The sequence below is a fragment of the Canis lupus genome, chromosome 34 (genome assembly GCF_011100685.1).
Source record: "Canis lupus familiaris isolate Mischka breed German Shepherd chromosome 34, alternate assembly UU_Cfam_GSD_1.0, whole genome shotgun sequence".
NCBI lineage: Eukaryota > Metazoa > Chordata > Mammalia > Carnivora > Canidae > Canis > Canis lupus.
The window spans coordinates 2,636,315-2,708,403 of NC_049255.1; the positions used below are offsets into that span (position 1 = coordinate 2,636,315).

Below are 72,089 nucleotides of genomic sequence, written 5' to 3' on the forward strand. Positions count from 1 at the left end.
ACTTTCGTCTAAATATGTGGAATACAAGAAAGAATTCAAAGTTATTTGAAATAGATAACCTTGAGTTGTAACTTTATCTTCAGATAGAAAAATGTGGCAAAATAGCCACAATTTTAATTACTATTATTATTATTATTTTCTTCCAACATGTCTGAAATCAGGCTTTTCACTAGCTTCCTGGAAAGTAAATAAAATGCCCCATGATTTTGATATTTACAAAATGAAAATAATACATTCCTGGAAACCAATAAATGATTACAAATTAGAGCCATTTTTGTATACAAAATAATATAATTGGGTATAATTTTTGTAAAATTAAATTAATATCTATGAATTATGTAAATACTTATTATTTGAAGGCTAAATTTGTTTTTTTTTAAGATTTTATTTATTTATTCATGAGAGACACAGAGAGAGAGGCAGAGATACAGGCAGAGGGAGAAGCAGGCTCCATGCAAGGAGCCTGATGTGGGACTTGATCCCGGGTGCCCAGGATCACACCCTGGGCTGCAAGCGGCGCTAAACCGCTGCACCACCGGGGCTGCCCTGAAGGCTAAATTTGAAGTTTAAAGTAAGATGTGAGAGAAAAACCTGGAAGATATTAATTAAATGACATAATAATTTGGCTGAAAGTCCGTTTATGGTTTTCAGCCAAACATGGTGAGTAGAAAGCTGTTGCTTTAAAATCAATAAAACACCAATAAAATGATGAGATATATTCCTAATTAGCAATTCAGCAATACTTTTGATTAGATAGTATACAAATTAGTAAATCGACTTCACCTTTAAGAATATACATGACACTTTCTTAGATTAGTAAAGAGTAATGAGAATCCCTGTACAGTATAGGTTGTTATAAACTATATGGATTTACTGTTACGGTTTATTTTATTACTACAGTTTATTCTCATTTTCAAACCATTTTGAAAATGCTTGAAATATCTTTGTTATCTTTACTTTTGCAATAAAATATTTATTATTCCAAATGTATTCATGTAACTTTTAATATCCTATTGAAAAAATTTATTAATTCAAAAATTTTAAATTATTTTTAAACACGGAGCCAAGAAGACCTCTCCTTTTTCTGGACTGCAGTCAAATACTCCAAAGTGATTTGTTGATGGAATGTCTGAAGGTAATGAGGAGTAGCTGGGTATAACATTCGTAGTATAATACTTTCTTTTCCTAAGAAAGTGGGGTGGGTACATTAATATTAGCTGAGTTTACATGTAGGACAAAGGTCTTAAAACATGGAAATAAACTGTTTAATGAGAAATAAGATGCTGTGCAATGAAAACCAAACAGTAATGAGCATTATCCATTAAATTAGTTAATATTTTTCCACAAAGTAGGAACTTTAGGAGGTATAAGAAGATAATATAAAGAGGCAAGACACTTTATATATCATTTGTATAGGCCAGATTATGGGGAAAAGCAACCCATATAAAGTAATTAATTAGGCAAGCCTAATTAATGTGTACATATTACTCTATTTGTGTTCATCTGTACCACTTCCTATCAATTGCCCATGCAACATTTTAAAGGCTTATCATAGGGATCCCTGGGTGGCGCAGCGGTTTGGCGCCTGCCTTTGGCCCAGGGCGTGATCCCGGAGACCTGGGATCGAATCCCACGTCGGGCTCCCGGCATGGAGCCTGCTTCTCCCTCTGCCTGTGTCTCTGCCCCTCTCTCTCTCTCTCTGTGTGACTATCATAAATAAATAAAAATTTATAAAAAAAAATAAAATAAAGGCTTATCATATATTAAGCCAAAACCAAAATTTCATTATATTCTTCAATAAAGTAGGAAACTTAAAAAATGTGAAAAATTAATTACTGTGCCACTTACAGATTTTTGTTTCTAAATGATAATGAAGGAACTCTAAGGCCAGAGGGACAAACCACATTTAATGATGAAGACATTACCTCTTACAAATTATGGAATATCAACAAAGCAAGGCTTAGAGTATTCAGGACCCAAAATGCATTCATTTCTTGGTAAAAATGAATTAAAATATCTCAAGCATTTAAGTTTAAAAGTTAGAAGCAGAGGGGCACCTGGGTGGCTCAGTTGGTTAAACATCTGACTCTTGATTTCAGCTCAGGTCATGATCTTAGGGTTGTGAGATTGAGCCCGGAGTTGGGCTCTGTGCTGAGTGTGGTGTCTGCTTAAGATTCTCTCTCTCTCTGCCTCTCCACCCCACCCCTCACCCACTTGTGTGCTCTCTCTTTCTTAAAAAAAAAAAATTAGAAGCAGAACTAAAACTAAATTTGAGAAAAATGTGAAGAATGATTTAGTAAAAATTAAAGTAGAAAGTATTAGAGAAATAAAATGTTTTTAGTAAGAATACAAAAGTCCAATGATTATTTTCTTTGAAATCAAACAATTAAAGGGAATAGATGATACCCAATCAAAAATTTTTTCAGAAGAAAAACAAACAAGTTCACATACTCTAGTCAGATTCATATATAGACATGTATTTGAGAAACATAAAATCAGGAAGCTAAATTCAACAAGGCACTTTTTACTTTAAAAATTATGTTAACAAGTTAAAGTTTATTACAGGAAGGCAGAGATAGCTAAACATTTAGCAATCTATTAATGCAATTCATCATAATAACACATTAAATAGAAAAAAACTCATGAAAATAATCATAACAAAACCCCCATAAAACGTGGGGAAATCATTTGGAAGGACTAAACACACATTCATGAGAAGTTGCAAACTAAGAAACTTCTTTATGATGATAAATATATTCATTAAATCTATAGCCAATACTGTACTTAATGGGAAAATGTTGAAGACTGCTCAGGTCACAGTCTCAGAGTCCTGGGATCCAGGCCCTCTGCTCAGCAGGGGGTCTGCTTCTCCCTCTCCTGCTCCTTCTCCCACTGATGCTCTCTCATACGCTCTCTCTCTCTCTCTCAAATAAATAAAATAAAAAATAAAAAAGCAGCTCAAACATTTTGCAAAATGTTTTCTGCTGACAGGAAGCCGACAGGCACTAATTTCAGTTGTCTTTCAGACTCTATTCCAGCATATTCTTAGATCAGTCTGACATTTCTCATGATGTTGAAATTATCTCCAGCATATAAGTAGTGTGTCCACGATTCTGTACTCATTTTAATTTTTTTCTTCACTTTAAAAAAAAAAACTCCAAAACTATAGATTTTTCCAGGTAATACCTGTTGTGGGCCTGGCTATTGCTCCACAGGGCTTCACAAACTTCTCCCTGAAAACAAAACAAAACAAAACAAAACAAAACAAACAAAAAACATTATCTCCGAATTGAATTCCACATTTAGTGAGCAAAACTTCACCAGTCCTAAGTACTTACACTTTAGATATGATTTTCACAGAAAATATATAGAGCAGCTTTACACATTGGTTTAAAAGCACAAGGCTTGAAGGTAGCCAGTTTGGAGGGGACAATACTTCAGATGGATAATGTCACTCCAGGTCAACAAATATTTGTGGAGTGCTTCCTGAAAGAAACAACAAAGAAATTCTTTACCTCTGCTGAGTGTCATTTTCAAATATATTACCTTAGAGTCACCATTGATTTTTGTTTATTTATTTGTTTAAATATTCATTCATTCACATTTCATTGAAATTAATGTGTGCTTTTTTGTGAAATGACATTTTGCTGCAGAAAGAGCTTGTGCACCTGCATACAGATCTGACTTTTTTTTAAAAGTTAGCTTTATGCCCAAGGCAAGGCTTGAATTTATGACCCAGGGATCAAGAGTTGCATATTCTACCAACTGAGCCAGGCAGCTGCCCCAGAACTGTGATGTTCTTAAGTCAAAAGTCAACTTGGACTAAAATAATTTATTATGGAATTAAAATACCTAAAGTAAAGTCAATCCCTATATTGCCATTCATATTTTCCCCCCTCTGGATGATTAAGATCCTTAGATCCCTGAGTTCAACTAAGAGAAGCTTTGGAGAGGATGAAGGACACATAAAATTCCATGAGGCTCCTTCACAACAGGGCTTGCTGAGGTCTGCAAACCATTCCCCTAGGAGATCTTTCCTGAGAAAATTGTTCCTCAGTCACTGGAATAGTGCTATCCCTGCAAAATTTTTCATCCAAATAAAGAGAAATAAATTCTCTAGTTGACTGGCTAATCCTAAACAATAAAGGAACAACAGAAACTGAAATAAATGAACTATAAAGAAAAAACCAACAGTAATATGTATGTGGTTTCAGACCAGTGACATCTCCACTGGTCTCCATTCAGATGCTGAATATTATTTTTGAAGCTTGTTCAGTAGTCCATTAAATTGTTTTAATGAAAATCAGGAATCTTCATTGGAAATGGGGTTTCTACAGTTTTATATACTTAAAACTCTATCAAAACCAAAATTCATGATTTCAGACTAAAATCTAGTATAAATATAAATAAGAAAACAAAGTTGGTATGTTTATTTATTTATTTATTTATTTATTTATTTATTTATATATATGAATACTAATACAGCTCTTTTATACCAAGGGATCATGAACATTTAATGTGTGGTAAAGCCAGAGGATTTTCAAATTATATAAGACCAATTTTTGAACATCTTTGAAAAGTCTTTACAGTTAGAGTGTTTTTCTTATTGTTTGAAGAAGAACACAAATTCACTCTTCACCATTATGGCATCTAAATTTTTTAATAAAAAGGTCCTAACTCTTTTTAAAATGTTCAGAATGGTGAATACTCAAAATATTAAAAAAATAAGATAATTAACTCTTATGTTTATATAAATGACTTTATTTTTATTTTTTAGAAGATTTTATTTATTTATTTTTAAGAGAGAGAGAGAGAGCACAAGCAGGCAGAGCAGCAGGCAGAGGGAGAGGGAAAAGCAGACTCCCCGCTGAGCAGGGAGCCAGATAAGGGACTTGATCCCAGGACCCCAGGATCACAATCTGAGCCCAAGGCAGACATTGACTGACTGAGCCACCCAGGTGTCCCAATATAAATGACTTTTTAAGATTCCCTTGACATCTGCCCCCGTTCTAATGCTCTAATGTGCTTCCCCTCTGAATAATATTTTGATGTCAACTTGTTCAAGAGTTCACTAGCTTCAAATGCTCTTGCTCAAAATTTAAAAATTATATAATGGTTTTATTCATTCTTTTTATGTTCAGTTATCCTAATCATGTAAATATTATTTTTTAAATTAAAGTTTCATTGACATGTAACATTGTATTAGTTTCAAGTGTACGACATGATTCAATATTCGTATACATTGTAGAATGACCAGCACAGTAAGTCTAGTTAACATCAATCACTATATATAGTTAAAAAACGTTTTTTCTTGTGATGACAACTTTTAACACTCTCTTAACAACTTTAAAACATGCAATACAGTATTATTAACTGTAGTCACCTTTGCATACATTATTTTTCCATGACTTACTTTTTTAAAACTGGAAAAGTGTACCTTTTGACTCCCTTGACCCATTTCACCCATCACCCCTCCCAATTCCCACTCCCAATTCCAAATCACCACTAATTTGTTCTCTATCTATGAGCTTGGATTTTTGTTCCTTTATTTGGGGGGGTTCCTGTTGTATAGATTCCACACATAAGTGAGATCATATGGTATTTGTCTTTCTCTTATTTCACTTAGCATAATGCCCTTGGGTCCATCCATGTTGTCACAAATGGCAAGATTTCATTCTTTCCATTTGTACAACATTTTTATCCATTCATCCATCATTGGACAGTTAGGTTGCTCCCACATCTTAGCCACTATAAATAATGCTGCAATGAACATATGGGAGTATATATCTTTTTGTATTGGTGTTTTTGTTTTCTTTGGATAATACCCAGCAGTGGAATTGCTGGATCATAAGGTAATTACATTTTTAAATTGTTTTTAAAGATTTTATTTATTTATTTATTTATTTGTTTGTTTATTTATTTATTTATTTATTTATAGAGTGTGAACAGAGGGGAGCAGCAGGGGGAGAGAGAGAGAGAAAGAATCTCAATGCAACTCATGCTGAGTGCAAAACCCAATGCCAGGCTGGATCTCATGACCTTGAGATCATGATTTGAGTTGAAACCAAGAGTAGACACAAAAGACTGAGCCACCCAGGTGCCCCCAATTTTTAATTTTTTGAGAAACCATACAATTTTCAATAATGACTGCCCCAATTTCCCATCAACAGTGCACAAATGTTTCCTTTGCTCCATATCTCTGCCAACATTTACTTCTTATCTTTTTGATGATAGCCATTCTGACAGGTGTGAGGCGATATTTCTTGTAGTTTTGATTTGCATTCCCCTGATGATCACCGATACTGAGCATCTTTTCATGTGATCTGTTGGCTATCTATATTTTTGCTTCAGAAAAGTGTCTATTCAGATCCTGAATATTATTTTTGAAGCTGTGAAAAATAAAACTTCCTCTTAAATAATTTAATATTTTCTCAGAGATAACCTGTAATAATAATGAGAGCTAAGTGCCCATGAAACATGCATACTTAAGAAATAGATGTGGCTAACTTATCCTTTATAGTCCTCTGATTTGATTTTTAATTTAGAGATAATTTTAGTTTTCTCCAGAAAAGAAAGAAATGAACGATATTCTCTTGAGATAATCTGATACCTATGATCCATCGTATTCTATTTGGTATGTGGGACCTTTTTATTACAGCATCAGGAAAATATTGTATTTTTATGAATCATAAATCTTAGAAATCAGAATGCTCATATGCCAGAAATAGTGACACCCTCCTCCAATGTAGCACAATCCAGTGGAGCTGGCTATAGTGTAGAAGCATCACAAAGAAATGAAACTCCTTAAAAGGTAAGCTTACATGTACCTGAATATTAATTTAAACCTATTACAATCAAATTGAAGATATTTAAAAAGTGATAGAATACTATATCTCTAGGTGATTCTAAAGCCGCTGAATCTTGTGAAAATTCAGGGAAGAATCTTCACATGAAGAATGTGAAAAAAAGTTTCATTCACATTATCTTAAAAATGGTGCTATATCTCAGTAATCTTTTATATTATGGACCATTTATGAATCTTCTCATGTCTGTGCCAAATTACATTAATTTAAACCTGGATTTTAAAAAATAAAATACTAAAGCCATAACATTATTAACAAAGACATTAACAATTCTGATTTTAAAACATGGCATTCTGTAATTTGGTCAAATTAAAATGGTATAATAAAATATAAGGACTGGTATTCTTATTTTAATGAGAGTGTTTTTTGCATAACAACAGTATAGAGACCAGTATAGAAATAAATATATACATGATTTTGATGGATAAGCTGAGATGGAAATTGAGAAATATAAAATAAATAGAAATATAAGCTCTGTGAAGGAAGGGTTAGTCACATCTCTTAAAATGCAGAGTAATGGTGTGTCTTGATGATATTACAGAAAAAGATACTTTTAATAAGTAGACATCTTCAATAAAAAATAGCAAAAAAGTGTTAAACAAACACTATACAACTTTCTAAAATGGTAAGAAAAATTTTACTTTGGTTAGCTGTCTGTAACAAAGTGACATGCTGCACCATGTCCTAACGCGATACTGGTATTTAGATTCCTAGGACCGCACTTCAGATTCACACCTGCACAGCCCAGTTGTTTGGGGTACAAAGTCTTTATGTGACTGGCCAGAAACTATGAAAATCAATTCAAAAACAGAAATCAGTTTTTTTGAAATATAGAAACGTATGCCGCTTCAGTGATTGTGACGTAATCTTTTTTCCCACTGTGAAAAACCAACTCTAAATCCATGCTTCTCTCTTAGGATGCTGTAATGAGAAATGTTCTTCCTCTTTCTAAATACATATTTTAAGCCAATCTTTTGGAAAAAAAAATTTTAAGTCTAAAAGCCTCCACCAATTTCAGTATATAGTTAATTTTCTCAATAATTTCATTCAAATCTAAACCTTAGAAATATTCTTCTCACGAGGTATTTTTAAAGTGAAGTTTCAGAGAATAATTTGAGAGTGCCTAGACCTAGATTTTTAGTGTTTTCCCTCATGCTTCTTTTGTGGAAAGAATGAAATAGAGGTGGTGGAGTGTTGTTTCCTATTGAGAACCTGGGTGTGAGATTTATGTATTTGTTTCCTTCCTTTGAGCACTAGCAATAGAAGGAAAGCTATAAAAAGAAAGAAAAGAAAAGAAAAGAAAAGAAAAGAAAAGAAAAGAAAAGAAAAGAAAAAAGAAAAGAAAAGAAAAAAGAAAAGGAAAAGGAAAAGGAAAAGGAAAAGAATAGAATAGAATAGAATAGAATAGAATAGAATAGAATAGAATAGAATAGAAGAATAACTCTTTGTGCAGGGTTTCGTGGGAGAGAATTCCATCTGAGTACCAAAAAGCATCAGGCTTGCAAGTGTCTGACATCCTGGCCCAGGCTCTTCTTAAATAATCTTCCCTTTCCCGTTTCAATGAAAGTGGCATACAGCTCTGCACACCCCTTACTATGAAAGGGGCAGGGGGTAAGCGAAAGGCATTTTCCCACCTAATTAGATGCCAAAGGTGGAACCACCAAAATAAAGCAAATCCTGACTTCCATGCAGAAAAAAAAATGACAGATTTTACACGTGAATTTTATGATATTTATACTCTTATTCATCAGAAAATTAACACTGTACATGCAAATCATGGATTGGGGTTATTCACTTTTCTGTGAATTACCTAAGTTCTGATATCTCCCCTTGTAAAAATGTATGAACATTAGCAGTATTGGAATTTTATCTTTAATAATATTTGCAGGGGGAAAAAAGATATTTAAATTCCCTGATCTCTTAAAAGGGAGGAAATAACACAATGGAAATGGATCCAGAGCCATATGTAAAATACATGAATGACTGTCAGAAATGACTCTAACTAAAATGCTTCTGATATTTTAAATGGGACCCTTAAACAGAAAATGTTCTTTACCTACAAAAACAAGCATTTCTCTGATATTTGTTTAAAAACATTTATTTCAACAGCACGTCGAAGTTTCTCAAGAAAGTTCCTTTCAATAAAATCTTTAAATATATATATTTTAAAAAGGACAGCCCGGGTGGCTCAGCAGCTTAGCGCCGCCTTCAGCCCAGGGCTTGATCCTGGAGGCTCAGGATCGAGTCCCACGTCGGGCTTCCTGCATGGAGCCTGCTTCTCCCTCTGCCTGTGTCTCTGCTTCTCTCTCTCTATGTCTCTCATGCATAAATAAATAAAATCTTTAAAACGCAAAGAAGAAAAAGAGAAAGAAGAAAGAAAGAAGAAAGAAGAAGAAGAAGAAGAAAGAAAGAAAGAAAGGAAGAAAGAAAAAGAAAGAAGAGAAGAACGAGAAGAAAGAAAGAAAAAAGAAGAACTAAGAAAGAAGAAAATAAAGAAGAAAGAGCCGACAGCAGCAACGCAGAACCAAATCACGCCAACGTCCACCATACGCCCTCCGTCACTAGCCCAGCACTCCCGCACCCTCCTCCTCCTCCCTGCTTCCTCCATCACCCCTCCCCGCCCTCCTGCCGCGCCGGAGGACGCTTTCCTTCCTTCCGTCCTGAAGAGTCGCGGATGTTCCTTTCAGCTAATGATGTAACCTAAATGATCTGCTGTCAGCTTTGATTCTTTTATTAAGACACACACTATAATGGGTTTCTGGACCCAATTTCAGCACGCGTGTGGGGACACTTCCCCACACCAAAGAGCAGTTCTTGGTCACTAGCTCAGTGTCCTAGTTAAGTCAATTCAGTGTAAGTCCCTTCTGATAGTCCCCACCCGAAGGCATCACAGCCCATAGGCTAAGGACTCATTCCTACCACCCCGTCCCCTCCTGCCACTGCCGATTCCCAATCCCAAAGGCAGGTTGCCAGCTTTGTTTCTGGCAGAACCACTGCAGATTGGAAGTTCCCAAGACACCTTCCTTGAGTTCGATTAATTTGCTAGAGCTGCTCACAGAACTCAGAGAAACATTTTACTTTCTAGATTTCTGGTTTATTGTAAGAGGATATAATTCAGGAACAGCCAGCTGGAAGAGATGCACAGGGCAAGGTGTGGGGAAAAAGCATGCAACTTCCATGACCTTTCTGAGCACCCCACTCCCTCCAGAACACCACATGTTCACCAATCTGGAAGCTCTCCAAACTCATCCTTTTTTATGGAGGTTTCATCACACAGATATGATTGATTAAATGGAGGTGACTGATCCAATTTCAGCTCCTCTCCCCTCCCCAGGGAGTCAGGGGGTAGGGACTGAAGGCACCAACCCTGGAACCACTTGGTTGATTGTCCAGGCAACCAGCCCTCATCCTCAAGTGCAGAAGTCACCTCATCAACTCTATCAAAAGACACACTTCGCTGCTCTCAACTCTTAGGCAATTCCAAGGGTTTTGAGAACTGTGAGCCAGGGCTGTGGACAAAACCCAAATGCATATTTCTGATAAATCGCCATATTGCACATACACATACCCACACATAAATACCACAGATGTTGCCCTCAAAATAATCTAAAACCATCATTTTATTGATATGAAAACTGAAGCACAAAAGACATCAAGTGACTTGAACTTGCATCCAAATAGCTACTAACAAAAAAAAAAAAAAAAAAGCTACTAACAGAGACTGGAATATAATTAGGTTTGGTTTATTGTTAATGTGATAAAATGTGACCTAACGACACAATACTTGCTATTTTGTGGTGTCGATTGATAAATATCAGTGAGAATGATCATAATGATTTGCTTTATGCTATTTACCTTTTGTGTTTGTTTTGCTTAAAACTATATCACAAACATCCTTGAAATAAAAATGTAGATTGTCTAATGTCAGAGATGGAAAAAATAAGACAGGGGAAAATTGCATGAAAAGGAAAGCAAATAGCTAAGTGTTTAAGTAAGAATGAGCACTTAAATCTCTTGAAAAGAATTTTAATTCTGAGCTTCCTATAAAATAGTGTCACTGCCTATAAAATTATTTTTTTAATATCTCCACTTCAAGAAACTCATTTGCCAGATTTGCTTTCCATGGATCATACCATTGTTTTACTAAGGCTTCATACAGTAATAGATGCAAGGACCATTAAAATAAACATTGTTTCTGTCTCATTAATTTGTTTGATAACACCTTTTATGCATAGTGGACTGTGTGACCTTTCTTTAAAATGAAATTTTAAGTACACGAACCATACTGACGCCTTTCACAAATACTGGCATAACATTAATGGAATTAATTAATTCTATGGTATTATTATCATTGTGCCAGAGTATTCATACAGCAGCCACAGGAAGACAAGAGGTAACAGAGATCTAAAAATAATAGTCAGCAATCAGTACAAAACCATATTTAGATTCCCAGGTGTTGTAACGCAGCAATATCTTCTGAATCCAATTCCTGCAGGGATAGGACGCATTTACAGCAATTAAACAACACTCCCTTTTATTTCATGAAAGGGTGAAAATCTATTTTTGCAATCAGCTGCAATTATTACTCCATTATCCTATTTTCCCTCTGAGGATTGTTCCTGATCTTGGACCTTTAAACACATGAGCTCCCAATACTTCAGCCTTAGGGGAATAGCCATCTCATTGTAAAGACAGCTCAGTAATGGCCAGTCATGAAATAACAATAGAGCTCTCAAGATAGGTTGCCTCAGAATATTCAAGTAAATATGTAAAATTAATAAAACCATTCTGAATGAAAATGCACACCATATGATGTATATGCAAACATGTACTGATTATATCCATACAAGTGGTATTCTGGAAAGTTGTGAGAGGAAGAGTATGAATTAAAATTTGATAATCCATGCATAGAAAATACAGGGAGTGCCTATTATGTGCAAGGCACTATTGTGTGCTTGGTGCTGCAGTAGCCTCAAAGTTAAAAGCAGAACTCTACCTGCCAAGAGATTTAGTGAGGAGGTCCGACAGGTAATGACTTCAAGGTGAGATGTGATTAACGCTCTATAAGTGGGGCAAACCATGCTGGACAGTTATAGCCACTTAAATCACTCCTGGCTGGAGTAGCCAGGGAACATTTAATAAAAAAAGAAACATTTCATCTGACTTTTATCCTTTCTGGGGGAATCTCAAAGATAGCTGGACAAGTAAAATTTATGCCAATGCATTTTCTGATCCAGGGCAGGGTGGAAAGGCATCCCTAAGACTTGTACACCTCTCTGTTCCAGGCTATTATGAAAAAGTATTGAGACATTAATCTTAAGAAGGTTGTATAGCTACAATTCTCAAGCCAATAGGTGTATGGTGGTAAATAATGTGGTATCCTTTGATGGACAGAGGCCCAAAGATTGTTCTGTCTTCCTGATATGCTGTATTACTTGACCCACCTTGGGACAAAGGTGAGAATGATTGCTCAGAACCATTTCCTACCTCTAGGAAAAGTGACTATATTTTCATAAAATAAATTGAGCCATCTGGGTAAATGCTGTCTGGGTTCATGTGAGTCATAGCTATTTCCGCATTTCCTGAAATGTAATTCCACTAGTTAAAAATTCCCAAGATGGAAAAACAATCTCTGATACCACAGCTATACATTTTGTTTTTACCCAAGAGCTTCCTTCTCCAGATATTGATCAAACTGGCTTCTCATCTCTCCCTTGAGCCAGCAGCATTCAAAATCATTACAGGGCACAGTAACGACAGTTTACAACATACACAAGAAAGCAAGCATTGTCAGGAAGACTAAAAATTCTCTTATTCTCTTGATAGTATCAAGCTTGCCCATTTGTTTCACCAAGGAACATTCTGGTTAATCAAGCTTTAATTAAAGAACCCTTTGCAACATTAACTTCTTGCTAAAGTAAAGAAGAAAGTAGACAGGTCCAATCTTGCTTGTGTATTTTGTTTATACCAAAGTAAAACACAGATCTTATCAGAAAGACTCTAAAGTGGTAACTTAAAATATCTTCCTTACAATACTTACAAACTCTTCTTACAATATCCCCCACAGAAGACAAGTTTTTACTTCATTCTTAAACTTAGGTCAGGAGGAAACATCTTTTAGATCCCATATTAGTCTCTTTTCATCACTCCAGAATTCAAGTTATTTTCTACGACTTTAATGACTAACATTTATCACACTTAGTGCAAAATATTTCAGTTCAAATCATACATTCAAATTACTACACCACTTAATTTATACTTTATTCTCCACAGTTTATTGTGAATATTTTTCTATACCCATCTTAATACAAGGAAACAATGCAAGAAAGGAGAAATAAGTGATTTCTCAATGATAATCAAGATTTTCTATTATCTTGCTAGAGTAAAATGCTCATTCGTGAACATCAAAAATTTTCCTGAAGTTTCTTTCTCTCATTAGCATCAGGTTTTCTCTGTTTCCTGTATGGAAATTCCTATCATTCATTCAGAATTCACCTCAAATTCAAACCCTGTTCAGTATCTTTATAGAAATGAACTACCATGATAGTAGAGCGCATAACTTTGCCACAATCATAACATTTATCAAATCTTAATTTGCCACTATCACTACACTTTTAATTATTTCTACCTATACACTAATGTTTATTGACTCAATTATTCATTTTGTATTGTTTAACAGATAACATTCATTATTCTAAATTCTGTAGAGAAGAAAAGATAAATCAGAAATGGATATGGTACTCATAAATCCTTCTGTTTAACAAAAAAGATTGGACATGTACATGGGTATCTTTCATGTGAAGCTGAACATTTACATTAACAAGGGAGGCCCTGGTTAAGAGTTATAGGAGCTAATAAAGAGGAAAAAAGGAAGTATTGTGTGATGATGAAGAATACCACATACCAGAGAGCTAGGAAATTTGGGCTTTAGTATGAATAATAAAAGAATAAGTGAAAGCTTTTCATGGAGGGGTTAAATGGTCAGGTCTAGCTTTAAGGCATATTTACCTGATGACAATGGTTACTTCTAATCAGATTGAGAATGGCTGGGATGTGGGAGAGCACTCTCTTTCTTGAAATTTAATGAGAACTTAAATTAGGGAAGTGTCAGTGAAAGTAAAGAAGAAGAAACAGATTTAAGATTATCTTAAAAGTAGGCTTAGTCACACCCAAGCATTGACTAATGGGGAGTATAGGAGGTAGGGGTAGGAATTCATGGTGCCCCCAAGTTTTGCGAACTGAGTGACTGAAAGATTTGGAAAAAGGAATCAGGCACACAAGAAAAGAAACCTGGAAAAGATGACAATTTCAGATGGAACACTCCAGAATGAAGGTCAATAAGACATGCATCCAAATTTTAGGAGACATGAACACATTTCCATCACAATACTTGAGCAAGAATTTGAAATTTACGTAGAGAGATATGAAACCATGATATACAGAGACTTTGAATGAGATCTACAGAAAGACAAAGTAGATCAGAGATACCCTTCCTGTTGACAAGAATTATTACAAAAGAATTTATAGCAAGTTATGGTTACCCCTCGGCGGAACTCCTAGATATCAGAGATGCATAATATTGACTTTTGACAGGTTTTTATAAGCCAGAATTTCCAAACATATTTATGATATTTGATTAATCCTCAATCTGTGCTAAGAATTTTATGTATGTTGTTACAGGGCAAATTAAGAGGAGTCGATATATGTTTCAGAAGTTTCTGTTCCTGGGGTGCCTGGGTGGCTCAGTGGTTGAACATCTACTTCTGCTCAGGTCGTGATCCCAGGGTCCTGGGATTGAGTCCCATATTCGGCTCCCCGTGGGGAGCTTCCTTCTCCTCCCTCCCTCTGCTTACATCTCCGTCTCTCTCTCTCTGTGTTTCTCATGAATAAATAAATAATATCTTTTTTTTAAGTTTCTGTTCATATTTTCTTATTTCTTTGCAACAAAATTTCTTTCTTTGCAACATAATATCTTTATAATATTACTCATAATGACCATTGAGAGGCTAATTATACAAGTGGAGAGTGGACAGTTCGTGTATGACAATAGAACTCTGAGTCACAAACTCTACAGAAATCAACTCAGAAAATCAAACATCAACTCCTGCAACATCAAACCCAGAAAGAGTAGACATTAGGCATTGACTGCTAGTTTTCTTATTCTTGTGCCTGCTTCCAACTTGGGACCAAAGAGAAAGCCAAATGTGTTCCCCAAACAATCATATGAGATGCCCCACTTGTGGTTAACCTGCCTTCACCTTCCCCATGCCAACAATCTCCAATTAGACCATACCTGAAGTCTTTCTTTTTAATTATGAATATTCCCCCTCCTTTGCCTGCCTTTGAGTTTCCGCCAAATGCAAGCGATGGTGGCTGACTTTCTTTGCTTCAGCAAGCTCTGAATAAATAGCTTCTAATTTGTTTGTTTGTTTGTTTCATTTGGGTGGAGTTCCTTTATTTCTGGGGCTTTCCTGGAAAAATGATTTGCCCTGCTTATCGTTGGCCCCCAGCCTTCAAACAGATGCAGGACCCATAGAATCCCTTTGTGCCTTGCTGTTCATGGCTTGTCAAGTCTTCACCAATATGGTAAGTCAGCACCAGATCTGCAATCTGCTCTCTTTGTGTTGATCTCTTCAACTATTCTCAGGATACTTGCATTTATTATAAAAGAAGGGATACTGGGATAAAAATTGTCCTACCAATAGAAAAATAAAGAAAGAAAAGAATGAAGATATTGATTTTTTCAGTCAGGGGCATCAACAATATTGTTATTCCTCACTTCCTAGGGGTATCTAACCCAGATCTCATCCTATCATCAATTCCTTTTGAGCCACTTATTTCATTATAGTGGATTGTGCTTTTTTCAATGTGCCTACATATCAGTACAGTGAAGACCTTTTTGGCTTCACAGGGCAAAGATAACAATATACCTGGATAATTACGTTCCATGGGTTCACTAAAGGCCCCTCCTACCTTTTCCGAGGTCCGCAATCAAGACTTAAGAGATCTAAATTTCCTTTGTGATTCAGTTCTGATACAATATGTAAATGGTCCCCCTACTATGTTGAAAGAAAAAAGAAGCCTATGAAAAGGATGCCATTTACTTCGTCTGAGCCTTAGATGAAAAAAGAAATACAGTTACAAAAGATAAATCACAATTTTACCAATTTTACAGTCCATTATTTAGGTGATGAGCCTATCTATGGAGAAAAAAAAAAACCCATTCAGTTTTGATAAAGACTATTCACCTTCTTTGACTCTTAGAGAAGGACAAGTGGGAAGATTTCTAGTCTTATCTGGATACTGAAGATGATGCTGGCCAATGTTTTTCTGAGGCTGCATTTATGAATGGACTAAGTCCTCACTAAGAGACCCTCCGCTTTGGGAGCCCAAACATGTACAAGGTCTTCTGGAACCTAAAGAAGTTTCTTCCAAGGTTTCCTAACTACAAAACACTTTTTGGGGGTCTATTTGTGCATGACCTGATTTGGACAAACTTTTTTTTGCTCTTTTGGTGGTATATGGGAACCATCAAACACCTATCACTATAGCCTTACCTTTAACGCAGTCGTGAAGGCTTATCATTCTTATCTTAGGGGAAGAGTTGCCAATGAAAAACTTGCTAGTAGTTCTTTTGAACTAGTTCTAGCCTCCACACTTGATCCCATTGTTGCCAGACAACTGTCTGAGAACATACAACACTTTTCAGCCAGCTAATTAACTCTATGAGATGGTGTTACTTTCACCCTCTCACATGACTATCCACTTGTTCAATACCCTGAGTCCTGCCCCTGCTTGAAGAAAAGGAACCTGAGGATTATTTTACATCAGGTAGGGAACTTTTGGTACCTCAATCATGTGTGTTAGATTCCCCACTGGGAACCCTGATCTAATATTATTTATTGATGAATCATACCTCAAAATTAAAACTGAAGCTAATCAAGCAGGCTATGCTATCTCTAACTTAAACAGTCCTGTAGAATATAGACCTCTATACATAGATAGCAAAACTTATTGCTCTCACAAAAGCTTTTCAACTAGCCAAAGTCTAGAGAGTCCACATCCATACTGATAGCAAGTATGCTTTTGGAATGGTACATAACTTTAGGATGCTTTGGAAACAAAGGGGTTTCTCTTTAGCTGGAGTCCCCCTTCAAAAATAAAAATGGTCTGAAAATAAAGGAACTTTCATGCACTCCTACTTCTAGAGAACTATTATAAAGCTACAGACCCATTTAAAAGATAACATGGACACTAAACGAAATTCTCCAGCAGATCACTGCATCAAATAGGTAGTCTTAATCAAGGTTATTCTGTATAGAACCTCAAATGATAAATCTCTGGAGGGATTCAAAGAGGTCATTATAAAATGCAGTGCTTAGTCTCTGATTTTGAAAAGGAAGAACTGAAATATTCTGGTTGGATCCTGCCCTCAGATAACTTCTGGAACTCCCAAGATAGATGCTTGGTAGCATCAGATAATTTAAAATGGATATTAGCTAAATTTCTCCATGAAACCACTCATGGTACAGACACATTGATTACTATCTCAAGTCAATGTTAGTGGAAAAACTTTAGAAAGACAGCTGAAGTTATTTTCATGGCATGTGTCACCTATGGACAACGTAACTGTAAAGGTGACAGACACATAGCCAGGAATGAAAGGTTCAAGGTCCCTTTGTACACCTTTCAGTGGGTTTTTATTCAGGTTCTATTCTCCATGAAGGAATATGTGTAAATATAAAAAAGTATGGCATGCCAACTTTTATATCACATGATGGAGACACACTTCATAGGACCCATTACAGAAGAATTCTGTGAGGCCTAAGCACTTTCCCAAAAATGACACCACCTTTATTTCCCACAATATTCTGAAAAAGTTGAAAGAACAAGCAACATCCTTACATTGTAAATGGCAGTTCTTTCAGAAACCCTGGAGTGTCCTCGTCCACAGGAAATCCCATTAGCCTTTACCATCACATGGCTCACCTTCTTGGAGTCCTATCAGTTATCTCCCTATGAATTGGTAACTAGGATACTTGTGCCCTCAGACATTTCATCTACAATAGCAGACTCCTGCTTCATGAAGACATGGTAAAATTCTGCAAGAGACTTATCTACTACACCCGGTCCAATCAACCAACAGCATAATGCCACCTTCCCATAAAATCTTCCTAAAAAGCCTCTTCATACTCTTCAACCCCAAGATTTCACAGATTGGAAGAGACATCAGACAAAAATTTCTCTTAAACTCATTGAAAGGAATCTTTGAACACCTTCAAATGGATTTCATCCACCTTCTGTTCTTTATGGGATTTGAATATGTTTTAATTCTGTCTTTTCTTTTTGCCCTCACCACTACACCCCTCCCTCTTGGGTTCTGCTACCTTTCATCTCCCATTCCCTCTCCAGGTTTCATTCCCCTGACCAGTCAGCTCTTGCCTTTTCTTCTAAGTTCAGGACATCTCTGGCTTCTTCAAATCCTATCCTGGTATATAAGGGAAGGGAGAAGAAATGTGTGGGAAATATCAGAAAGGGAGACAGAACATAAAGACTCCTAAGTCTGGGAAACGAACTAGGGGTGGTGGAAGGGGAGGAGGGCGGGGGATTGGGGGGGAATGGGTGACGGGCACTGAGGGGGGCACTTGACGGAATGAGCACTGGGTGTTATTCTGTATGTTGGTAAATTGAACACCAATAAAAAAATAAATTTATTTAAAAAAAATCCTATCCTGGTGCTGCCTGGAGGAGGAGGAGGAGGAGGAGGAGGAGGAGGAGGAGGAGGAGGAGGAGCTGGGACTGAAGCCCAGCCTGCCATTTCTAGTTATTGAGTCTTATCAGGTACCTGTCTATAAATATAGCACTAAAATTCCAGAGAGTCAGTCCCTAGGTTCACAATATCACAATTAAAGAATTGGTTCGGAATACCACACAACTGAGAGACCATTCCAATAGAGGATTGCACACCAAGATTCTCAGAAATTCACTGCCTTCAGTTTTAGACTACTGGATTAGCCAGCTGTCACCATGATAAAATTGCCCCTAAGGAATTCTGGTCTCATCAAATGAGGCCACAGGGAATCACAGTGGATGACATTTCCACTTGCACCTCCATGGACAAATGACTTTAAACAAATATATCTATAACCAGAAAAAGAGCAAATCATTAAAATCCATTTATTTACCCTTACCTGTCATCTTGAAGACACCAGTGGAGAGCCAAATCTGTAACCTAGCTAATGTAAGGCCTTGGTTCTGACCTTATATAATAAATATCTTTTTTCCTGAGTATCCATGCACCCCTACTAAATACTATTTTCTTTGTGTCCAAAATGCCTGGACCTATTTTTCTCAAACTAACACCTCTTGCACTTAGGAAAGTATTTCAAGATTTGTCTATACACAGAGACACAGACTTATTTATTTAAGTCCATAAAAAACCAAAGCTGGAGAATCCAACTCCAGACATGAGTTGCAAAATAAGACCATTTTTTATTATTCAGGCACTTCACCTGGGAGAAATACAGATTCATTTTTTATGTGAATGATCAGAGCAGTGTTCCCAGTGGAGGGTGGGGGATGATACAAATAGAAAAGACCAGGAAACCTATTACTAACTTTGGCAAATGTTATTGATGATAACACTTTTGCCATAGATAGAATACAGATCAGTCTCAGCTTGTTGGCAAAAGTAGTGATAAACCATTACATTGTCCTGGATTTCTTGTTGGCTAGTCATTCATGGTAGCATCTGTGCTATTGCTGAAGTTTTTGTTGCATTTAGATCAATGGAACAGGAGAGATAAACAAGCTAGTATTGCTTTAAAGAAAATGCTATTTGAGTCTCTAAAGTTGATCCTCATGCCCTATGGGATTTGTTCTCTTGGTCTGGGTTAGGCAGTTGGGGCTACTGGTTCCAAAGAATCTTAGAGAGAATGGTGTTTGTTCCCATTTTTGTCATAATGGTCATGATGCTGATCAGTTGCATTCTATCTCAGAATCTTAAGTTCTGTCTAGATGCTCTTTCACCAGGTGATCACTGTGATGATATAATAATAAAAAGGTCAAGCAAATCTCAAAATAGAGACAAATAGGCAGCCCACAAGCAGAAAAGATCTAGATCTTTAGCCTTTCCTGAATTGGCCAGCTGCTTGCAAGCTAAAGAGAGTAATCTAAACAGGAGGGCTAAGATTTGACACTAGTGCTCTGGCCCACACCTTTGCAGCTACCAGAACAGGAAGTCAAACCATTCTCTCTGAAGCACTTAGCCCAGAACAGTCAAGATGTGTTCAATAACTGCCAGCTTCCCTACTGTTTACCTCCGTTTCTAGCTCAGAATCAATCACTTCTGGTTAGTTGGCTTCCAGCTTCACCTTGCCCACATCTCCAATCAAAACACACCTGAAACCTTCCCCTATTTCTCTACAGCTTTCCCACATCCATCCCCAATTCTGAGGCTCCACCAAAAGCAGCATATATACCATGGGCCTGGCATCATTTAATGCACTAAATTAGTCTAGACCCTCTGAGAAGCAGTTGATAGAATGGGATTAGACATGTAAGAGGTTTACTGGGGGAAACACCTATGCAAAAAAATAGCAAGAGAGCTGGAGCAGGCTGGCAGAGTTCTCAGACAGTGCCACTGGTCTGGTCCCCGTGAAGGAAGACAAGAAGCCAAGAAGGCAGGAAGGAAGATTGCAAAGGAGGGAGTGAGGGAGGAAAAGAAAGACAGAGGACTTGGAATATGTCAAGCCTGTAATTCTAAGAAACTTAGTCTTAGAGCAGTGGCCTCCCATGTTCCTCTCACACTCAGCTGTGGGCCAGGAGGAGCCCACCTGTGGGAAGTGTAGCCTCAGTGTAAATGTTTGGACAATTATACTCCACAAGGCAGGAAATCCAAATAGTTTGTTATGGGCTGAATCGTGTCCTGACAAAATTCATGTTGAATTTCCAATCCCCAGACCTTTAAATGTAACCATGTTTGGAGAGAGCAACTTTAAAAAAGGTAATTAAATTAGGATGAGGCCAATAGGATGGGGCTCTAATCCCATGCAATTGGTGTCCTTATAAGAAAAAGAAGTGACACTTAGGGATGTGCATGCACAGAGGAATGATGATATTGGGACACAGGGAGAAGATGACTATCTGCAAGCAAGGAGAGAACCAGAGGAGAGACTCAACTTGTTGACAGCTTGGTCTTAGACTTCCAGTCTCCAAAACTGTGAGAAATAAATGTCTGTAGTTTTAGCCACTCAGACTATGCTAGTCTGTTACAGCAGCCCTAGCAAATTAACACAAGGTGCATTTTCAGACTGCTGTAAGCACTATAAAATGTGTGTGTGTGTGTGTGTGTGTGTGCACGCAGAAACAACTTTTAGTGAGGATGTAGAGAAGAAGAACCCTCATGCGCTGTTGTTGGGAATGCAAACAGATGCAGCCACCATGGGAAACAGTGTGCAGGCTCCTCAAAGACTTAAAAACAGAATTACCCTATGATCCAGCAATTGCACTAGTGGATGTTTACCCCCAAAACACAAAAACACTAATTCAAAGGGATACATGCACCCCTATGTTTATTGCAAATTATTTACAGTAGCCAAATTATTGAGGTAGCCTATGTCCATTGAGAGATGAAAAGATGTGGTATATATATACAATGGAATATTATTCAGCTATAAAAAAGAATGCAATTCTGTCATTTGTAACTATATGGATGGAGCTAGAGAAAACAAGTCAGTCAGAGAAAGACAATGCCATATGATTTCACCTCATATGTGGAATTTAAGAAACAAAACAAATGAGCAAAGGAAAAAAAAGAGAGAGAAATGAAGAAAAAGACTCTTAACTCTAGAGAACAAACTGATGGTCACCAGAGGGGAGGGTGTCGGGGTAGAGGGGTGAAATAGATGACAGGGACGGAGGAAGGCACTTGTCATCATGAGCACCAGGTGATGTATGGGAGTGTGGAATCATGATGTTGTACACCTGAAGTTAATATAACACTGTATGTTAACTATATGGGAATTAAAATAAAAACTTAATTTAAAAAATAAAGGGAAAAATGTGTGTGTGGATATGTGTGAGTCTGGGTATGTGTGTATGTGTGTGTGTGTGTGTAGATATTCATTTCATCCTCACAAGCCCCTATGAGATGGTTACTATTATTATCCTCCTTTTCTGAGGCAAAGATAACTTAAATTTGTCCCAGTTCATGCTGCTCATAACTGGTGAGAAGATTTGCACCCAAACAGTCTGCCTCCAGTCTTCTCAAGCATATGGTACTGCGCTTAGTGTCACTGCATTAGATCTCCAAAACTCAGCATTCCTCCTCCTTCTATTTTATGCTCTGTAAAACTAACTGTAGGTACTCATATTTTTCTGCAATTAATTTTTTGGGAAAAATTTAGGATATAAGTAACAAATAAATGATTCTTTTTTAAACTATTTTTAACTTTTTAGCCATGTGAAAAACCTGTAATATTAAAATTAAATTGTTTGATTTAGCAATCCAGTTTGGTTCAATCCATGCTAATCTGTGTACACATAAAGATATTGATTTATTGCATCACCAGTGTATATGGGTTCTATGCATCTCTTTGTGTGGTACTCAAGAAGTCTTCATTCTGTTCAGATCCCTCACATTTTATAATATACAAAGAATATAAAATTTATAATTGTACATAATTGTATTTAATAATTAATATATTAATTTCTAATACAATAGATTTAATACTCTGTAAAATGCATTAGATTAAGTTTATATAATTTATATATAATATGCAATATACAATTATATCTGGTTTATAATATACAGATAATATAAAAATTAATGTTACATTAATTTCCTTTGCTTCAATTATGTTTTTCCTACTAGGAGCTAAAGTAGCTAGTGACTTGACCTCTTTGTACTTCTCCAAAATTTATTCTAATCAAAGACCTTAGGCTTTTGTAAGATGCTGTAGCAAAAACAAGTGCAGGACCCCAAAATTCTCTCACTACCTCTTAAGAAAAATGTTTTAAAGATTTTATTTATTTATTGGAGCAAGTGAGAGAGAGAGCATGAGCAGGAGGAGAAGGAAGCTGAGCAGGGAGCCCAACAGAGGACTCCAGGATCATGACCTGAGCCAAAGTGAGACACTTAACCCACTGTGTCATCCAGGTGCTCCCTAAGTACCTTCTTGTTTCTGAGAAAACTCCTTCCTTCTCTACGCCTTTATTTTTTTCACCTGTAAAATAAGGAACTGGGGATAAAGGTGACTTAAGACAACACAAACGACAGGCTTAAGCCAAGACACCTTCCCAAGTCATGCTACCAGTACCTTTTCCTACGAACTTTCTATCACTTGGCAACCCCACTGCTGATCCGTTCATTAGGCTGCAATTTAACCATCTTAGTTTAAGCGGGAAAAGATGAGCTCTTTACCAAGGATTTCAAAAGAGCCGGGGCTTCACTCAGAACAGGAAGCTCATACAAAGGGAAAATGACTCTCGGGTGAATATTTCCTAATTAGGTATTAAAGATAAGGGGGAGTCAGACACATTTCTGCCAAAGAAACCTAGCATAACAACACTTGAAAACTATTGTCTTTATAATAATAAATTAACTTTTACTATGGATTTATAACATAATTATCATGATATTAAAATCTTATTTACTAAAATAAACATATATCTTGCTAGTGATCCAGTGGGTGTTATACAGGTATACATTTTTACCATTCTTTGTTCACTGGTATCAAAGATTACAGAACCTTCTTCTGAAAGGTACTGTGTCACTTAGTGACAGTTACAGTGACTATGTTACAATGTATATTGGAACCATAAAACTGCATGAAACCTAAAAATAAATTTAATGTGAAAAACTATATTTAAAAATCATTGTAGTTTTATAAACTTTGGTTTAGTATCCATGTTAATAATAAAAGTTGGTGTCAAATATTTCCTTTGGTTTTAGTAATCACATTTGCTATAGAATTGAGAGCTAAGTACGATTCTGACTCGTTTCAATGTGTTCTAATTGTTCCTGTTGATTGCGTTTCTTTCCATGGTGATTTATAACAATAAAAAGATACTAAAATTCAGCAGCTTTTCTTTTGCTGGTTGGAATTTTTTTTCAAGTAACCCAAAGCATAACTCAGTCCATTTTTAAAAAAATATCCCCTCACACAATCATTTTTTAAATCATTAAATGTGGGGCAGCCCCGGTGGCCCAATGGTTTAGCACCTGCGTTGGGCTCAAGGTGTGATCCCAGGGTCCTGGGATCAAGTCCCACGTCGGGCTCCCTGCATGGAGCCTGCTTCTCCCTCTGCCTGTGTCTCTGTCTGTCTGTCTGTCTCTCTCTCTCTCTGTGTGTCTCTCATGAATAAATAAATAAAAAAAATCATTAAATGTGATCTGGTTTTCATTTTATATCAAGTTCAAATATATGAATTCAAAGGATGATGACCTAGATTTTCACAAAGTTTTGATCATCTGGAAATCTTTATTTCCAAGCTATCATATAGACAAGATATAAAAGGTGATAAACACATTAGGATCTTGTAAATAATTCCTTGATAATGATGTAATAATGCTATTGATAATTTTTGTACGACTTAAAGGGCACTTAATAGAAAGCACAATTTAAAGCATTCCAGTCATCGAATCCCCCTAGCATGATGTGATGAGGTGATATTATTGCTATTCTCTGAAGAATGAGGACACCGAAGTCCAGGAAGATTTTGTTTTTAGTAAATTGCAGCTGGTCTACATAGTAGAGACCAGATTTCGGCCTGGGTGATAGTAGAATTAAAGGTAATACTTGATGTATCTATTGTGAAGCTTATTTAGCTCTATATTTTAGCTTGAATGTCACAAAAACATGTAAGTTAGATAAGGTATTACAAAAATCAGGAATATTAGGTTTAGTTTGGAGAAGTTTGTTACCCACAAGTATTAAAAGGCTTATTAAAATTGGAACATCTGTCATCTCTTAGATTAGTTCATTGTAGTTTATTTTTGGTTTAAGAGAAAGATCCTGATGATATGGGATTAGGAAAACCGACATTTATACTCATTTCACCAGTTACTTTAATGGTTCCAGTGACCTTGGGACTTGCAGATCTCCAAAAGCCACTTAGTTTCTCCATTATTTAAAATACACACACGTACACACATGCACATGCACTCACACTTGGATCTTTTCTAAAGTTACTTTCCAGTTGCAAACCCTTTTTATTTATATTAAAACTGTAAGATAGCCTTATAAATAGTAACAAAGTCACAAGATAATATCTGATTCCGCCATACCCAATGAAGAAAATAATTTCATTTTTTGAATTATTGACTATTAATGCATGTTGTTTGCTTTGAATAGCACCTGTTACAGAATAAACACAAAATATAATTTAATTGCCATATTAAATTCCTACAAGCACAGCTCTGATGCCTACAATTTCAACATTCCCATCTCCTGACACGAGAATAAAATTTTTCTTTTAAGTTGCCTATTTGCTCTCCCATCATTCAGGAGAATCATTAACCACAGTGCAATAGTTGCTTATAAAAATAATTTTGAAATTTTGGTTTGTAATTACATCATTGTAATTGTGGATATAAAGCCACAGTGGTTTTCAATTTTGAATCACAGCTTCTTTATGTGCCACCTTTCATTCTATTTCTCAGAAACCTCTGTTAGTTGGCAAATTGAACTCCAATAAAAAAAATTTACATACAAAAAAAAAAAAAGAAATTACCAACTGTCTCTTGCCAGAGAGAGTGTTGTTCATAGAGAAGTAGCTGGAGCACAGATCAAGGCAGCAGTTGGGAGGACCTGGATCTCCATCTTATGAATGTTCACTGGGAAGAAGATGCTCTTTGGGAAAGGCAGACATAGAAAGGAAGGAGTAATTTAAAGGAATAGTTACCAATCCTGTTTCCATACAGGCCCATTGAGTTGTACTTGTGCAGCCAGGGCGTTATATTATATATATCCTTTTAAGATCTATTTATTTTAGAGAGAGAGTGGAGGTGGGAGGGGCAAAGGGAAAGAATCTCTAGCAGACTGCCCCCGCTGAGCACAGAGCTCAATGCAAGGCTCCATCCCAGGAAGCTGAGATCATGACTTGAGTCAAAGTCCAGTTGGACACTTTACTGATTGACCCACCCAGGTGCCCCTATTCTATTTTTGTAAACAACTTTATTGAGATATAATTGACAAACTAAAATATACCCATTAAAGTATACAATTCAATGGTTTTCAATAAATTCCAAAAATGTCATCACCTCAAAAAGAAACCTTGTAACAGTCACTTTGCATTGTTTTTCTCTACACCCAAGTTCCCACTTTGGGCAGCTGCTAATCTACATTCTTTCTTTCTGGATTTGCCTATTTTTCCCATTTTAAGTATATGGAATCATACAACATGTGGCCTTCCGTGTTTGACTTGTTTCATCTAACATGTTTTCATGATTCATCCATGTTGTAACATGTACCAGCACTTCATTCCCTTTTATTGCTGATTGGATATCTCCACTTTTTAACTAGTATGAATAATGCTACTATGAATATTTCTATGCAAGTTTTTGTGTAGACACATATTTTCATTTCTCTTGGATACCCAAGAATTGGTCCCCCTCCCTAGAGTTCTAGGCTTCTGGTTTGAGTTGCTAGATCATATGGTAACTCTGTTACTACATATTGCACACAAGAAATGGATGAGTGTATGTCTCTGTATGTGTGTGTACACCATGTGTAGGGGAGTGGTACCCATGGGTGTAATTCGTTGTTTTATGAGATAAAAGGTGTTGTGCCCAAGATTGCGAATCCGAGAAACCACCAAGGAGCTGACACTGATGCAAGCGCACCAGGGTTTATTAGCAAGCTTGAGCTTGGGTCCAAGTATACCCGACACAGCGGAGCAGGGACTTGGACCCCGAAGTGGGTTACAGCTGGGTTTTTTTATAGGCTGGTCTAGGGGATTTTCAGAAGGGATGGAAGAATTTCTCAAGTTCTGTTTACATTTTGATATGGGGCTTTCAAGGGCATTGAGCTCTGTTCTCATTCTAATATGGGACTTTCTACCACAGGTGTGGGCTCTATTGTCTTTCTGATATGGGATTACCTGCCGAGGACATTCTGCAGTTTTTCCTATAAAGTTCAGCTCTTATTCACAGGGGCCTAAGATGGCTGTACTTGTGCTAATGCTAAACTTGAGGTGGAGTGGCCTTGATTTTTCTCAGCCTCCACAAAAGGAATAGAAGAGAAAACAATGAAATGTAATATAAATATATACTTCAATAACAAATGTATTTATTTGATGTTTCTTTGCACACAAGACAGACTTATAGGTATGGCATTTATAGTTTGTGATACTTTTTAAAATATTAAGTTAAAAGCACAATTCCTAACTTCAGTCACCTAAGCAATATCTCAACCTTAAATTCCACTTTTTCCTCATTTGAATGAAAATAACAACTTTGTGACATTGAAGGGTTTTTTTTTTTAATTCTCTTATACTATATGTGTGCTTGGTATTAATTGACAATTATGCCATTGTTTTCTTTAGCCAGCTCACAATCCATTCCTGCTTACATGCTTCAGTGGCTAAGAAAGGCCAGCCTGCCAATTGACTGTGTAAGATGAACTGGAATAATATCAGAATCTATTAGCTCTAGAGCAGGCAGGGCACTGCAAAGCTTGAGGGAAGGAGAACACACCTCACCCTCAGAGCTTGTCTATCAGCAGTTGCCAAGCCTCACTTAGAGATTATTGTCTTCTGAGGACAAGGCATACCTGGAGGGTGGAAAGTAGTTAGATTGCAGATGAGGAGTTAGTTAAGGTTCATTAATATGTTAATAAATTCACCACATCAGACAGACAGCTGGTCAATATATAAATTATATAACAATCCCATTCAATTTAAATATTCAGCAACAATAGGCAGGTTTTTAAATGATAACCTTTAAATCCTTTCACTTACCTGTTAGTTTAAAATACAAATCCAAGTCACTGATGCTTTTAGCTTAGCTTCCTCTCAGAGTGCTCTGCAAATCTCCATTTCTGTTCACCACCCACTTTGACTCTATTTTCCTACTTCAACCCCCAATTCATATTTCCCTAGTTATTGTTACATAATATATGAATGGAATTCATGAATTCTAAGTATGAGAAAATTATACTTGATAAAAAAGGACTGATATTTGCCCCATAAATGAGAGACTATTAGTCCAATTGCCCAGTTATACTGATTAGTCTGAAAGAAACCTGTATTAGTCTGCCCTGGCTGCCAGAACAAAATCTCACAGGTTGGGTGGTTTAATCAAAGAAATGTATTTTCTTAAATTCAGGAGGTTGGGAGTACCAGATCATGGTCCAGAGTAATTGGTTTCTAGTGAGAGCTCTCTTCGTGGTTTATAGACAACCACCTTCTTGGTGTGCCGTCTCTTGGCCTTTCTGCTGACCAGGTGTGGGTGTGCACCTACAAGAAAGAGAGAAAGAGAGAGATAGAGGGATTGAAGAGAACCCTCTAGTGTCTCCTCCTCTTATAAGGACATGGATCCCATCAGTTCAAGATCCTCACCCATGACCTCATCTAACCATCACATTCTAACTATGTGCTGATTATCTAATTAATGAAACTTTCGCATATGCTAATACAGTAGTATTCATAAACCCACATCAGCATTTACTGGTAATTAATCTAAACTAAGGTTTTTTGAATAGTTCAATGAAAAGAAAATAAACTGATTTCTGACAGATCATATGACAGGATTGAAAAAAAATATCCTTCTGCATATTTTGGGTTCCACATCAGATATGTTTGAGTAAAATTGAGAGAGAATTGGAATTACATCAGACTAAAAGGCTTCTTAACAGCAAAAGAAAAAATCAACAAAATGAAAAGGCAACCTACAGAATGGGAGAGGGTGTTTGTAAGCCATCTATCTGACAATACTCAAAATATATTAAGGATTTCATACAACTCAATAGTAAAAAAAAACAAAAACTAAAACAACACAAATGATTGAAAAATTAGACCTGAATAGACATTTTTCCAAAAAAGACATATGAATGGCCGAAAGGTACATGAGAAGGTACTTAATGTCACCAATGATTAGGCAAATGCAAATCAAAACCACCATGAGATATCACCTCATACCTGTTAGGATGGCTATTACCAAAAAGACAAGTGATAGCAAATGTTGGTAGGGGTGTGGAGAAAAGGAATCCCTTGTGCACTACTGGTGAGAATGTAAATTGGTAGAGTCACTGTGGAAATTTGTATGGATGTTCCTCAGAAAATTAAAAATGGAAATACCGTATGACCAGCAATTCCACTCTAGGTACAGATGCAAGGGAAAGAAAATCAGGGTCTCAAAGAGATATCTGTATTCCCATGTTCATTGTAGCATTATATACCAAGATATGGAACAGCCAAGATATGGAAACAACCAAAGTATCCACTGATGGACAAATGGGTAAAGAAATAGGTATGTATGTGTGTGTATAATGTGTTTATATAATGGAGCATTATTCAGTCATAAAAAAAGAAGGAAATCCTGCCATTTGTGACAATATGGATGAATCTGGAGAATATTATACTGAGTAAAATCAGCCAGACACCGAAAAGCAAATATTGCATTATCTCACTTCTATGTGGAATCTAGAAAAGTCAAGCTCATAGAACTGGACAAGAGAATGGCGGTTGGCAGGGGCTAAAGAGTAAGGAAATGGGGAGATATTGGTCAAAGGGCATAAACTTTCAGCGATAAGTTAAATAAGTTCTGAAGATCTAATGTGGAGCACATTGACTATAGTTAGTATTACGCATTTGAAATTTCCTACGAGGGTAGATCTTAAGCGTTCTCATCAAATCACAAAGAAAAGTAACTGTGAGTTGGTGGATGGATTGATTAACTTGATTGTAATGATCATCTCACAATATGTAGAGACTAAATCATCATGTTGTTCACCTTAAACAATTTTTATTTGTCAATACCTCAGAAAGTTGGAGTAAAAAAATAAGACAAAGAAGGTAGTTTCATAAGTATCATTACTTTTGAATTTTTTAAATAAATGTCAGTCCTGCATGACTGCTATTTAGGAAGCTATCAAAAATATCTACTCTTGTTCCATATTTTTTATGTGAAAGTATATACATTCTTAGTTGTTTTGTACATTGCTCATTGTTCAGAATTGTAGTCAATGTGTTCTTATTTTGCTTTTAAAATGATGGGCAATGAAAATGACCATTTGCAGTTTCCATGTCTTGTGGAAAACATAGTATTTGCAAATATAAATCACATCTGATATGGAGAAAATGTCAACTCAATTGCTGCTTGATAATCAAGATAAACTGGCTTTAGTGAACTTGCCACCAATATTCTGAAATATCTGTTTATGCATGCACTTTCCTTTTTTCAGCAAATTTAGACCACTTACTATTTACAGAACTTCTGGTGATATTTTGATTTTTGAATATGATGTGGATGCATGAAATTTCAGGCTGAAATTTGTACTATTAACAGCAAATCATTATTTACATAGTAACCTTGTATGACCACATTTAAAATTTTTGCAGTCTTTTAACCTGATGGCAGCTTTTATTCAACAAGTGACCTCTATTATTCAACAGGGGATCTAGCAAATAATGGGATACATGTCAGTACCGGTGTGGTATTCTTAGAGCAGACTTGCATTTATCTAATTTTTAAAATAAAAAATAAGTTATCATTAAAGCATAACCTTGGGTCTGAGGTTTCTTCCTAACTTCTGACTTTGGACGAGTAACTTGTCTTCTTTAGGTTTCAGACGCAAAATAATGGAGTTTACCCAAATGATTTATAAGATCCTTTTTAGATAAGACATTCTAGGATCATCAGGTGAAATTAGAAAGTAATTTTCTTCAGGCAACAATCATTTTAATCAGAGTCAGATTAAAAAAAAGTCTATTTAGTCTCATTAGTGACAGAAAAGGGATTTTTAATTCACCCCTCTTTCAGAAAAATTCATAAACACAATCACTTACGGCACGCATATACTGGATCTAATAAAAACGTCAGTCTAAAACAAACAAAAAAGGGTAAGAGCCGGTCGGCAACACACTCGCGAGGCCTCTGTCCTGGCTCCTCTGGTGTGCGCGGGACCTGGGAGGCGCGAGGCCCGGGGCTCCACCGTCCGCGGCCTCGGGGAGGGGCCCGGGTGCTGGGGAGACTGCTCTTGTTTGGCAGCTGCAGATAGATATTTTTATGTAAGTGTATTTTTACATGGGATCCTGCCTAAATGCGGTGGAAGAAAGGGCGGGCGGTCTTGGTCCCGAGGAGGCGCCGCCACGACCGCCCGGGAACTGCGCTTAGAGCAGGGCGGGTCAGGCACCCCCACTCGCCGCACCGGGTCCTCGTCCCGCAGGCCCCTGTCGCGGTGGGACCGGCTCTCCGCCCAGCACCCAGCCAGCGGCGGCCGTCGCCGTCCCCGCAACTCCGCGCGACTCCCGGGCCACCAGGGCAGCGAGCCCACCCGCTGTGCACGCACCCCCCCCCCCCCCCACCCTTGCCCCTCTGCGCAGGCTCCTGCCCCACAGGCCGCCCCCATCCGGCCCCCAGGTCCCGCCCCAGGGGCCGCCCCCAGATCCTCCCAGGTCCCGCCCCCAGGCCCCTCCCCGAGGCCCAGCCCCCAGATGCCCCCAGATCCCCCCAGGTTCCGCCCCCAGGCCCAGCCCCCAGATGCCCCCAGATCCCCCCCCGCCCCCAGGTCCCGCCCCCAGAAGCCCCCAGATCCCCCCCCAGGTCCCGCCCCAGGTCCCGCCCCCAGATCCTCCCAGGTCCCGCCCCCAGGCCCCTCCCCGAGGCCCAGCCCCCAGATGCCCCCAGATCCCCCCCAGGTCCGCCCCCAGGCCCAGCCCCCAGATGCCCCTAGATCCTCCCCCAGGTCCCGCCCCCAGGCCCAGTCCCCAGATCCTCCCAGGTCCCGCCCCCCAGGTCCCGCCCCCAGGCCCAGTCCCCAGATCCTCCCAGGTCCCGCCCCCAGGCCCCTCCCCGAGGCCCCAGCCCCAGATGCCCCCAGATCCCCCCCAGGTCCCGCCCCAGGCCCAGCCCCCAGATGCCCCTAGATCCTCCCCCAGGCCCCGCCCCCAGGCCCAGTCCCCAGATCCTCCCAGGTCCCGCCCCCCAGGTCCCGCCCCCAGGCCCAGTCCCCAGATCCTCCCAGGTCCCGCCCCCAGGCCCCTCCCCGAGGCCCAGCCCCCAGATGCCCCCAGATCCCCCCCAGGTCCCGCCCCCCAGGTCCCGCCCCCCAGGTCCCGCCCCCAGGCCCAGCCCCCAGATGCCCCCAGATCCCCCCCCAAGTCCCGCCCCAGGTCCCGCCCCCAGATACCCTCCAGGTCCCGCGTGCACAGCACTGGGGAGGGAGGGAAGGGGGTCCCGCGTCCCTGCAGGGGAGGGTCCAGCCCGCCGCCAGCCTCTAGCCCGGGGCGGAGACCAGGGGTCCTCCCGCGGCCCGTGCGCCTTCTCACCTGCAGAAACCGAAACACGTCGCTAAAGGATTCCTGTTGGTTTAAGCCACGAAATCTTGGGACAAGTAGCTCTACGGAAAAAGACGACTAATACAACCGATTTTATTTTCTAAAGTGATGAAACTTTCAAAGCAGACAGTTCCCCACCCCACCAACACCGCTGCTACTTACTAAATGTCGACTGGTTTGAATCAGAGCTATTTTCATTTCCCAAGCACAGGTGAGGGTTTCCTCCATGCCCGTGACCAGATAAAATTCTTGCTCTAATACTGGGTCCCAAAAGGGGGCATAAACACAAGCGCAACATAATAAGACAACTAACGTCATGATATAAACGTCTTATATTTTTGTCAAATGTCAGTGGAAACACATTTTATAAAAATCCTATTTTTATGTAAATTGTAATTGGCGCAAAAAGTATTCTAATACACACGGTACATTTCTTCTATTATTTTGGAGAGGGGGGCCGTCCTCACTGAGCCTCAACCAGTAACCACCTGAGATCACACAGAACATAGTGGGATCCCCTTTATAGCAGAGGAGGTGCAGGAATAGGGCCATTCCCATGGGATTGACCAGGTTTATCATATTGCTCACCCCAGAGGGGACTGGTCAGATGGACTGATGGAATGGCTTGGTAGAGGACCAGTTGGAGTGTCAGCTCCGAGGTGGTAGGTCCCAAGGATGGGTGCCGTTTTCCTAGGACATGGTCCAGACTTCCAGGCAAAGGCTTTTATGTAGTGCTGTGTTCCTGGGAAGAAGAAAACATGGGTCAGGAATCAAGGAGTGAAAACGGGAGACTTGGCTTACAAATTTCGCTTTCTGTCCCTGTAATGCTGGGCTCTTCAGGTTTCAAAGACCTGGTCCCAAAGAGGGAACACTTCCACCAGGAGCCACAGCCAGTTGTAACCGGTCTCCAGGCTCTTTGGGGACGAGGGGAAATGTATTAATTTCCTCACTTTGCCATGACAAATTACCGAATACTGAGTGGCTTTAAAACAACTGAAAGGTAGCCTCTCACAATTCTGGAGTCTAGATGGGGGTGATCGTGGTGTCAGTAAGGCCTTGCTCCTCTAAAGGCTCTAGGGAAGAATCTCCCCTTGCCTCTCCCAGCTTCTGATGGCTCCACGCAATCCTCAGCTTGTACCTCACTGACTTCTGCCTCTGTCTTCTTGTGGCCTTACTCCTTGTGCATGTCTGGATGTCCTTTCCTCTTATAAGGGTGACAGCCATTGGATTTAGAACCCACCCTAACCCAGTCTGACCTCACCTTAATTAAATGCTTGCAAAGGCTCTATTTCCAAATAAAGTCACATTCTGAACTTCCAGATAGATGTGAATGCTTGGGGGATACTGTTCACCCACTACAAGGAGTCACTATTTTGGCAGCAGCTACTGACTTTGATCATTAGGAGAGTTAGCAGGTGTGACATAGACTGAAACCAGGAGTAAAATCATAAATGTTAGAAAATCCCTAAATATGTAAGCTGTAGTTTTGTTACTATTTTGTTAATGGTGATATTTTCTTGATTATATTTACCTCCATTTTTTCTATTAAGATATAACTTACACTCAGTAAATTAATTTTGGGGGTACAGATCTATGAGTTTTCACACAGTCATTGGAAAAATTTGTTAGCTCAAAGGAAAATCTAACTTCCAGGATTACATAGGAGCACAATTCTGTCCTAAATCATCTTGTTGACCCATATGGTGTTTACTCTGGCGCCACATAATATTTCAAGGAAGGAGGCTCATATTTCATATTGGTGAAGACTGCAAAAGCCATTTTCCAAATTAGAGGGAATTGGTGTTAAAAACTGCATCCAGACATGGGGTCAGGCCTCCAGATAATATGGCCTACAAGATAAGGGATAGCATTACAAGTTACCCTCCTACATTATCAGAACGATGAGTTTGGGTGTCATAAATACACTCCCCTTTGCTCACAGACGGGAACTTTGTCAACAAGTTCCCTGACCCCAATATCTTCAAAATAATGTGCTTATACTCTGGTACTGGTCATATTAGTGAAGTGTCCACAGTCTTCAATGTGGCCTGGAGACAAACCCCTTCCAATGCAAAGCACTAGAACCAATTCACCTACAAGTTAGTCTTACAGGTAGATAGTTTTATAAGCCGCCCTTTGCTTAGCCATGGTCTAAGCAGTATGATTATTCATAGGGGCCAGATATAAGTAAGGTTTAAAGAATGAAGTTTATTTAAAACAATTTTGTAGGGAATCCCTGAGTGGCTCAGCAGTTCAGCACCTGCCTTTGGCCTAGGGCGTGATCCTGGAGTCCCGGGATCGAGTCCTATATCAGGCTCCCGGCATGGAGCTTCTCCCTCTGCCTGTGTCTCTGCCTCTCTCTCTCTTTCTTTCTCTCTCTCTCTCTCTCTCTCTGTCTATCATAAATAAATAAATAAAGTCTTAAAAAAAATTTGTAGAAAAAATTTGAGAGAATGTTACTAGAGAAGTCCTAGGCTGTTTCCCCCCCCCTCTTTCAACTCTGAACACCCAGAGTTTTATCTTTCAAGCCCAAAAGAAAAAAGAAACATAATAATACCAAAAAAAAAAGGTCATGTTTCAAAGTCCTGCTTACCTTGAAGTGGGAAATCTACCACCTATATGTCTAATTACCCTGAATGTTCTTACCCTTGCTCCCAACAATGCTGTAAGACATTAATGCAACACTGTACACAAATTCCTCATTACCCTCACTCAACCCTCATTACCCTCACTCAACCTAGACAGGTTATCATTGCAGTCAGGGATTTTGCTAGTTTCCAGGAACACAACATAAGTATATGGAACATATTGCTAAGACTCTTAAATGCAGAGATGCCTGCGTGGCTCAGTGGTGAGCATCTTGCCTTTGGCTCAGGTCATGATCTCCAGGTCCTAGGATCCAGCCCTGCACTGGTTCCCTGCAGAAAGCCTGCTTCTCCCTCTGCCTAAGTCTCTGCCTCTCTCTGTGTCTCTCATGAATAGATAAATAAAATCTTTTTAAAAAAACTTAAATGCATATATTTAAATATTAATTAACATGTTTAATTTGTTAAAATTTAGTATTTACCTGAAGACAGCAAGAAACTTTTTCAAGAAAGGGAAAATAGAACTTTGTCCTGGATCCTAAGGAAATGGGAGTATTGGCTCAGACAACCCAATCAGGAGGAGTTGATCAAGTTGAGGAAAAACAAAGAGAAATGATAACAAATGACAGGAAAAATTGTGACCCTGTCATGCAAAATCTGATGAGAATCTTACACAGAACATCATACTTTATGGCAAAAATTTTGAAGTATTGAAATCCAGTGCAGTGATATTTAAAGGATGTATCCGAATTCAAAAGGGAAGACACCAAACTGTGATTATTTGTTCACAATACAATTGACTACTTAGAAAGTCCAAAGGAAAGATCCACAAGCAGCTATTAGAACTAATTAGAGAATTTAGGCAGGCTGCTGCTTCATGCTGTTACTGTGTGATCCGTGGCTGTTGGTAACATTCTCTTTTCTAATTTGGATCCTCCCTTGGTTCACTGTCTTCCCTCCTCAGCACATTACCTGATCGCTAAAAGCTCAATTTTCCCCTATAGAGTTCTATTTGGATAGCACCATTACTCTAACTTTCTGTACATCGCGTAACCATTTCTGGGATTTATGAATCCATTTTTCTCTTACATAAAAGTGAAATTACCATGCCCCAAATTATAAAGATATGTGCGTCATTACTTGACTTTCCCAACAGTTTCTTCCTTGTCTCTTGTGCCAAATAGCATTTGTTAATGGGGGTTCTCATTAGAAACCATTGCTCTGCAAAATTCTGTGTTTCACTGCAAATGGAGAAGGAAACACATTAAGTCAAGATTCAGTTTGACAGAACTGAAGCAGGTATCCACTTCCCATTGGGCAGTGCTATCCCACTCCCAGAAGAATCTGTTCTAAATCTCACAGGTTTAGGGAGCATCTGCCTCCGGCTCAGGGCGTGATCCCTGGGTCCTAGGATCTAGTCCCACATCAGGCTCCCCGCAGGGAGCCTGCTTCTCTTTCTGCCTATGTCTCTGCTCCTCTCTCTCTGTCTCTCACAAGTAAATAAAATCTTTTTAAAACTCAATCTATCCCATGGATTTATCTGAATGTTTCAATTGGGTGAATGGAGAATGAGTTTCAAAATAATCCATATGGAGAATGTTCTTACATAAAAAAATCACATCCAGTATCCACCATCCAGAGACGCCCAGCCTTGTTTCAGGGGTCCCAAACTGTGCTGTGCATGAGGTTCTGAATCCCTTGTTCTTTAAGGTTTAGTGAACCATGACAGAGAGAACATAATTAGATCTTCATACAATAAATTCTCAAATATACTGTATTAATTTCCTAGGGCTGTCACCACCAATACTACAGACTGGGTGACTTAAACAACAGGTATGTATTTCCTCATAGTTCTGGAAGCTGGAAGTCCGAGATCAAGATGTCAGCAGGGTTATGTTCTTCTGAGACCTCTCTCCCTGGTTTGTAGATGTTCATCTTCTCCCTGTGTCTTCACGTGGTGTGTTCCCTCTGTGTATGTCTGTGTTCTAATCCTCTCTTCTTATAAGGGCACCACTCATATTGAATTAGGACCCACCTTAATAGCCTCATTTTAACTTCAATTAACTCTTTAAAGATCCTATGTCCAAATGCAGCCACATTCTGAGGTCCTGGGTTTAGGACCTCAGCATATGAATTTGCAGGGTTAGGGGGTGTAGAAAAATTCAGTCCATACCAAACATCAAGCAAGCATCCCCCAAAGGTCTTGTATTGTACATGAACTTGTCATAGACTGTCATCATGTTGACTGATTCCTACACATTCTGTACACTTCATTTTCCAATCTGCTGGATGTTTCTAGGTGTGTTTTGCTCATGATCTCTGGAAGAGAATGAACAGTGATTGCTTATTAGACCAATCCCGAACCTATTCCCAAGGTACGATGAATATATCATAAATATTTTGCATTGAAGATGGTCCTCAATGACCATTCAGCACTGTCCATCCAGAATAGCTAAATTGAATTTATTTTCAAGTTTCAAAGTTTGGTGTTTTGGAGACATTTTAATTCAGATGAATCACCATAAGAATTTGGTATGTTTTTATATCAATATTTACTTATCCTGACAAGAAATTAAAGCAATGAAATGAAAGTGGTCTTAATGCTGATTTGCCACATCCCCAGGGTGATGCAGTCTCTACGGAGAAGAGGAGAAAGTCTCTAACTTGGAATGTAAGCAAATGGCTCTGGGACAATACATCATCTATAACTTCTGAATCATGTTTTCCACTCAACCACCCTTTATGCCATGTTGCCAGTAACTTTTGTTCAGAAAGTCTTGGTTGTGCAGAAATATGTAAAGATTCTTGGAGAATTGCTTCCCAGTGGCAATGTTTCCCCGTGTTACCTCAGCCACAGACAGTGATTGGAAAAATCTTAAGTTCCCAAAGGAGCATCACCACCTTAGCGAAACCATAGCATGATTCCAGCACTGTTGCTGCCACTTCTACTTTGCACCCAGTGTATTCAGTTTACTTTAGTTTTTTTTCCCCTCAGAAGGAAGAGTTTCAAGCTCTAATCTACTGTTACAACACAAGAAATAGAGGAAACATGGCCACTCTCTTAGTCAGCTTGGGCTACTATAGCAAATTACTATAGTTTAGAGACCTTAAAAATAACTTTATTTTTCCCACTTCTTTAGTCTGGAAATCCAGGATTCAAGGTGCTAGCATGTTTGTGTTCCTTGTAAGTATCCTCTTCCTGATTTATAGATGACTGTCGTCTCACTGTGTCCTCACATGGCAGAAAGAGAGCTAGCTAGATCTCTGGCTTCTCCTTAGGAGGACACTAATCCCATTCAGAGGGGTAAAATCCGAAACTTGCCCCCATGCATGGAAGGTTGGGAAAAAACAAAGAAACAGGCAGACCACTCCAGCTTGGTGGGTGGTAGGTTTAACAAGCAAAGGAACTTACATATGATGCCTGGCTCAAGGGCTGCAAGAGGAGTAGATCTCCACACTTGCCCATCAGAATCTTATAAGCTTATATAGAAGCCTTAGCTGTGCTTGGTTGTGTATTTAGTCCATATGGGTCACAATAACATGTTTTCTTCAGGCTGCATCCTTGAAATAGCTCTTAGTGTGGGAACAGTGGGCAGAGCTTACAATGCAAAGCAGTCGAGAAGATGAGGAGCCCAGTCCAGCTCATGGGCTAAGCAGTGGCCACCTCATCTCAGTGACCTCCCCCTTTCCATGACCTAAGTCATATTCTTTATCTCACCTTTGGCTGCCACAGTGGCTTTCTTGCCACTTTTTTGTGGCAAGATTTTATTTATTTATTTGAGAGAGAGAGAGCACAAGAACGCATGCATGGGGGAAGGAGCGAAGCAGATTCCTGGCTGAGCAGGGAGCCCAACACGGGCTCCCTCCCAGGGCCCTGAGATCATGAACTGAGCCGAAGTCAGAGGCTTACCCAACTGAGCCCCCCAGGCACCCCTTGCTATTCTTTATATTTGCTATGAGCCCTCTTCTTAAGCCTTTACTATTACTGTGCCCTTGCTTCTAGGAAGATACACATGTCCTGATACAAAGTTTTTACTCTCACTGTAGTCAAATCTGCATTCAAATGTCACCCGCTAAAAGTGTCTCCTGAATACTCCTTCAAAAGCAGTACTCTTTTCATCTTTAGCACCGTTTCCTTCCATATTTTTCCTCAAACACCTTATCACTTACAAACTGGTCATATCATACCAAAAAATGGATTTCTGTGTTAACTGTCCTCTCCCTCCAATATATCCATTCTGTGAAGAAACTAATATTGATGTATCCTCAGTTTCTAAAACATGGCCTGTCACTGAACTGGCATTTAGTAACTATCTGATGAGCTGGTGAATGAATGAATGAATGAATGGTCCAAAAAAATAAAATTGGAGAGTGATGGCTGAGAGACAACATAGCCTACTGAGTGTCACTGCCAGCAATTGGTGGGTGGTAGCCAAGTTGAACAAACCCAGAATTAGTAGAAGAGAGCTTTCTTTAGAAACTCAGAGGTGAATGCACTAAAAATAGATGAAGGAACTATGGTGTTTGGTATATTAGGCAAACAGAATCAAAATTTAAAATCTAGGCTGAAATGCTTTTTAATGAATTAAGGAAATTCCAATGAAATTTTATTCAGAAATACAAAGTTTCTAAGTAAGATTTAATGACCTCCCATAAATTTTGCTAAAGGCTTTAAAAGATTTTAGCTTTAAATAAAGTGGATTGAATTATGGGGTACCCATCACTTGGACATCCAAGTCTTGATTTAGGCTCAGGTCACGATCTCAGGGTTGGGGGATGGAGCTTCCCATTGGGCTCCACAACAAGTGCAGAACCTGCTCAGATTCTCCCTCTCCCTCTCCTTCTTCCCTGCCCTTGACTCGTACTCTTTCTAAATGAGTAAATGAATAAATAAATAAATGAAATCTTTAAAATATATAATCGACTGAATTAAATGACTATTAGCAGAATTTGGTCGAATATTCCTGTTATAGAACAATAAGCTACTGTGGATCTTTTTTATTTATTTAAAAGCTACTGTGGATCTTTTTATTTATTTATTTATTTTAAGATTTTATTTATTTATTTGAAAGAGAGAGTGTTTGCATGAGCAGAGGGAGGGGCAGAGGGAGAGGGAAAAGCAGACTCCCCATTGATCAGGGAGCCTGATGCAGGGCTAGATGCCAGGACCCCAAGATCATGACCTGAGCTGAAAGCAAACACTTAACTGACTTAGCCACCCAGGTGTCCCTGTAGAATTATTTATTAAAGTTGATAAAACTTAAGGTTTTTTTAAAGATCTTATTTGTTTATTTGGTAGAGAGAGACAGAGCACAAGCAGAGGGAGAAGGAGAAGCAGGCTCCCCACTGATCAGGGAACCCAATGCAGGACTTGATTCCAGGAACCTGGAATCACCACCTGAGCCAAAGGACTGATACTTAACTGACTGACCCATTCAGGAACCCCAAAACTTAAGTTTTTTTTCCAACAATTTAGTATATTGATAGTTAAACAATGCTGATAAACAAAAGTAATTTATGCTTAATGAAGAAGCATCAAATACACTGAAAAGACTGAGAATTATAAAATTTAATGTATACATGTCAACCTGAAAAGCCTCTTAAAATTGATATAAATGAATGAATTTTAATAATAACATTAAAACTAATTTAACAATAATGATATAGGAAGGTTTTATTGTATTAAGCTGAAAATTACAGAGGAGTACACAGAATTATGAAAGGGTGACAATTAATGAGAAGCAAAATCACCAGCAAGCTTGAATTTTAGGCGTCAGACAGGGATGACAGTGCTGAGAGTCACCAGGAAGATGACTCTACACAGGGCTCAGGGTCATGTCAGAGGTCTGATGGGCACCAGAGACTGTAATTGGTGCTTAATTTCATGTTCAACGATACTAAGTTAGCTTTCCATGAAGTGGTGAATTAGATTAGCTAGAGTCACTGACACTCATCTCTGAGTAGGCTAGTGGCCGCTTCCAATAGTTAGGAATCTAATCTTCCCTTGAAGGCACTGGAAGGACAATTTCACTACAGATCGAATGGGACCGGAAGCAGTTGGTTCCATGAACACTTATAGTCTAAGGACTGAGAACAGTCAGGACAGCCCTCTTGTAAGGGATCCCTGGGCAGGATCTGTGGCCTCTCAAGCAAGAAACTAATTCATGCCATTGTTTTAACCTAAGGAAAGAACTTCGTGTTTCTCTACACTGACTTTCACTTTGTTAATTTTAGAATACTGTGTTCATGATCTGCAATATGTTTTTAGATGTCCTGCTTTACCTTCTGGTTCTCTGACTTTTTTCACTTGCGTGGCCAACCCGATATTATGCTTTCTGTGGCTTCATTTAAATTTGTCAGCTTCAAGTATCAAACAAGGCAAGGCCACTTACAAATCATTAAGAGGCCTCTTTTCAGGTTGGCTTCTATACACTAAACAACCCTACAAATCCATTTCACAGCAAAATCATCCTGCTCGGTATTTTTCATACTTTTTTTGTCTGGAAGTGCTTTGCGAAACATTTTATTATATATATGTCCTGTAAAGAGAAAGGTAGAAAGCCCCTAAGGAAGCTTCCTCATCTCTGCTGGTGCAAGGAACTCTGTGACAAAAGGAGATAGGTATCATGATTTTGTGTGTGCGTGTATGTGTTTGTGTGTGTGTGCACGTGTGTGTAGCATGGAAGAGGAGGCACTCGAGTAATCTATATAGATAAGCTCTTGCTGGGATATGACTAAAAGGTCAGAGGTCAGGGTCATTCAGTATGGGGCAGGAAGCAGTTCCTCATGAGATACCTGAGGCGATCATGGCATCTTAATGCATTCACATTTATATTATCACTCTGGGTTCTCAAAAGATTTAATTGTGTTTCCCATGCTCTGCTTAATAAAAAGAAAATATGGCTTTCCAAAATTTTGCATAACATAGATGAAGTTTGGAATGTCTTTCAGAATCTTGACGTATATTGCAAACTAACCACTAAAAATGTTATAATATGCAGTTCATTTGCATTTCTCCACCTTAATACCTACATTGACTAGTAAGTGAAGAGGACTTAGGAAATTTGATAGGGGAATATCAGCTTTGCAAAGTTGTTTTGATTTTTATGTATATCATAATAAAATTCATTTTATGATTATATTTTCATATTTTATATATTTTACATATTTATATATTGGTATCATAAAGATTATATAACCATATACATAATCAATTTTAAGATTACATCAATAGACAGCTTATTCATAAGTTAAGAAGAATAAAGTAACAAACGTGCACCTATCCACCATTCAGTTTACGAATTGAAACCTGAGAAAAAGCCATAGGAGCTCCATGGGTAAACCAGTAGGTCCCACCTGGGATTCTTTTATTACTGGCGATAACACGATGACTTTCCTAGGGCACCATTCAGTTTAAGGATGCCACTTTCCCTAAAATCAATTTACATAAATGCTTTTTTCCCCTAAAATTTATATCCCCTGCAACATGACTGTGATATAAGAAGGGATTTTCTTTCTCTGAACCCTTTCCAAATTTCCTCCTTCACCAATCTTACAACAAAAGGTATATATCACTCATTCAATATTTTTATCATTATGAAAATTTCCCCCTATATCTCAGCAAATTCTTTCTCTTGAAGTTTTTTTTTAATCTTGTATTAATATAAACATTCTAGCATTCTTTTACTTACCTTTGGCATGATAGATCTCTTTCCATGCTTTAATTTTGGTCTATTTGTGTCTTTGCATTTAGCCTCCAGTAGTCTAAACACCTAATGTGGTTTTTATTATTATATTCTGAAAATTTCCAATAATATCTTAAGGAGACACTGAGTTACATTATTTTTCCTCAAAAAGAATTGAGTTTTATGTTGGCAGACAGTAAAGTACCAAAGGAATACATTGATCTGTCAAGTCTTGTTTTAGGCTTTCTTTGAAGAAAGCTATTACAGTTTTGTTTTGTTTTGTTTTGGTTCCCTGTATATCTAGGTTGTAGCATTAACCCTAAAGTGTGGCTAGCTTTTTGAATTAGTTTGCTAGAGCTGCCACACAAAATCCCACAGACTGGGCAGCCTAAGCCCAGAATTTTTTTTCCTTACAGTTTTAGAGGCTGGAAGTCCAAGATCATGGTCTCAGAAGGGTAGGTTTCTCTCCTTGGTTTGCAGATGGCCATCTTCTCACTGTGTCCTCACACAGCCGTTGTTCTGTGTGCATACATGCCTGGTGACCTTTTCTCTTCCTATAAGGACCCTAGTCCTATTGGATTAGGGCCCCATCCATATGACTGCATTTAACCACAAAGATTTCTTTAAAGGATCTATCTTTAAATACAGTCACACTGAGGGTTAGAATTTCAACATATAAATTTTGATGGAACACGGCTTAATCTACACAGTCTTGCCAGATAGCTTTTCTGAGACCTCAACTCAGTCTTTGACTTGTTCATAAAGGTTCTCCACCGTGGTTGGACCTGACCACCAAACTCTCCATAGCACTGAGTACATTCCAGAATTGCTCAGCTCCCTGCTTCCCAGTAGTTGTTCTCTGCCTTGTTTCTTGTTTCCATCTTTGTGGAGACTCTAGGGAAATCTCTAGGTAAACTGGATTTCCCTCTCCATGGCTCTTTCTCCTCTAGTACCTTCTACCCTAAGTCACAGTCACCTTAGTAACCCCAAACTCTAATCTCTTCCTTCTCAGTCGAATAAAACTACTGCTCTTTCTTGCATTCTATATAAATATATCACATCCCAGAATATGTTCCCAAGAGAAAGCCCACATAAGCATAGGCATCCTTTGTGTGCCTCCTCTTTCTCAAGGATAGTAGCCTTACATTGGATGCTGTCCAAAGGCTCCAACTTGTGTTTCCTATATTTTGTACATGGCATGATAGATTTCATAGATATTTTAAAAACTTTTTCAGTTGTATGTCTCAAGTTTTGATATGTATCATTTATGTGAAAACAACTTTCTTAGATTTATTTTGAAATAATATAGATTAAGATCCTAACAGAATGACTTTTCTATTTCTTTTTAGTTATTTATTATTGTTATTATTTTTTAGAGATGGGGGGGAGGGGAGGGGCAGAGGGAGAAAGAGAATCTTAAGCATGCTCCATGCCCAGCCTGCAGTTCAATGTGGGGCTCAAGGCCACAGCCCTGAGATCATGACCTTAGCTGAAATCAAGAGTCGGATGCTTAACCGACTGAGTCACTCAGGAGTCCTTAGTTATTCATTTCTGATTTAATTCCACTGTTGTCTGAGAATTTACTCTCAATGACTCTAATCATTTCAAACTTGCTATGGCGTGCTTTATAATCCAGCATATGGTTGGCTTTGTCAAATGCTACCTGTGCACTCAATATTTTGTGTGTAACAGATTATGTGAAACTTATTCTTAAAATTAACTTCAGTCATATTTTTTAAATCTATAATTCCAAGTGGATTATTTCTCATAGATTCCAATTTTCAGGTGAATTTCTCTAGCCACTTAAGTTTTTACCCTATGCCCTCCTACATTCTTATACTCTCTTGAACATATGATTATTACTTTAAATTTGTAAAGCATATGCTAATTCCAATATCTGAATTACCTGTGGGTCTATTTCTATTATATATTTATTGGTTAGCTATTGGTCATTTGTTCTTATCCCCATGTAACAAATTTTATGTTGGGCCCTGTACATTAACAAATTGTGGAAGTTTGCCTGAAGAGGTTCACTTTTTCCTGTTAGGTACATAGATGACTAGGTAGGTCACATTTAATCTAATCAAAGACTTAGCTGAATTGAACTGAAGCAATAGTATTGACAAATGTCCATCTATCTCTTTTTCCCCAGCTCTTAGGGAACAAGCTTCTAGGGATTTTAACTGAGAACCTGATGGGTTACCCAAGGCCGCTATCTCAGGAAAGTCTTGAATGCAAATGCTTTTCTTCTCTGTAAAGCAAGACTATTAAAATTATATTCTGATTTTCAGAGGCCTTTTACTTAGCATTTTAGCCCTGTGTAGCTTCAGAAATTAGCAAAATTTTGAAAGGAAAACCAGCCATGTGTGTCAGCTTCAATTCTCTGCTCCTCCCTTCTCACTGGGATCTTGCTCAGTTTCAATTTGAAGCCCTATGAGACCAACAAAACCTCTACTGGCATCTGTGTCTCAAACAGTGGCCCTCTGCCCAGGAAAAAGAGTCAAAACTCAGCCTCTTTCACTGCATCGAAAATTGGCAAAGATTCTCGGGGAAAGAGGAGATATACAATGTCAGTTCAAAGCCCACATCCTTTTCTGCCTGGAATCTTGGCTCCTCTAGTCCTTTTTGCTTCAGCAGATTTTTGATATTTTTGAGGAATATTTTTGTTCTTTGTTCAAGAATTCTATTTATTTTTAGCAGAAGCATGGGGCTGCCACAAACTATCCCATTCTACCCAGAAATAAGAGTCTGGTTTATTTTTCAATTGAGATGTTTATAATGTCAAATAATTTGAGAAAATAATCTCCACTAAACCTTTATCTATCATGGGAGAAATTTTGTAATAATGGCCAAAATGTATAACATGGAAAATTGGCTGTATAAAGAATGATCTAACCTTAGAGTAGGAACATATAGTCATGAAAGATGGAATGGAAAAATTACAGAAATATAATTTTAACTGAATAAGAGGATGTTTACTTGTGGATTACATTTAAAGCAAACTGTTTTGGTTCTGGTGCTGAGATTATAATTTTTAAATAATTCTGCATTTTCTAATTTATAATTGAGAATTTATTACTTTTACAATAGCAAAACTAAATGTTCATCCATATATTTATACAAACATAATCAATTATTTGGAAAGTTCCTTAAGAAGTCCTCATTCCTGACCCTATTGAAAATATGAAAATAAAATGAATGTGAATGCAAGAAACACAAAATATAGCTAGTCATGTACATGTTCCATGTGCATGGAAAAAATCAGATATAAGAATTATTGGATAACATTATTATCAACAGATAAACCAAATTGATAAATTGTACAGAACAGCCATTCAAGGTAAACAGCACACTTTATAAAACAGTATGCTTTACAAAGCTGTAAAGAAATACACCATCATGAAATACAACAGAAAGGAAAGCCACTTGACGTGGTGTGGATGATATGCATCTGTGAACTCCCAAAAACTCAGTGAAAACAGTAATCACAACCAGTGTACAAAATGAAGATCAGTGTAAACTCCTGTCACTAGTCTGTAAGATATAATTATTTGCATATGAAAGTAATTCGTTGATGCTGCTTAGGAAAAAATGAATACGAAAAGTATTCATCAGCAATGTGGTATTGCCTCTGTGTCTTGATGAGCAAGTAAGATATGTGCAATCAGATCACACGAGTTCCTCGGTATAGCAGGAAAGTCAAAACAGCAGAAGTAAGAGGGCATTTTAATGTCATAACTAATATTAACTGTAAATTGTGAATTGCTCACTATGTGCCAGGCATGATGCCTTTTTTTTAAACCACCGATTGATTCACTATTTCTCACAACAATTTGAGAGGAAAGACTTTGCTTATTTTATAGGTAAGAAATGGGAAATTTAAGAATTTTGTTGAGAAAATTGATGTCAGAAAATGTGCTCTATACACCTTGAGAGTAACATTAAACTGAATGCAAAGGAGTTATTCACCTTTGGAGATAGTATAAAAAGTCATTCAGTCACATAGGGAGAACTCAAAGCTTTGAACTGACTTCATTTATCAGTAATGATACAAGTCTCATCTTATACCATTCACTGATATATCTTCTAGCATATGTGATTTGAGCATACTCATGTACTCATTTCAATAAAAAAATAAATTTCATAGAATATATATTGTGAGGGAAATAAAGTGACACAGCTCTAGTGAGCGGAGGGGAGCGATTACAGAAAATGTTAAGTGTCAGAGATTGTGTTCGGCGGCACGTAATAGAAACCAGCTACTAAGGCTTGACAAATAAAGGCTTATTTTTATCCCAAATAAGCTCAGGAAGCACAAGTCCCAAGCTGTTGGTTGTGTGGTTCTAGGAAACTTTCAGCATCCTGGGCTTTTTCTATCTTAGGCTCAGCCTCCTTTTATGTGTGGCTCTTCTCATGGAGAGTTCCTAGTTGTAATGTGGCAGGTCCAAGTCCAGCCTGCAGTGTGCATTTCAGAGTAGAGGAAGAAGGAAGGAAGCAGTAGTCGAGAGCACCCCATTCACAAAAGCAAACCATTCTCTAAAACCTTCATCAGACCCTTATGTTTGTCTGACAGATTACACATAGCAGCAAGAGAGGCTGGGTAGTGTTTTACAGCTGGTCACGTGCTGCTTGGAACAAAATTTGGGTCATGTACAACAGGAAGAGAGGGGAGGATAGACACTGGAATGGCAATCAGTGGTGATTTGGCCCTTAATCAAAACATTTCAGCTTAATCAGAAGAGTGAATTGAGGAAGTAGTGGATAAATGAATCTAAAAAGCAAAAAATCAAAGTTCTACAGTAAAACAACACAATAGGATGGTGATGTGGACAAATATTTAGAATTAAGGGAAGAAGCTCAATCTGAGTTTGTAAGACTGAGGAAATAATCAGCATTAATTTGTAGATTCATCCTATGTGTGCAGACGGATTTTGAGACCTGTGCATGTGATTATTATTTTTTACAAGCTACCTGATTCTAAAGAGTTGGTGATAGGAGCAAAGTTTTGTTAATAAATCGTTTTTCTTCTTGGAGCCACAGTATAAGTGATCATAACATATGCTATTGATTTTCTTAAGTGAATCATTTATGTACTTCATTCTTAAAGCTACTGACACCCAATGCCCCACTTTTATAACAAATATCATGTAATGCCCACTTTGCTATCCTAAGACGTTTAACTGGTTTTTAAGGACCTATACTATACCTAACCTAAATGTAAAGAAGAAATAAAAGGAAAATTAGTTGAAATAAAATATTATGTTTTCTTTGTGTAAATGCTTAGACACAACTGGGTTGGATAAAGCTAACCTTGCCCCTGTATGTAGCATCACTCTGATGGTAATGACTATAATCATAGACTGACACAGGAATGTTTTTTTCATGAACTGTTGCTCTGAATTTTGTGAACTCAAAATCGGTCAATTTCTGATCAAAACAATGTTAAATCTTTCTGAAATTTATATCATGGGCATTTCCACACAAAAATACTTATTGTAAACATGCAAAATGGAGTAAAGTTGAAGGCTTACATATTTCTGAAGAGGTTCTTAACACCTGTGGATGACTGTGGCACCCTTTAAAGTCATGAAGGATACAGGCAATTCTTCCTTCTGGAGGATGGTCTCATATTGCAGAATGTTTAGAATGCGTGGCTCACGGCCACCAAATGTTAATGACAATAAAAATATGCCCTTTCACACATTTCTAAAACACTTTCTAAGGAGGCTGTAATGATTCCATTAAGAATCATTAACCTAGATGCCTGGTGTAAAAACTTGAAGTTTTGTTGATGAATTTAATACTAAATCAGCTCTATCTGAAAACATACCTAGAAAGACTGGATGCATTTGATAAGAACTCCCCTGTTCCATTCTTTGGATCTCATTTTATGCAGTTGTTTCTTCCTATTTCTGTCTATAGGCCTCAAGCTGGTCAATCTGGAAAGTCAGTTTCTTCATTCACTAGAATGAGCTCATTAAATCTATAAACATTGCCAATGATAGCATAAAATGTATTCCTCCTTGCTGCTAATATTTGTTATCAAGATTCTGTGCCCAGCTCCATCGTTCAATGTCTTCTTCCTGCATATGCAATTTGTCAATGCCTGTTGACTTAGACTTCTGGATCCACTGTCCATTAATGATCAATAATGCTTGACCTTCTCGTGCCTGACCAGTCTACATTGGACTTCGATGTTTTGGTACAGCTTGTGACTTTTGATACAGGTAGGGGCCTTCAGTGGACACCTCATGGTCTATGAATCTTTCATTCATTCTGACTCCTGCTTCCATTATATCTACAAGAACTCTAGCTTTCACCAAACACACTCTCTATATCCCTCTCATTGCTCTGCTTCAGTGTTTAGAGTCTTCCCCTCATGATGCTACCTCTGTCCTGGCATAAAAAACAAAATCCCTTGAAGAGGCAAAAAACAATGAGAAAACATTGAAGAAAAGGAATTGAACAAAAAATCATCAATGCCCTAAAGCATATAAGCAATTGGAAAGAAATAACTGTATTTGGTGGTTGTTGCTTCCTCATTGTGCTTCCTTTTATCTCTTATCCCATGACCCTGAATTATGAACAAGGACAGGGATCTGTCTTATTGTTTGCTATTGAGTCTCCAAATTTTGCCCAGTGTCTGAACCACAACAGACATTCAAACATCTGCTGATAAATGAAATGAATGAATAATATCATCACGAGTAGCAGTACCAAAAAGTAGTCTGTATGAGAGTGTGAAGCTGCAAATCAAGCTGTGAAATGATCCAGACATCGATCTTAACTAGAGTGGTTAAATCAAATCAGTTAACTATTTTGAAAGCCTTTAAAACCAGAATACCTTTGTCCGGTAACAAATGTGTATCTTTCATGATCAGCAATAAGCAGTGTTTACTAGCCCTACAAATATGTATATATAACGTATATAATGACGCTACTTCTAAAATTCTAAAGAATTTGATTTAAAATTTGAATTGTAAATTTTAAAAAAGAGCGTCATTACTTACCCTATTTAAATGCTGGACAGCGAGGCAGCCTGGGTGGCTCGGCAGTTTAGCACCGCCTTTGGCCAGGGGCCTGATCCTGGGGATCTGGGATCAAGTCCCACCTCGGGCTTCTGCCTGTGTCTCTGCCTTTCTCTCTCTCTCCTTGTCTCTCATGAATAAATAAATAAAATCTTAAAAAAAATGCTGGACAGCAAATAGATAAATGAATAAATGCTAGATAGCAACAACAATCACATAGTTTAATTTTCCAACTTAAGAAATTTCCATTTGTTTATCAATGGGTAATTCACTTAAAAAATACAGGAATATTATCTTTCTATTGAAGCCTCAACAACAAAATATAGTGCTATATTTAAATTGCTTTGACTCAAACATTGCAGTCTCATAAGATTAGCATATTTTAGACTATAAAATACAATATGTGCCTTTATAAAAATATTTTGAATTATTGGGTTTCATGCTTAGCAATTAATTAAGTAAAAGTTCCATATGAAAACATATTTGTATCAAATTTTGAAAAGTGATTTGAAAAATCAAGAGATATAGGTATGATTTCTGTATCTTATAGCTCTTTTGATACATAAACAGAAAAAAAACACAATAAATATCTCATTTAGTGTTGGGTGCTGTAATTTGAAAATAATAAACTAGTAATTTTCTGGTCTCCTAGTGAATTAGGGGATTTGGAACGTTCCTTTTACAGGAACTTTCAGAAGCAAGAGGCAAAAGATGGCAGCAGTGAGTCGTTCGAAGATCTAACACTACACATGATTGTTTTACTTTATATTTCAGTATTATCTAATTGTGCATTTAATAATATCTTCAGTTACAAATTATTTTAGATGAATAGAAATCATAATGTTCCAATGAAGTTGGGCACAGAGCAAGTCAAAGTAGTTCAGGGCATCACTGCCGTTCCTAAATACCCACCTCACCCATGCTCTACAGAAGTTTATAGGGACTGCCTATGGGTTATTTCCAAGGATTACAGCTAGTAAATAGGATTTTCCATTGCTCATTTCAAAAATAACTCTAAATAACTTTAGAAAATTATTTTCTTAGTTCTATATAGGCATAAAATATATTTCCCATGGATAATAGCAATGCACATACTTTAAATTTAATCCAAAGTGTTACTAACCTCCCCTCAACACTTCCCTCCCATGACTTCCTGAATTACAGGATATGAAGAGGAAGAGGAGTACAGGTAAACAAACAAACGAACGAAAACACCTTTTTTCCCCCCAAAAAAGTCTGACCAGGCAAAGGTGAGACCAGAGCATTTTTTAAAATACAGTGTGGCCTAGTGGATATAGTGCTGCTAATTTGTCTTGTACCAAGTACTCCACAGTAATTGAACGGCCTGAGGACTAAAATAAAAAAATAAAGTGCTGAAAAAGGGCCCTGCAGTGTCTTCTCTCACAGAGATGGGGAGTATTTAATACGGAGCCGGAGCCGGCTTAACGCTTGAAGCCAGGCCAGAGCACTGCTTTGGGAGGTGAGACCAAGACTGTAGATGCATCTCCGGCCCCGGGGTAGGAGGATTAAAAAGGAACATTTGCACTGTTGTCAAAAGTCCTTGTCTTAATAAGCTACTCCTTGCATTTATTTCTACCTATTTAACCTAAAACTTTTTTCCTTTGCGTTTACCTCAAATTATAGTTTAACATACTTCAAAGTATAACAGAGAATAGCTCCGGATAAATATGCAAGTCATTTGACTTTCTTGGATAATCTCTTCTGACACAAAAGAGGGAGAATCCTAAGCCCCCCAAATCCCTCTGATTACAATTTTATGTGTTCTTTCATGCTTAGCTGCGTGTCAGAAACCAGTTCTGGGGCGGCGGGGGCGGGGGGGGGGAGCGGACAGCACCATGTCCGCTCCTCTGGGGTGTAACAGGGCAGGGATGGGGAGCTGGGGCATAACCAGGAGCATTTGCCCCTGGCCCCGGGCAGGCCGGGCTCCTCCGAATGCCGTGGGAGAGCCCGTCAGGATTCCTGAAACGGGGGCTGGGTGGGCGCAGGTGAAGGCCCAGGGGACTTCCTGGGCACCTGGCAAGGGTCTTGTTTTCTGACGAGTCTTCCACGGCTCACTACGGGGATTCCACTCGCGTTCTCTCACAGCAGGGGAGGCACAAAGGCTCTCCGGGGAGTCCATGAGCGGTTAAACCATGTGGAGACACAGGAAGCCGGTGTGAAAGTGAAGACGGCCACGCAGGACGTGCGGGGAAAGTGTGCAGAGGAACAGGTGGAGGTTTCCATTTTAGCCTGAGAACGGGGGAGGAGAAGCGAGAGCGGGTGCCCAAGTGCTGAAGCAGGAGACACAGCGGGGGCAAGGGGAGGAGCTCGCGCCCTCTACTCAAGTTCCAGACCGGACCAAGGTCCTTCCCGCAGGAAGTTCGTAGACCTTCCCGATTCTGTTTAGGAAGAAAGTCTTTCCATCTGTGGAAAATGTGTTCTAAGTGCTGGAGGGGGCGAGACTGGACTGGCGCTGTGGGGAGGTGCGCAGACGGGCGCCCTGCCTTGTCTGCTCTAGAACAGGGGGTCCCCGCACATCCAGCTGCACCCGGGAGCCGGCGCAGGCCCCGCGCCCCGAGGCCCCCGCGCACAGCGCAGCTAGTCTAGAACCCGTCGGCCCGGGCCTCTGTGTGCAGGCTGCCATCTGCGCTCCGCAGTAAGCTGCCCATGCACGGGGACGCGGGAACCCGGCCAACCCGGGGCTCAGGCCTGCCCCGGGTCCCCTCCGGCTTTCGCCTGCTTGCGAGCCTCCGCCCAGGCCGAGGCCAGGCAGTGCGTTCGCGAGGATGCTCGGCCCTCTCCCAGCCCGCGGCCTCCGCCCCTCTCCCCTGCTGCTGCTGCTGCTGCTGCTGCTGCTCCTGCTGCCGCGAAAACCAGGAGAAGTGGAATGCGCACGGCGAAGCGCAGCGCGGCCGCGGCGGCACTGGGCATGCTCCGCGCCCAGGGCAGGTTTGGGCGGCGCGGCGGACGCTTCCTCACTAGCCGGGCGCCCGAGCCGGCCGCCGAGGCATAGGTGGAGGCTGAGGCTGCCGCGCGCCGCGGGAGGAGCCTCGCCCTCGGCGGCGGCGGCGGCGGCGGCGGCACAGGTGGCGCGGGGCGCAGCACGGGAGCGCTCGGCGCCGGGCGCCGCGGCGGCCCCAGGCTCGCGCCCGCGGCGGCAGCCGGCCGAGCGGAGCGGCGGGCGCGGCGGGCGCGGCGGCGGCGGCGGCGGCGGCGGCGGCGCCCGGAGCCCCGAGGAGCCTGGAGGAGCCACAGCGCGCGGAGCCCGCGGAGCGCGCGGAGCCGGGCAGGGGGCGCTGCGCTCGCCGCGCTCGGAGGGGCCGCCGGGCCGGGCGCCGCGCACTCGCGTCGGGAGCCGCCTCTCCCCCGCGGCGCTCGCCCCTGCGCCCCGCCAGCATCGCCCGTCCCGCGGCCGCGCTCAGACAACAAAAGCGGAAGATGCTGCAGTTGGGCAAGGTCAGGACCTTGCCTTGAAGCCGGGCGGCGGCGCGCTCGCCTTTTCCCGGACTGAGGAGCTGTCGCCGGTGGCGGGTGCATGTTCTCCAGGAAGCAGTCGGGCGCCGCGCCGTTCGGTGAGTTGCTCTCGCTGGGCTGCCGGGGCCGGGCGCATCCTCCTCCTCGGCGCCGGGCGGGGGGGGGGGGGGGGGGGGGTTGGTCCCGTGCTCCGGGCCGGCGGCTGCCGCGCGGTCCCGCCAGCCGGGGGAGGATCACGATCGCGCCCGGTCCGCGCTCGGGAGACGGCTCTGCCTGGCGCGGGGGCCGGGGCTAGTGCCTTTCTCGCAGCGGTTAGCGAGGGCTCCGGCGAGCTCCCCTCCCCGCCGCCCCTCTCCCCGGAGGAGCCGTATGTAGGGCAGCACCGACAATACAGCTCCCCGCCACCTTCAAGAACATACCCGTTGCCTTCATGACGTCCCTGGTACACGGAGAGGACGGGGTGGGGGCGGGGAGGACTTCGCTCTAGTCTTTTGCCCTTATGTTCAATGTCATTACGATGTTTGGCTAGAACAAAATGGAAATACTTAGTCATATGCGTCCATGGCCGTTTCTTCGGTCTCCTGCGGCTCGCCAGACCCAGAGCCCCTTTGGTCTATATTTAGCGGTTTCAGAGGAAGCCTTTTCCGCCGGATTCACAGGTTTCGGGGGCTTCTGCGCCCTGACAATAGCTAGCGAGGCTCTGGGAAGCGCCGCCTGAAACCCAGGTCTGGAACGCTGTGCATGAGTGTGGGAGATTGCGACGCGATATTTGGGTGATCGGTAATTAATGGCTGAAAGCAAAGCTGCTTTTCCTTTTCACCGACCTTCCTCCTATTCTGGTGTGTAATGTGTTTGCATCGATTGCTGCTCAGCTGGTTGGAGCCACTACGTTCAGAATTAAGTCACTAGAGAGGTGATGCAGCTTCCCAGGTCGTGTGGTAGGGAAACAGTCTTAGGGATTTTGGGTGTGTGTGTGTGTGTGTGTGTGTGTGTGTCCAACAAAGAACAGCTACTTCCAGAATGCCTAAAGTTGTGTTGAGATGTACATGGAGGGAAGCGAAGGGTGTGGAAACACAGAAAAAGAGGAGCAGGTTGTGATTCCAAGCTGTTTTGTTCCCCTTGTGTGCTTGGGTTGATCTGATCTGATTTGCTTTGGCCCTGAAAGGTGTTGTTAACATGCATGCCTAATGTCATCAAGCAAATATGTTGGTGGAGAAAAGGGATATGTTACAAGCATACTGTTGGGCCTGACATGCATAGATTTTCACTTTTCGGAACTATATGACCAATATTTAAGATGCTTGCAATTTTCTGCACCGACCTCGATGAAAATAGGGAGCTGGTCACACTACCCAGGAGTTGTCTCATTGTGCATCTTTCCATCAGCTCGGCTGCGTCCGGTGGTAGACCAGTTCCTCTCTTGGCAGTTAGTAATTCACCTCCAGGATTAAAAGGCTTTCAGGCTGCACCACTTCTAAAATCCCACGGAGGAGTGTTTGATAAGACTCAAGTTGAATTACAGGGATGAACCTGGGCATGACATGGGGAGCTCGGTCCCTGAGAAGTATGACACGTAGGGGCGGGCATCCTCCAGTGTGGACTGGATGCTTTAAACTGCCCTAAATGCTCTTTGCCACATGCAGAATCCATCTTTAATGTTTTGGGGAAAATGTTAAGTGGCATCCTTACTGCCCTGTGGGTCACAGGATCTCAGGACTTGGATGAAGATGCTTGCATGTGGAGTTAGATGGTGAGATTTGGGAGGCCTGTAATTACACAACTAGCAAGTCTCAGTGTTGCAGGAAGGCTAGCAAGCTCCATACGGCTTGAGTTAACTGAACAGTGTGATTGATTAGCTCTACCTATATTGTGTTAGTTTCAGCTTATTCACATCTAGAAAACTTTCCAAGAGCACTTTGAACACACTGTTGTGCTCGCTGCCTTGTTTTAATATAAAATTTCTTTCAAAAAGAAGCAATAAATGGGGTAGACGTTCATTTTTCTTTATTCCTTTTGAGTCTACTGTTGAGTTTTAAACGTGATACTTAAAGGACTAGTAGACACTGTTCTGTGCTTATGTGTGTATGCAGAGAGCAGCTGATGAGCATGAGCAGCACTATATGTGTTGTATATGTGAGTTTTATGTCATATTGTGGATTGAAAATGATAGTACCTGATTGAATGGCAATTGTAGTAAGTACATGAGGTTGTTGCCCTAATAAAATTGTCATAGTCTTGCAGAAAGGAGTTATTTAATTTGGTGAATGTTTGTGTAGTTGTACAACCTAATCATTATAGATGTCACTAATGTTTTCATTGTTTGTAATAAAAGTCATGCACTGTCAAATTACAATATTTCCATCAACTTCACATCTTCCACAGTAGAATACAAGCCAAGTCTTTCTCCCAGTGAAATGGTTCATCAGGGAGGAAATGAAATTCAAATGAAATTAGTTGGAAAATGCAATTTATAGTTTTGATAAATAATTTCTAAGGATAATGTCACTTTCATAATGACCTTTAAAATTAAAAATGAAGTTACCATATTCTCAAATATAACATTACTTTTGACATATAATTATAAAGGTAGTGCTCTCCTGAGCATAAGCTTTGTCATAAGTGTTATGTGAATGTAGGTGAAAAGTTAATTTGAGTGGGAGCAGTTCATGATACTTGTTGCTGGCTTCAAGTTTATCTGATTATATGCCAGAGCAACAGCTTTTTGTATTAATGTAAAATGTTAAATGTGTCATAGATAAATAGTTTCTATCCCATTGTCTGCCAATCTAGCCTACTGATTAATAAACTGCCTGGTTGGGTTTAATGAATCTAATTATGTTCAAAAACAGTACCTCAATTGAACACCAATAAAAAATAAATTTATTATTAAAAAAAACAGTACCTCTTAACACAGGAAAGTCACAGAAGTATTTTATCCTACTGTGCTTTTAGTTCATTAAAAATGTGAAGACTCGTAACAAAAATGTGTAGTTATGACACTTCCAGTTGTTTATCTTTTGATCACTGAGCTGTTAAGTATGATCTCAAGCTCCATATCTTGGATAACTGTTTTGTAGGAAATGTCTTAGCTATATTAGGATATTGAAATTATATTCTGTATCAATTAGTTTTTGACAAATTACAAACAGTGCTTCCTAGAAGCTTTTCATCTTAGAAACATATTCACATGTATCCCTTGGTGAGGTTCCTGAAAGTTATCTGTAAAATGAATTACATCTATTGAAACTTATTATTTCATTAATTGTCATTTCCTGTCAGAAATATATTTCTAGAGAAAAAAGTTGGGTTCTGACCCACAATGAATATATATATATATATATATATATATATATATATATATATATGTTGTGTGTGTGTGTGTGTGTGTGGTATATATATATGTGTGTGTGTGTGTGTTTGTATATCCATATCCTATCCTATATATTATATATAAAATACGTATGTAAAATGAGATATGTTTATATCATAGCACGATACTATTTGGGATTCTGCTTTGTGTAGGTGCAGACAGAGATATGGAGAGAGTGCTGGCTTTGGGTGGATCCCAGCTCTGTCTCTTCTTTAGCTGTGACGTTGGCCATTTATGTGTTACTTAGACCTTAGTTTTTGGTTGGTTGGTTGGTTGGTTGGTTGGTTTTTAGCAGTAAAATGGGTACAAAAGGATAGAATATCTGAGGAGATTTATTTCAGGATTAATTGAAAGTGTAAGTGGCTTGTAAATTATAAACATTTGCGTAGACACAAGAGATCTGTATCTGCATGTTAAGACGGGTACTTATTATTTATTTATTTATTTATTTTTATAAACTTATTTTTATTGGTGTTCAATTTGCCAACATATAGAATAACACCCGGTGCTCATCCCATCAAGTGCCCCCCTCAGTGTCCGTCACCCAGTCACCCCCAGACTTCCCACCTCCCCTTCCACCACCTCTAGTTCGTTTCCCACAGATAGGAGTCTCTCATGTTCTGCCTCCCTTTCTGATATTTCCCACTCATTTTTTCTCCTTTCCCCTTTATTCCCTTTCACTATTTTTTATATTCCCCAAATTAATGAGACCATATAATGTTTGTCCTTCTCTGATTGACTTATTTCACTCAGCATAATACCCTCCAGTTCCATCCACGTTGAGGCAAATGGTGGGTATTTGTCGTTTCTAATGGCTGAGTAATATTCCATTGTATACATAGACCACATCTTCTTTATCCATTCATCTTTCGATGGACACCGAGGCTCCTTCCACAGTTTGGCTATTGTGGACATTGCTGCTATAAACGTCGGGGTGCAGGTGTCCCGGCGTTTCATTGCAAGATGGGTACTTATGCTTCATTTGTGTATTATTAAATATGTTATATAGGCCTCTCTCTAACAAAGGCTATTAAATGTATATATTCTCTCCCTACTCCTGTTGTAATGTTACTTTATTGTGCAGATTTGCATATGAGGTATATTAAGTTTTCTAGTCTACAACATACCAGTCCTTTACATATTAAAATATATATTAGTTAAGCTAAAAGAGAAGTAAATTATATCTCCCGGCACCATTATTTTTAAGATGTGGTTTATGTATACAATGGAATATTACTCAGCTATTAGAAATGACAAATACCCACCATTTGCTTCAACGTGGATGGAACTGGAGGGTATTATGCTGAGTGAAGTAAGTCAGTCGGAGAAGGACAAACATTATATGTTCTCATTCATTTGGGGAATATAAATAATAGTGAAAGGGAATATAAGGGAAGGGGGAAGAAATGTGTGGGAAATATCAGAAAGGGAGACAGAACGTAAAGACTGCTAACTCTGGGAAACGAACTAGGGGTGGTAGAAGGGGAGGAGGGCGGGGGGTGGGAGTGAATGGGTGACGGGCACTGGGTGTTATTCTGTATGTTAGTAAATGAACACCAATAAAAAATAAATTAAAAAAAAATAAATAAAAAAAATAAAAAAGATGCCAATCAAAGAGTCAGAAATTATAAAATTTTGATATTCTCTATTAGTGTTGTGTTCTATTCACCTGGTTAATATCAAGTTTTCTACAAGATTCATACAAAGAATATTATAGATAGTTGAAGAAACACAGCCTCCCTTTCTGTGAGGTCACATATTAAACCTGTGCTCTGTTTGGAACCACAGGGCATGAATCCCAGCATAACAGCAATGTAACAAAAAGGAAAGAAACCTTAAAAGGTTGAATTTATTCTTTAAAAAGAAGACCCACTCCCTCCATTAAAAATCAACTTTTTGAAGTGAAAGTGTGTGTACTGGTACCTTTTTGACAATAAATTGTAATTTTCCTTGTTATCTTACTCTGGGTACCTTCAGTAAAGAGCTTAGCTCCTGTGGGTTTGATTATGCCCAGCTCCTACAAGGAAAAACCATGATCTTTAGCAACATAATTTTTATAATAATAATGTTTGGATATATCTTAAAATTTGTTATGGAATGTGACCTGTGTAACAAGAGACTAATTTATCTTAAGTCAAAAAAACATTTTGACAATAAATACAGTTATTTATATTCAAATTTATGTGTTGTTGTGGGAACTCTAATTGTAAGTTACCAGAGTAAAATACGTGTTATAATAAGACCTTCCTGTTTTTTGGCTCAACGTAAGCAGTGATCCAAGTATGTTTGGTTAAATGTAAGTCTCAAAATTTCCACAAGTTTTGTATGATACAGATATATTACTAAGTGAGATGCTTAATTTCTAGCATTAGATGATGAAGAATAGTATAATTTAATTCTGTCATCGCAGGACCTTGGCCTTCCTCTCTTCCTGCAGGACAGAGCTGATCTGAGCCCTAGAGCCTAGCCTCGTCTCTCTGTAGGCAGAAAGATCTCTAGAGGAAGAAGCAAGGAACTAGCCAAGGTGCTTCCTTTATTTTTCAGAAACAGAGAAAGTGAAGGGTTGGAGGGAGGCCAGAATATCACATGAATTAAGTTCCCTTTACCTGGAAAAAAATATCAGAAGTAGGCAAGAAGTGTGCCTCATTGACATGGTTTATAAAGAATTCTGGTTGTAGAATTCTTAATATAATAGCTTCCATAGTATTTTGCTTAGAAGTTGAGCTCTTTAAATATTTTATGGTATTTTGACACTGTATCAGAAATTATCAGGGGAGTGTCTAATGCCTTGGCTGATTTATAGAGAGTACGGTCCATGAAATTCAGCTGATTTATGTATTGCCAACTTTAAAATAACTCATTCTCAGTGTTTCCTCCCTACTCTCCATGTTAGACTTTGACTGCCAATAATTGGATGGCCTTGTAAGTGGTAGGAATTGGGTATAAAAGGGACAGTGTCAAAATCTGACTTCCCAAACTATATATAAATAATGATCCATGAGAACTGTTATCTATAAGGTACTTTCTATCCCAGTGTAGATAATTTGAGTTTGGTTGGCATTTAATGTTTTAACTTTTAATAGGAGCAATAATGGACTCTGTCAAGAAAGAAGAAAAAAGTGAATTTCTAAGTTTTATTTGAATCCGAGCATGACTACTCAGCCTTAAAAAAGCTCACTTTTTAAAATAAATTTTATTCTTCTTTCTCAAATATTTTGTTTGGACTTTCAAACATTAGAGTAACCTAGCAGTCATTACTTTCAGTAATGCAATAATTTAATTTCCAAGAAGAGCAACTTTTTTGGCAGCAAACCAACTCTCCCAAATACAAAAAAGCCAAAATTCAGTCTCTTGTCTCTAACACCGCCCTCATTGGTGCTGATTCTGGTGTGGATTTTTTGTTTTGTTTTGAGTCACTGTATAAGGAGGTAGAGATTTCCAGAAAAGCAGAAAGGTGAAATGGGCATCATCTGAAAAGTCTCAGAGACAGTAGAAATCATGTCATGTTTACCCAGGTCATGGAAGGTGTCGCAGGAAGCCTGGGGCTTGTAGTGTGTGGATCAGACTGTTTGGCTTGAGTTGGGTTCCAAAAGAGTAATAATGTTAAATCCACCATAAATGCATAAATATATTATGACACCTCTATCCAAAGGAACATGATAACAGTTAGGAATTATCTCTTCCAAGAAACTGGGGAGTGTTTTTAACACTAAGGGTTAAGAAGAAAAGCAAGGCAGTGAATTATATTGAATATGATACCCAGCACACATACCCGTATATGCACCTATACAAACACAACATAGCGCTTATGACAGGGTTTCAAGTGTTTTGCTCTTTGTATATTATCTGCCCACCAAATATATAATAGTTTGTTATGTATTACATCATTACACAGAAAAAAGAAAAGCATGCCTTTAAATTTTGAGAAGAATATTATATTTTTGCTTTGGGATAAATTTCATTAATTAGTTGAATGCTTGACTGAAATCAACAACATGCATCCTTTATTGAGTGTCTATTACATATATCCTCTTCAGTGCTACAGCTAGATTTTCTCCATTCTTAAATTCAAGAGATGTATTGAGTAGTTTTAGCAAGTTGGTGTATTCTTGAGAATGTGCAGCATATTAATGAAATATTTTTCTCTTTTCTGAATATTGTTTTCTTTTATTGTTTTCAAAAGTAATGCATGATCATAAAAAATTGAAAATGCAGGAGTGATGAAAGGAAGCTAAAGTTCATGCATGATGTGAAGCCACAGAAATGACTCTGTTTTTAGTAGAAATGCTGATCCATATACATTTTTAAATTTAGAAGAGACCTCATATTCTGTCTTGTTACTGTTTAACATGTAAGGCGGCCTTTTTCACATAATTTGTATTCATTTTTAGTGTCTCTTTTCCATACCTTTATGTAACATCATTTACTTAAATAACTTCCTATTTTGGGACATTGGTGGCATTTTCATTTTTTGGTAGTATATATAGTACTGTGATTAAAGCTAAATAGTTTTCATCAGGCTATTTTCTGTAGATGACTTCATAGAACTGAGTGTTTTCAAGGCTGTTGATATATGTTGTCAATTTGTCCTGCAGAAAGGTTATATAATTTACATTTCCTTTGGCAAGAGAGAAGAGTGCCAGTTTTCCCATGATTTTAGCAACTGAGTATTATAATTAAAGACAAAACAAACAAACAAACAAAAACAACCCCCCAAAACAACAAAACAAAAACCCAGGCGACACATTCCAATTAGGGGGAAAATTGTGTTTTCCTGTGATTTAATTTTCTTTGCTGTGACTATGGCTGAGGTTAAATATTACATAAGTTTATGATGCATTTGTAATTCTACTGTAAATTGTCTTTTTGTATCTTTTGCATATTTCTCAACTGGTTTATGCTCCATTTCATATTAATTTATATTATTTTTCTAAAGTAGTTATATTACGCTTTGCTGTATTTTATCAGTTTATTCCTCATTTTATTCTTACTTTTAAAGAATAATTCTAAAACTTAATAGTTAAATCTATTCCCTTTTTCTCTTTAAGGGAGCATTCTCTTGGTCGCTGATTTTGTGGGTTTCAGTAGTAACTATGGCAATGGAGCAAATGGTGGAGGGAGTATTTAATAGTCGTATCCTGACTTGACTGGGTTCATATCTCAACTTTTCTTTTTTTTTTTTTTTTTAGCAAGTGGTTATGTTACTGTTGAGTGCCAGTGTTGATAGAGGGGAGATAATCCCTGTGTTTTCAGGTTGTTTTGAAGGCAGATTAAGAGACTGTGGACCTCGGGGTATCCAGGTAGCTCAATCAGTTAAGCCTCCAACTCTTGGTTTCAGCTCAGACCGTGATCTCAGGATCGTGAGACTGAGCCCTGTGTCAGGCTCCATGCTTCATGCAGCGTCAGCTTGATATTCTTTCCCTCTCCCTCCACTTCCACCCCTTCCCCCGCTTGCATGGGTGTGCGCTTGCCCTCTCTCGCATAAATAAAACCTTAAAAAAAAAAAGAAACTATGGACCTCATATACGTAGCAGAGAACCTAGTATATTTGTGAACCTCCAACATCTTAGCAATCTCTACTGTTAAATAATAAATATAACATATTTTTTCTCTAATTCTGGCCTTTGCTTTCTCCCCATGAAGCATAATTACACACCTGTAACTGTCTCAGGACGTATGTGCGACAGGTCAGGTGTTTGCCGCAGCTGGGGCTCACAGGTGGAAGCTCTGCATATGTGCCATAGTCATCCTCTGTGTGGCTGCTGAAGCAGTGTTTCAGAATGTTTGGGAAAAGCAAGTTAGGATGCCATTCTTAAGCAAATATATGATTTTCTACCTCACAGATCTGATATAGATATATATATTTTTTTTTCTAAAGATTTATTTTAAAGAGAGAGCAAGTGGGGGGTGTGGTCAGAGGGAGAGGAGAGACAATTCTCAGGCAGACTCTGCGCTGAGCATGGAGCTCCATGGGGACTGGATCCCAGGACCCTGAGATCACGACCTGAGTCGAAGTCAAGTCAGATGGCTAACCGACTGAGCCCCCCAGCTGTCCCCATACATGTATTACTGTATCATATTCTGTGTGTACCCACTGGGTACATGTACCTTTTCTCTCTGGTCACCTAGGACTGTGTATCTCTCCACCCCCACTCCATACTGGTCATCTGTCTTTTTATCATTGATTCTCAAATCCTAGGACCAATAATTGGCACATAGTAAATACTCCATTAATCATGATGGGCTATGTGTAGTCTTGTTCTCATTGTCAAAAGTGTGGTTCATGAACTAGGATTGGTTTGGTTGCTTTTTGTGGATTTTGGGTACTGGGCACTTCTGAAGGGAATACTGAATTAGGATTCTGGATTCTGGGATCCACATAATGAAATTGTTTGCTTTCTCCTGTGACCTTGCATTTGTCCCTATTTTGTCATTTGCTCATTAGGATCAACATTTACAGTATTTTCATGATTGTGATATGATAATAAATGTAAAAATGCTTTGGGAAGCATTATCATGACAAGCAGTTCAGAATAAAATGTATTCCCTGAAATTTGTGATGTACTTCAAAAGCAGGGTTTTGGTTTTCTTTTTTTGATGAGCTGGAGTCAAAAGATTTTCTTGTCTGTAAAACTAAATGTCTGACCTCCATTATTAATATGATTATGAAATGCTCATTCCCCTACTGATTGTAAAGATACTGCTATATTCCATGCCATTGGGTATCACTTAGAGGATACCATCACTGGAAGTAATTCCTGTTATTTCTTTATATCACTTCAAAAATTGTATCATATCAAATTGGCTCCAAAAAAAGTTCTATTTTTTTCTTTTTGCAAAGATATGTGCTGCTTAAAAGAGTAGTAAAAACGAAGCCCTATTGTTCCTCATGGATTGAAGTCTGTAGAAATGTCCCCAGAATATTATTTTTTCTCATAGTGGGCTGCTGAGTCTGGCGCCTGGAAGGCTTTATCAGAACAGTTTTAGAAGTGTGAACTGTAGCTGGCTTCCATTTTTTGAACATATTTCCTTAAATACTTTGAAGAAGATTTCAGAGAATTCTTATCACTCTAACTGTAGGCTTCCAATAGGATGAAGTCGTGTGTAAAGTTATGAAAAAAACTTTAATTTGTCCCCTATTCTCAAAACTTTTGAAGGAAGTTCAGAAGGCAAGTTCATATCCTCTCAGTGGGTATGTTATTTAGTGAGTAGTGAAGTTTTAGGTACTCAAGTGGATATGCTAATCATGGTTTTGCTTGTGCTTGTAGCACTTTCAGAGACAGCCCTTTTTTTTTTTTTTTTTATTTAGCTGGAAGATTGTGTGATGAATTATATAGTGATTCTGTGTTTCTCATTGCAACAGTTGAGCGGTTCCTGGGGTGCTGGTAGCTTGTACATGTGAATCCCCCAAAACAAAGAGAGTGTAAGAGGTTATGGGGCAAAAGGAAATTGACCTTTGGGGAATATGGATGGTAGAGACAGAAGACTGTGTTCTGGTGACCTCTGATAGAGGGCTGAGGGGCTTGTAACACCCGAGAAGTGTGGAAATTTTAAGAAGTGAGAGGGAACAGGAAGCTTAAACTAGTTTTGGCAACACAATTTTTTGATGTGCTGGTCAATTTTTCATTGATCAGTCCATTCAGTCAACAAACTAGGCTGAGGATGAATTTTGAAGAAGCAATATAAAGAGTAGCAAATGACAGGATATTCCAGAACCAGATCATCTGCCCCCCCTCTGAGTGGTTGAGCCATTTTCTCTAGTTGAAGAGTAGCTGTATCTGTCCTGGCCAAACTTGGATTTCAAGCTCAGGGTGCCATGCTACTTTACTTCAAGTCACTTATATGAAATCCTTCCTTTCCTTCCATGTGCCAACTCTGTTAAAATACATTCTATGATTGTGACTAAGACTCAAGATCTTCCAGTACTAAACATAAACACTTTACAGGTACACAGTTAAATCATATGAGTTTATGTGGTTTCCTAGTGGCTTGTCAGAATATGCATTTTTTGAGATTTATTTATTCATGAGACACACAGAGAGAGGCAGAGACACAGGCAGAGGGAGAAGCAGGCTCCCTTCGGGGAGCCCAATGCAGGACTTGATCCCGGGACCCCAGGGGTCACGCCCTGAGCTGAAGGCAGGTGCTCAACCACTGAGCCACCCAGGCATCTCAGAATATGCATTTTCTGCCAGTGGTTACCCCTCCAGGATGGCAGGTGATAGAGCTGCAGGTGGGAGAGAGATGGGTGACAGCCTGATGAAGTTCTGTCTTGAGTTGAACAGGGTGTAGGAGGAGATACAAGCAAAGCTATTCCTTTGAGCTTTATAGCATCTTAGTCATTACAAGTGCTTCCCCATATTTTATCTTTTGAAAGTGAGGATGAGAGTTTTGAAAACAATTGAACAGATTTTTGAACCAATAGTAGATGTTGTCATTTTTGCTTGTTCTCTGAAGCTCCTTGGCTGATATTCCTCTGAGTTTGAATATACATGTTGTTCCTTGTAAGTATTCATCATTTGAGCTAAATGAATGTGGCGGATACAGCATTTGTTGACTATAGAAATTTTAAAAATTATTTATTTATTTATCTATCTTTTAGCTCTGACCCAAAGAACATGCTTTTGAACTCAGAGTTATTTTCAGTTTCTCTCTCTGTCCTTTGTGCTTACACAGCTTGTGTTTGGTGCCCTTGTTTTTTCTTCTTACTTTCTAGAAGGAATCGCTTTGTGGACTGGGAGGGATTATTCTGTTTCCTATTTGTTGTACCTTATTAGTTTTCAATATGCATGCCCACGATTTACATTAAAAAGCTGCCTGTGTACTGTAGGAGTAATGTCAGATTTTCTGCTTGGTAGTTTTCCTGTAGACAGAGCATTGTTACCTGTGTGTTTACCGCTCATGTATCTTTGAAGATGGATATCATTAGGCATTTGGGAAAAGGTAGAACTGCTTGTAGACCTGTTATAAGGCAGGACGGTGCAGGCAGGTGGGTTGTCCTGCTGTATGCCTGTGGTGCCCAACACTTTGCAGTGATCCTGGCAGCATGTGGAAAAGTTTGCCATCAAACTTTTGATGTGAAACTTCATCATGTGAAGAAGCTAAGCTGCACGTGCATAATAAGCTAAAAAATACAGATACAGTGTGAGGTTTCAGGTGTTGTGATATGCAGATGTACGGTAGTGTGATGTCGGAATTTGCGGAGCTGTTTGTGCTTTACCAGGGGAAGATGGTAGAACATTTTGACAGCTGGTCTTGTAGGGTACTGTGAGGCACTGAGTAGGTAATCAGGTGCCGTGCTCAGTGGCACAAATATTCCTAAATCCAAATGTAAGAACATGCCATGATCCCCTCAGTCACGGAAATGAGGGAATGCCTGGTGGCTTGTGTGTTGTGCTGTTGGAAGTACTTCACTAAATGAAAACACTGCATGGGAGTCTTAGCTCAGGCTGCCATAACAGAATACCAGGGACATTTATTTATTTCTCACAGTTCTGGGGGCTGGGGTGTCCAAGATCAAGATGCCTGCTGATTCAGTTCCTGCGAGAGCTCTCTTCCTGGCTTGCAGATGACCGCGGTCTTTCTGTGTTTTCACATGGCATTTACTTGTGCATGTATCTTTCTCTCTTCCTCTTCTTTTTTATTTTATTTTCAAATATTTTATTTATTTATTTGAGAGAGCGAGCACACGAGCAGAGGGGAGAGACAGAGAGAGAAGCAAAATCCCTGCTGAGCAGGGAGCCCAACGCAGGGGCTCTATCCAAGGACGCTGAGATCATGACCGTGAGTCAAAGGTAGATGCTTAACTACCTGAGTAACCCAGTGTCCTCTCTCTTCCTCTTCTAAGATCTCTAATCCCCTCATGAGGACTTCATCTCATGACCTAATCTAACCCTAATTACCTCCAAAGCCCCCACTCCAAATACCATCATGTTAAAGGAGGTAGGGCTTCAACACATGCAACTTATGGGGATCCAAACCTTACATCCATAACAGAGACCACAGGTTAAAACCAGCAAGGTCCCAATGCCCAGGAAGGCCCACTCTGGTGGCAGATTTGGGGTGTTTGGTATTGCAGTGGTCCTTAAGGGAATGGGAATCACTGATTATAATCTGGGTCATTATTTAAGGTATTTAAAATTACTTTTTAGTTTACTTTAAACGATTTGCTTTGATTTATAAAAGAGAATGTGACACACAAAGCAATATGATAGAATACCTAGGTACAGATTTCCATATTTATTAACATCTGGTATTCCAAAATTCTTTTTTATAATAGTTAAAAAAAATTACATGGATGCTCCTCATCTTGATTGAACCTTTCACTTCTTAAAACCCTCACTCTTAAAAATACTGATCCGAGCCCCCATCACCTCTCACCAAGATTTCTGTAGCAGGCTCCTAGCCAGCCAGCCTGCCTTTCCTGAGCTTCTTTGAAGTTTATCTCCACAGCAGCCAGAGAGCTCTCTCTGTATCCACTCATATCTTTCCTTTATTTAGGACCCTGACAATGACACAAAGAAAAAAATTCAACTCCTCCCTGTCTTATCTCACCTGCACCCTCTCCCACCGATTTATTAGGTGGCAGCCACTTTGGCCATCTTGTCTCTTGTACACATCTCCCTAAAGTTGATCCTCTCTTGGTTTTTCACCTAATAATTACTCCTTGTTCTATTTTCCTCACAACATGTGAAAGAACTGGAAATCATCTAATTTATTTATTGCTTTGCAAGCTTATTTTCCTGTCTTCCCCCAATAGAATGCAACCCCTTTGAAGGCTGGTCATTAAAAAGACTTTAAAATACCTGTTCTGATGTAGAAAAAGTAGGAATGCACAAGAATGAATGCCTACCTGGCTTCAAGTAAATATCTTATACAGGATAATTTTTAATATGTACTAACCATTGAATCATATCACAGATATATGTTGAAATGGGAAGATAGAAAACAGATCATCTATCACTGAATGAATGTCAGAGACCAATATGATGATTAGTTAGGAAGAGCTGATGCGTTGCCACATGCAGATCTAATATAATGCTTTTACCTACCAGGTCAGCTGTCATGTATTTCCCGGCATTCTCAAGTATTGCAGGCTGTTTTTCAAGGGGAGATTATCTTATAGTAAATAGAATATAAATATGCCAGGAATTTTGTGGCAGGAGGACATTAAACTTACTTTTAGAACAAAAAATTAGAACTGTACAAAGTTTACTTTTTCATGGAACAATATGCATCATCTTAAAGAAAGCAGGGAATATGAAACACTGGGAGATATTGATTTAGAGAACTTTCAGGATATTCGTTTGTCAAGACATTATCTTAAGAGAAAGTATTGATGAATGTTGGCAAATATAGGAAATATGATCATATGTGATTTTCAGAAGTAGGTTTGTTTTGTCAAAGTGAATTTATATTATGTTCTCTGTTATATTTAAATTGAAGATACCATCTATGTTTTGGAATATTGTCAACTGAACGGAAAATAAATTATTTTAAATTAGAGCAGTATTATCTAGATGTTACTCTTGGCATAAGTCCTTGAATGATACATGTTGGAAATTTTGTGACTTGTTTATAAAGAATGCATGTTAATGTGTCAGGGATATGAATTTTTTTTAAACTGCTACATATTAAAATATCAGAAGCCAATTTATGTGACTTCTAGGTGATATTTTCATAATGGCATATTTACTTTCATTTCATCTCATACAGGAAATATCTGTAACTTGGAATTAATATTAACAGAAAAATAAGTTTTTGCTTATAAACTTTTACATCTCACATTTGGACTCTGCTATCACAAAATCCCCTTTGGGATTTAAATTAGCTATGCTTTTAGTCAAATGACATCTTTGAAAAATATAAAGCCTCCGTGTAGAAAATTAGCTTAAAGCTATTAAACTAGGGGAGCCTGGGAGGCTCAGTTGGTTGGGTGTCTGCCTTCAGCTCAGGTCATGATCTCGGGTTCTCGGGGATCCAGCCCTGCATCCGGATCCCTGCTCAGCAGGGAGTCTGCTTCTCCCTCTGCCTCTGCCACTCCCCTACTTGTGTTCTCTCTCTCTCTCTCTCAAATAAATAAATAAAATCTTTAAAAAAGTTATTTAACTAGTGTCACTAGATTGAGGAGGTTTCCTTTTAACTATCAGGAGTATTTTAAGTTATTATTATTTTTTTTGATGTTTAACTTGTTGCTACACTTAAGCAAAAATGTGGATTAAAATGTTTCTCTCCTGTTGTATTGGCTACATATATGTGCACCTTTAGGTTTTGAATCTGTCTGTAAATCGTGTCTGACAATAAGTGACACAGTTTAGTTTTGGAGAGCAGTTTGGGAGTTTGTAACGGAATAGGTGTCATCTGCCTTCTTGCCCAGATGCTGGTCTCCTCAGGAGCTGAGTGGAAGCGGCATTCTGGTTCCTTCTCACTGTTTAACTGTTGACATTCAGCATGCTAACAATTTCAGCTTTTGGTTTTGAGTCTTATTCAAGGAGAGAAATGGTACCTTCATCTAAGTGTTTACCAAGGGCAGTACATGCCTTGGGAAGGTTTTTATTTATGAGTCATTCTGGGAAATCCAGGCCTCCATTGCTGTATCCTTGAGAGTGTTAGGTAGAACCATGTGAAATTGCTGACATGCAACTTCCTTTAACCTACAAAAATGTCAGTTTAAACCTAATCATTAATCTCATTAATCGAGCTAATTAGTAATCACAAAATAACATGTATACTTTTTTCCAATGCAGTTCACCATTTAGTAGTTTAATAACAAATATGAGATTCAAATTCTCTTGTGCTTTCAAGTACAAAGGGAGATGTGCCAACTCTTGGGTCATGGGGGAAACCACTGATTGGATTAAGGTTGGCCGAGCTGGAAAGAATTAACTTAAATCCCTGAGAAACCCAGAGACCTGTCAGCTGGTGTGTTGGCCCTGGGGAGTGGGATGCAGGCTGTCACTTTCTGCCATAGACAGTTACTGTTATCTTCATCAATGATTCTATCTCCTTTGTTTTGTATTGTTGTTGCTGTTTTTTGTTGTTGTTTTGTTTTGTTTACCCTAGCTCTAAGCTTGTAATTTTGGTTTTTAAGCTATATAGAATTTATTTATTTATTATTTATTTATTTAAAGGACAATATAAATTAATGTTCTAATGTTTTCATGAGACTCTTTTCTAAGTTTTAATTGATTTTTTGTTCTTGCACTTTAAAATGTCATATGATCATTCTAAATGATGTTAGAATTCATATAAAAATGCCATTGATTTATATAATTGAAACTCCTGAGTCTTGTCCAAATGTTTACTTCAAACTGGATAGGCTGGTAATACTAAATTGAGGGCATTAAAATATAATTTAGTTTCCAAGAATGTAAGTAAGCAATTTATAAAAATTGTCAATTAAAAAAATCCATCTTATATGATAGGTTGAAAATGGCACTTGACTTTTGTGACTTCTTCCCTAAAACCTATAGTCTCAGTCTAATCCTAGGAAAAATATCAGGGAAATCCCAAGTGAGGGACATTGTACAAAATATCTAGTTCAGTATTCCTTAGAACTTTCAAGGTCGTCAAAAACAGGAAAAATCTGAGATCCAGTCGGAGCCAAGAGGAGCCCAAGGAGACATTAAGACTAAATTTGGTATGATGTCTTAGATAGGATCCTGGAATAGTAAAAGGACATTAGGGAAAAATTAGGTAAATCTGAATAAAGTATGGCCTTTAGTTAATGATAATATATCAGTACTGGTTCATTAGTTGTAACAAATATACTAATGTAAGATGTTCATAAAAGGGGAAACCAGGTGTGGGATCTATGGTAATTCTCTCTACCATCTTTGCAATCTTTCTGTAATCCTAAAATGATCCTAAAATATAATGGTTGCTTTTCAAATCTCATTTTTAACACTGTAAGTTTTTAAAATGCCTGCTCAAAGATTCCAGTAAGGAATTCAGTAAAGGAAACGATGTTTTTATTTGATTTTAATAGGCTTGGATGATGTCCTAATATTTTGAAATTGTTCTTCAAATTGACTTATTAATTATTCACTAGCAAATCAGCATAAAATATTTTTTATAATCTATGTTGTGGATTTATGGTAAGGTGAGGGAAGGGAGGGAATTTCTCAAAATTACATTAAAAAACAAGAAAAAAGAAAACTGATGACTTACAGTTATAAGATACAGATAATACAAAATTGGCAAAACTTCTCGCTTAACCTATTTTGTTTAGTTTATGTCTTTTATAGAAGCAAAGGGCATTGTTATCATTTGTTTAGAACATAATTTAACAAATGAAGATATTTTAACAAGTATTTTAGTATGGAATATTTACTTCTTTCCTTTACAAAACCAGAAACAAATGTAATTAGTATTCATTTTGTGAATTGTCTTACTGATAACTTTAATGCCTTGTCCCTGGCCCTCTTATACAACCTATATAATACCCGGGAAATACCTATGAATCCAGAGTTAGAGTTGCCAGATTAGCAAGTAAAAATACAGGATGCCTAGTAAAATATGAATTGCAGATAATCAATAGTTCTCCTTTTTTTTTTTTTTTTAGTATAAGCATCTCCTAAATATTGCATGGTACACACTTATACTAAAAAAAAAAAAAAAATAGTTTTTTCTACAATTCAGATTCCACTAGACCCCACATGCAGAATCTGCTGGGTATGATAACATTTGCAATTCTCTTTAATAATATTAACAATAAGAATTCTAATAGTTGAGCCTTTAGTATATGTTTCAGACTCTAACCCTTTCCTTGTGATAGAAGACCTTCTTTTGGGTTTACTAATTCTTCAATGTCACTGTCTTTTTTTTTTTTTTTTTTGAGAGAGCAAGAGAGAGAGAGCTTGTACCCACAAGTTGAGTGGAGGGGCATAGGGAGAGGGAGAGAGAGAGAACCCTAAGCAGGCTCCATGCTCAGCGTAGAGCCTGACATGGGACTGGATCTCCAGATCCTCAATCATGACCTGAGCTGAACTCAACAGTTGGATGCTTAACTGACTGAGCCACCCAGGCATCCTTCTGTGTTACTATCTTAAATCCACTTTCTAGTGCTAAGACTTTTAGTCTTAACCTCAACCCAAAGTGAGCTCTTACAGAATTTTTGTTTTTCATTTACTATGGAATGTTTCATATTTTGTTTTTTATGGTAATCACCAGCTATGGTCTTGTCACATCATAATCTTGAAGAGAGAATCTCTCATAATCCTCTGCACACCTCATACAAATGAGCATAATGTGTTGAAATTTTTATGATTGAATAAGAAGTTTGTGTATTCATTGGGATAAATTCAGTTATGCTGCTTAAACAAACAGCACCCCCATTTCAGCAGCTTAAAAAGAGTGAGAGTTGGCACATCTTTAGCATGGGGTTGGCAAAAGGTGGGAACAGAGGCTCGGGCAATTCTAGGCGTTTGGGGAGCCAGGCCAATGGACCTGGCACGGTAGTGAATTCCTCATGGTCATTGAGGTGGGGAAAGAAGAGTGAAAAGTTGAGTCATGTGTCACTCAGTCCTGCATCATCAGGCACGGTGAGTTACGTGGACATGCTCAACTTTAAATGCTGAAGGAAG

General features: G+C 38.9%; 1 protein-coding gene and 1 long non-coding RNA gene across 4 annotated transcripts in view; one reads left to right on the forward strand and one right to left on the reverse strand.

Annotated features, from left to right (window-relative positions):
- Nucleotides 1–2,699: 2,699 nt before the first annotated feature.
- LOC119867418 lies at nucleotides 2,700–19,769 on the reverse strand. Its single transcript, XR_005383487.1, has 4 exons — nucleotides 19,055–19,769; nucleotides 15,157–15,558; nucleotides 3,339–3,486; nucleotides 2,700–3,233 (listed from the first exon to the last, which is right to left on the reverse strand). It is a non-coding gene; the product is annotated as an uncharacterized LOC119867418 (long non-coding RNA).
- Nucleotides 19,770–52,999: 33,230 nt separating this feature from the next.
- CTNND2 (catenin delta 2) overlaps nucleotides 53,000–72,089 on the forward strand; it is a 913,511-nt gene continuing 894,421 nt past the window's right edge. The window contains exon 1 of one of the 3 annotated variants that reach the window (XM_038583305.1): nucleotides 53,000–53,233. In XM_038583305.1, the coding sequence (XP_038439233.1) occupies nucleotides 53,197–53,233 (37 nt within the window). In that variant the 5' untranslated portion in view covers nucleotides 53,000–53,196. Of the gene's footprint in view, nucleotides 53,234–53,386; nucleotides 53,578–72,089 lie in introns of those variants that run through there. The other 2 variants (XM_038583308.1, XM_038583306.1) reach the window with 2 other exon arrangements.